The sequence below is a fragment of the Narcine bancroftii genome, chromosome 1 (assembly GCF_036971445.1).
Source record: "Narcine bancroftii isolate sNarBan1 chromosome 1, sNarBan1.hap1, whole genome shotgun sequence".
Lineage (NCBI taxonomy): Eukaryota > Metazoa > Chordata > Chondrichthyes > Torpediniformes > Narcinidae > Narcine > Narcine bancroftii.
The window spans coordinates 484563496-484635584 of record NC_091469.1 but is presented as its reverse complement, the minus strand read 5'-3'; the positions used below and the strand labels follow the sequence as shown (position 1 = coordinate 484635584).

Here is a 72089-nt window from a genome sequence, read left to right as displayed (position 1 = left end):
ACCTTCAGGGAACGATGTACCGTTACTCCTAAATCTTTCTGCTCTTCTGTATTCCTCAATGCTCTCCCATTTACCACGTATGTCCTGATCTGATTCTTCTTACCAAAATGAAGCACCTCACACTTATCAGCATTAAATTCCATCTGCCATTTTTCAGCCCACTTTTCTAAGCAGCCCAAATCCCTCTGCAATCCTTGAAAACCTTCTTCATTATCCACTCTTCCACCTATCTTAGTATCGTCTGCATATTTACTAATCTAATTCACCACCCCATCATCTAGATCATTAATGTATATAACGAACAACAATGGGCCCAATACAGATCCTTGAGGCACACCACTGGTCACCGGCCTCCAACCTGACAGACAATTATCCACTACCACTTTCTGGCCTCTCCCTTTCAGCCAATGTTCAATCCATTTGACTATCTCAAAATTTATACCTAAAGACTGCACCTTCCTAACTAACCTTCCATGTGGTACCTTATCGAAGGCCTTACTGAAGTCCATATAGACAACATCCACTGCGCTACCCTCATCCACATTCCTAGTCACCTCTTCAAAAAATTCAATCAGATTGGTCAAACATGACCTTCCTCCCACAAATCCATGTTGAGTGCTCCTGATCAGACCCTGTCTATCCAGATGTTTATAAGTACTATCTCTAAGAATTTTCTCCATTAATTTACCTACCACAGACGTCAAACTTACAGGCCGATAGTTGCCAGGCTTCCTCCTTGAACCCTTTTTAAATAACGGAACCACATGCGCAATGCGCCAATCCTCCGGCACTATCCCCATATCTAATGACATTTGGAAAATTACCGCCAGAGCCTCTGCTATTTCCTCCTTCACTTCTCTCAATGTCCTGGGGAAGATCCCGTCTGGTCCCGGAGACTTATCCACCTTTATATTCTTCAAAAGCCTTAAAACTATACCTTTTGTAATCTCTATATTCCCCATATTTACCCAATTTGTTTTTTTATCTCACATCTCCCAATATCCTTCTCCTTAGTGAATACCGAAGAAAAGAAACTGTTCAATATCTCCCCCATTTCTCTAGGCTCCACACACAGTTTTCCGCTCTGATTTTCTAAGGGACCAATTTTGTCTCTAGCTTTCCTCTTACCATTAACATATTTGTAGAACTCTTTTGGATTAGTTTTCACCCTGCTTGCCATAGTTTCCTCGTACCTTCTTTTAGCTTTCCTAATTCCTCTTTTAAGATTCCTCTTACATTCAATGTATCTTTCAAACATCTCCTTAACTCCATGCTTCTTATATCTAATGTACGCCTCCCTTTTTCTTCGAACCAAGTTTCCAATATTCCTTGAAAACCACGGCTCTCTCAAACCTTTTGCCCCTCCTTTTAACCTAACAGGAACATAAAGCTTTTGCACTCTCAAAATCTGATCTTTAAAAGACTTCCATCTCTCTACTACATCCTGCCCATAAAACAAATTGTCCCAATGTACACCCTGCAAGTCCTTTCGCATCTCCTCAAATCTAGCTTTTCCCCAATCAAAAACCTCAATCCTTGGCCCTGACTTCTCTCTTTCCATAATGACATTGAAGCTGATGGCATTATGATCACTGGACCCGAAGTGCTCGCCAACACTAACCTCCGTCACATGACCCATCCCATTTGCCAACAGTAGATCTAACACTGCTCCTTCTCTGGTCGGCACCTCTACATATTGTTGTAAAAAACTATCTTGCACACATTTCACAAACTCTAACCCATCCAGTCCGTTCACAGAATGTGTTTCCCAATCTATATGTGGAAAATTAAAATCTCCCATAATTACAACCCTGTGCTTATCACAAATATCTACTATCTCCCTACAGATTTGCTCCTCTAGGTCTCGGTCCCCTCCGGGTGGTCTATAATACACCCCTACAAGTGTAACCTCTCCTTTCCTACTCCTCAGTTCCACCCAAATAGCCTCCGTGGATGTGCCCTCTAATCTATCCTTCCTAGGCACCGCTGTAATATTTTCCCTGACAAGCAATGCAACCCCACCTCCTCTTGCCCCTCCGACTCTATCACACCTAAAACAACGAAACCCAGGGATATTCAGTTGCCAATCACATCCCTCCTGCAACCATGTCTCACTAATCGCTACCACATCATACTTCCAAGTATCAATCCACACCTTCAGCTCATCCTCCTTTTTTACAATACTCCTGGCATTAAAATATATGAATTTCAGAGATTTCCCAATTTTTAATCCCTGTTTTCCCTCATCTTTAATAACAACATTATTTACTTTTCCTGCCAATTGCCCTTCATCTTCTTCCAGAGCATTTCCCTTCTCTATCACCTGCCCATCCATATTCAAATACTTACTACAAACTTTCTTTGTTTGCATTCTAACCTTCTCCTTACTGCTCTGTACTATTTTGTTCCCTCCCCCCAACCATTCTAGCCTACTCCTGCTCCTATCTTCTATGTTTCTATGTTTCTATAACCCTTAAAATCCAGAAGTGTCTAAAAGAACACTTAAATTACCTTGATGGAGAAAACCACACATTGGAAGAATATGGTGAGAGGCCACTGGTTGGTGTGGTCATTGGAGAGAACACTGTTTGTGTCTTCTGGATTGAAACTTAACCAATTAACTAATTTAAAGTTGAGAGTTCTATCACTGACCCCTGTTAACCTTGTCTGGCTACTCAATCGATCACAAAAATTAAACACGAGATGGTTTTACTGAAATTTAATTGACAAAGAGAATACATGTTGCCTGAGAGATTGCTTTTTGTAAGTGAAATACAGAATGTTGTGTTGATTAAATTGGCAAGTTCAATAGGATTTGATCTCACATTATCATTGCATATTTAATATGTGGATTCCTTACACAAATCTGACTTAACTCCTCATGGTTTGATTGGAGTGAATGGTGGAACACAACTGAAAGCTACCTCATGATGCTCTCATTGGTGTCCTTGGAAGAGAGGGAATGGAGGGCTATGGTCTGGATTCAGGTCAATGAGTCTAGGCAGAATGATTGTCATGTTCAATAGTTCTTAACCTTTTTCTTTCCACTCACATACCACTTTAAATCCCTATGCCATCGGTGCTCTGTGATTAGTAAGGGATTGTTTAAGGTGGTATGTGAGTGGGAAGGACCCATTTCCTTTGAAGTAACGAAACTGTGCACATAACGAGTCAATTAGGTACAATTAAAACAGTGGTTTACAACCTTTTTCTTTCCACTCACCCTTACTAATTACAGAGCACCTATGGCATAGGGATTACTTAAAGTGGTACGTGAGTGGAAAGATAAAGATTGAGAACCACTGTTCTAGATTAAAGTTGATATTTATTGTCAGAGTGCATACATGACCCTGAGATTCCTTTTCCTGCAGGCCAGGCAGAATTTCTGCTTATCAGTAGTACTCAAGAAGAAAGATATGAATACAAAAGAGAGAAATGTAATCAAAGAAAGACATGTAAACAAACTAACTGTGCAATACAGAAATATAATTATTCAGTAATTAATAGCGTGCAAAGTAAGAGTCCTTAAATGAGCCTGTGATTGAGTCTCTGTTTAGGAGTCTGATGATGGAGGGGTAGCAACTGTTCCTGAACTATGGATGCACCACAGTTGAAGGTGATGCAGAGGTTCGCTAGATTGATTCCAGAGATGAGGGGGTTAGCCTATGAGGAGAGATTGAATTGTCTAGGACTTGAATTCAGAAGAATGAGAGGGGATCTTATAAAAATATGAAAGACGTAGATAAGATAGAGGTAGATAAGGTTTTATCACTGGTAAGTGAGACAAGAACTAGGGGCCAAAGCCTCAAGTTCAAGGGTTGTAGATTTAGGATGGAGATGAGAAGGAACTGCATTTCCCTGAGGATGGTGAATCTGTGGAATTTACTGCCCATGGGGGCTACCTCACAAAAATATATTTAAGACAACATTGGATAGATTTTTGCATAGTAGGGGAATTAAGGGATATGCAGAAAAGTTAGGTAGGTAGAGATGGGCCAAATGTCCAACTCCTACTCCTATTTCTTATGTTCTTATGAACTTGGTGGTATGATTTATCTGGCAGCTACACATTTTTCCTGATGGCAGCAGCAAGAATAGAGCATGTCCTGGGTGGTGTGGATCCTTGATGATCGCTGTTGCTCCCTGATGGCAGTGTTCCCTGTCGATGTTCTTGATGGTGGGGAGGGTTTTGCCTATGATGTCCTGGGTTTTTTCCACTACCTTCTAGAGGAGTTTACACTCAGAGATATAGGTGTCCCCATACTAGACTGTGATGCAGCCAGTCATCACACTTTCCACCACACGTGTAGAAATTTGCCAGATTTTCCAAAGCCGTACTCAACCTCTGCAAACTCCTGAGGAAGTAAAGTGCCGATACATTAGTATGACGGGTCCAGGAAAGATCCTCCGAGATAGTGGCTCCTAGGAATTTAAATTTGACACCCTCGCCGCCTCTGATCCCCCAGTGATGACTGGATCATACACCTCTGGCTTTCCCTTCCTGAAGACTATGATCAGCTCCATGGTCTTGGTGACATTGAGTGAGAGGTTGTTGTTAATACACCATTCAGCCACGTTTTCAGTCTTCCTCCTGTATGCTAACTCATCACTCCATTTTATACAGCCCACTATGGTGGTATTGTCAGCAAATTTGTAGTCATTCCGAGCCACACAGTCATGGGTGTAAAGTGAGTAGAGTGGGTGGCTAAGTATGCAGCCCTGTAGTGCTCCGGTACTGATGTGGAGATGTTCTTTCTACTCCTCACTGACTGGGGTCTGGATGTGAGGAAATCCAGGATCCAATTGCCATAGACTAGATGGGCTGAAGGGTCTGTTTCTGTGCTGTAATGTTCTATGGTTTCAATGGAAGCAATGTTCGTCTTTAGTTGCCAGCATTAAATAGGCACCCACTGGTTGTACGCACCTTCCACATATTCATTTCTGTGGACTTTAATACAGCGCAAAGTTAGGAATAGGGTTTATTACAAGGTTTAATGAGAAAGAATGTGGGTTTACTAAACAGTCGAGATCAGCAAATTGTTCTTTAAATTAACTGTGAAAAGTTTTTTTTTTCCTTTGTTTAAATCTGTTCCTAAATTGGCTAAGTCGTTGGGTGTATTTAAGACAGATTGACAGGTATCTGAATAGTCAGGATATCAAAGGTTATGGGGAGAAAACAGGAGAGTGGAGTAGGAGAATGGATCAGCTAATGATGGAATAGGGGAGTGGATGGCCTGCTTCTCTTATATTTTATGCTCTTATTTAATCCTGTCTAATTCGGTTTGAATCTGAGGCTAAGGGAAGAATTGATTGTCCCCAGGTTTCAGGAGTTAAATTTGTTGAATGAAAATCAAATCATTGGATTATTTGAGGAAATTGGCAAGACCAAGCTCAGCTGAACCCATCAGTTTATCTGGACAGCTTCCTTATGATCAGTCAGACAAAGGCTTAATCTTTTGTCTGTATAGTGAGCCCATAACCTTTAGTGAAATGATCCAATTTCAGTTAATTTTGCCAACTGATTGCCTTGTCAGGAGATACTGACTGTGGAGCTGTGCTATCCAACTTTTGATTGCTATGTTGGAGATGAACCCAGTGTCAGCCTGTAAATGGCAGCAATTCAATAGAGCTGGAGCATATTTTTTTCTAAAAAGTTTCTCAAGTTTCATTTCTGAAGGCAGTCGGGATGCTTCTATCTAAACCAACATCTCTACACATGGAATGTCTTCTTCTTCTTTGGCTTGGCTTCGCGGATGAAGATTTATGGAGGGGGTAAAAAGTCCACGTCAGCTGCAGGCTCGTTTGTGGCTGACAAGTCCGATGCGGGACAGGCAGACACGATTGCAGCGGTTGCAAGGGAAAATTGGTTGGTTGGGGTTGGGTGTTGGGTTTTTCCTCCTTTGCCTTTTATCAGTGAGGTGGAATGTAAAACATCACTAAACCTCTTCAAATATAATCTAATCTTTCCCTACCTCACACCCATAACCCTCAATTATTCTTACATTCTTAAAGCAATGAAGAGTTCAGGAGAAACCTTTATTTAAAATCCAGAGAGAACATAAGAGAGAGAGCCTGCTCTGCCATTCAATGTGGTCATGGCTGATCTGATGATCGGCTCATCTCCACCTACCTGCCTTTTCCCCGTATCCTTTAATTCCCCTCCAATGTGAAAAGTGGAGGGGCATGTGCAAATCTTGAGGCAGAGAACCGATTTATTTAATGGGTCTAAAGCAGAAAACACTAGAATCACACAACAAATCAGACAACAAGGAGAGAAATTGAGTGAATGTTTCGTGTGAAAAAGTCTTCTTTAGAAATGGAAAGCTGCAGTTCATTTTGTCTTCTTCTCCTTCTGTCATTTTAGGCGGTGGAGGTCCGTGGTAGGACTTCTCTGTTGTGTTCCATGTACGGTTCCCAAATTTGTTAGAATACTGTGATGTTATTTCTTAAATTATATGTAATTTTTTTTCCAATGGAATACATTTATTCATTTCTAAAGTAGAAGACACAAATTTCTTGTTTATTTTCATTGTGTGATGACATTGTTGAGTGGGTGGGGAGGGGGGGTGAAGGAGGAAGGGAAGGAGGGGGAAAAGGGGAGAAAATGACACTGTGTATATTCAAGAGGGAAATGTTTGTGTGTATTTTTGTCAGTATGGTTCATAATGTGAAAAATAAAAAAAATTTAAAAAAAGAAATGGAAAGGTGAGAAACCAAGCATGTTTAAAGGTGTAGAGAAGGCGGAGGTGGCGGGGACGGGGTTTGGGAAAGAATATAGAGAATATCTGCCACAGAGTGAGGCGTTGCGTTTTGGAAGGTCAAATGCAAGAGGAAAATTCACAGTAAATGGCAGGACCTTTAGGTGTGTATTGATGCACAGAGGGATCTTAAGGTTTGGATTTGGAGCCCAGACTACTGATGGATCGAACAGGAGTATACGGCTGCAGAAGCTGCGGGAACGCTGGAGGTGAATCCACGGACACTCAGTGTCTGAAGGGACTCTCTTTTATTTCTCTTCCTGCTATTGTTAGGGGCACTGGTGTCACGGTGGTGGGGGAGGAGGGGGTGCGGACCTCACCAGGTGACACCATCGGGGGGGTGACACCAAAATGACTGTCTGTAAAATTTTTGGGCCGTGTTTAGCAGAACTTTATTATTTTTTATAAAAATATCCCTGTAGTTAGTTAGAACAACAGAAACATTTTTAGTCAGCCCAGCTAACATGCATCAATATACCTACAAGGCTAAAACTCGAGGTTAATTTACTTTTTGAACCTTCTAATGTGCTCCGGTCATTACAATCACACTTGAATCACATGGTTTCGTCTGCACGTGCTACAAGCATGTGCTGTTGTTTTTGTTGCTGCTGTGCATATGATATTGTGATTTAAAGGTAAAATTTTAATTTTGTTAATTGTTTATCTCATTACTATTGCCGTTACATTCAGTGACCTACAGGAATGACCATTTATGAGTCTTCTTTTTTCTTTCTTTCTTTGGCTTGGCTTCACGGACAAAGATTTATGGAGGGGTATGTCCACGTCTGCTGCAGGCTCGTTGGTGACTGACAAGTCCGATGCGAGACAGGCAGGCACGGTTGCAGCGGTTGCAAGGGAAAATTGGTGGGTTGGGGTTGGGTGTTGGGTTTTTCCTCCTTTGTCTTTTGTCAGTGAGGTGGGCTCTGCGGTCTTCTTCAAAGGAGGTGGCCACCCACCGAACTGCGAGTAACATTAGTACAAGAAACATTACTAAGGATTCTGGATGGCCTGGTACTGGAGGAGGTCCGTTTGGTTGGTGGGGGGGGGTTGGTGTTACACCATGCGTTACCACACTGGGTGACACCAACCCTCATGATGCCACTGATCACCATAGCTTTTTTCCTCTTCTACCTCCCTGCCTGTATCTCGCTGTGACCTCCTACCTCTTAGCCTGTGCTGCTGTCCCTTCCTCCTTCGGCTCTGTCTCCACTCTTACTTCCGCAACCTGGATTTTCCACCCCCACTGCAGACCACTTCTCCCTCTTTAAACCTTCTTCCTCCTCCTGGACATCTTGTTCCGGACTTCTACCTGCTCTGTACCTTTATATTTCCAACTGCTGCCATGACATCAACTGTGTCAACTTCACTACTTCCCTCATTCATTCCAATCTCACTCCCTCGGAACACCTGGCCCTCTACTCTCTCCGCACCAATCTGAGCTTTGCCGTCAAAGCCACAGACATGGATAGTGCTGTTGTGGTCTGGCACACTGACCTCTATCTGGCTGAAGCCAGAAGACAACTCTCAGACACCTCCTCTTACTTACTGCTCCAACAGGATCCCACCAAAACTCATCAAACCACTGCATCACACATCGTTTCTGAACTCATCGCTCCAATCACCTCCCTGGCGCAGCCTCCAACCTTATTATTTCCCAACCCCATGCAAGCTGTTTCTACCTCCTATCCAAGATCCACAATGCCAAATGTCCCGGCAGGCCCATCATGTCCACATGCTCCTGCCCCACCAAATTGGTCTCCACTTATCTTGACTCTGTTTTGTCCCCTCTGGTCCAGGACACTTCACATGCCCTCCACTACTTAACACTGAACTCAATTGCCTCATATTAACCATGGATATCCAATCCCTTTACACCTCCATTCCCCATATAGATGACACTTTCCTTATTCTAATATATCCTAATTTCAGAGTATCATTTTCCAAAGTGTGAGCTGCGATATCCCAAATTTAGATTTCTTTAATCCAACAAATCAAACTGTGGCTATTAATTTATGTAGTTTAAAATCATTGATAAAACAGATAAACATCTTGCATAGCTTTACATTAAGACTTTTATAATGAAGAATAACAAAGTATTTACTGTATAATGATACAAAAAATATATAGAGATACAAGCTTAAAGAGATACAAAAAGGTATTTAAAGAGATACAAAAATTCAAAGAAAAATTTTCTGCCAACTTCCACCATGACCTCAAATGTACTTGGTCCATCTCCAGCAACACTCTCCCTTTCTTTGATCTTTCTGTCTCCATCTCGGGAGACAAAATCTCAACTGACATTTACAACTCCCAAACCTACCTGGACTACACCTCTTGACACCCTGTTCCCTGTGAGGATTCCATTCCATTCTCTCACTTCCTCTGACTCCATCACATCTGTACCTAGGATGAGAACTTCCATGACAGATCATCAAAGATGTCCTCCTTCTTCAAATAACATGGCTTTCCCTCAACCACCATCAACTTGGCACTCACCCGCATATCCTCCATTACTTGCACATCTACCCTGCCCCCTCCACCCCCACACACAAGGAGAGGATTCCTCTTGTCCTCACCTACCACCCCATCAGCCTCTGCATCCAACACATCTCTTCTGCCATTTCCGCCACCTACTACGTGATCCCATCCCTAGACACATAGTCCCTCCCCTCCCCTCTCCACCTTCTGCAGGGGCCACTCCCTCTGTGACTCCCTTGTCCACTGCTCTCTCGCCACCAATTATCCCCTTGTTACCTACCCCTGTGACCACAATAGATGCTTTTGTTCCAACCCTTCCTCCCTCACCACTTTTTTGCACCCTAAACAGTCCTTCCAAGGGAAGCAACATTTCATTTGTGAATTTTCAGGGGTCGTCTACTCCATCCAGTGCTCTCGTTGTGGTCTCCTCTACATCCGAGAGACTGGACGTAGACTGGGAGGTCGCTTCGTTGAGCACCTTGGCTTTGTCTGCTGCAATAGCATAGATCTCCCAGTGGCCACCCATTTCTATTCACCATCCCATTCCCTTGCCAACATGTCTGTCCATGGTCTCTTGCCCTGGCAGACTGAGACCACCTGTGAATTGGAGGAACTACACTTCATCTTCTGACTGGGCCCCCTACAACCGGAAGGCATTAATATCAACCTCTGGCTTTGGTTAAACCACGCCCCTCCCCCCATTTCTTCTTCCCCTTCTACTTATCTCTAGTTCTGTCTCTCTCACTCTGTCTTTTCTCTTCTCCCCTTTTACTTTTGTCTTCTTTAATTATACTTTTTTCTCTTTAATTTAATACAGCACAGTAACAGGCCCTTTTGGCCCAGGAGCGCATGCCGTCCAATTGCACCCAATTAACCTACAACCTCCAGTATATTTTGAAGGGTGGGAGAAAACCTGAGCCCCCGGGGAAAACCCACACAGACTTGAGGAGAATGTACAAACTCCTTACAGACACTGCGGGATTCAAACCCCAGTCCCTATTGTTAGCACTTTTAACAACGTTGCACTGACCTCTACGCTATCCTTCCCATTCTTTCACAGAGCCAGAATCCTTACATTTTCTCTGATCATATCCTTTTGGCTGTTGGTGGGGACTTCTTCCCCTCCCATTCTTCCCCCCCCCCCCCCCTTTCTCTCTCATCTTTAATTAAGATGCCTGCTGCTTTTAGCTTACACTTTGAAGAAGGGCGTAGGCCCGAAATGATGGTAATATATCTTCACCTACTTTGAGACCGGCCGAGTTCCTCCTGCATTTCTGTGTTTTGACTACAATCTCAGTGTCTGCAGACTTTCATGTTTCACTCCATCTTCATGCAAAGCCACAGGAAGATGGGTGGGGTTTTGACTGAATGTTTTTCATCACCCTTTACTGTGGAGGAGACCATGAAAGCCAAGGGGCTGAAGACAATGAATGGCAATGTCCTGGATCGTGCAAGTAGTAGCAGGGAGGTGGTGATGGCAGCCCGGGTCTACACTCGAGCAGACAGATCCCCAGGGCCTGATGCATCCTCACACCTTGTGGGAAGCCGGGGAAGAAACTGCGGAGGCCCTTGCCAGGATATTTACATCATCTTTGGCTTTGGGTGAAGAGATGGAGGTCTGGGGGTGGGGGGGGGGGGGGGGTGTGGGGGGAGGTGCAGGGTAGGGTGGTGGTGGAGGTATGGAGGTGGCTAATATTGTGCTCTTATTTAAAAATGCCTGGAAGGAAGAGTCTAGGAATGACAGGCTGTTGAATTTTATGTTGTGTGGTCGGACAATTGTGGGAGGGGATTCTGAGGGACAGGATCTACCAGCAGATGGATGGTCAGGAACTGATTGAAGGTCATCAGCGTGGAATCATGTGTGGTACCTCATGTGTCACAAATCTGATAGTTTTCATAGGATTGATGAGGGCAGGACAGTGCAAGGCCTTTGACAAGGTCCAAAAGGCTGGTTCGTCTGGAAGGTGAAATATGGGATCCAAGGTGAGCTGGTTAATTGGATTCAAAACTGGCTGAATGCCAGGAGGCAGAGGATGGTGGTTGAGATAGTACAGATTCTATCACCAATGTGTCTATGTACAGATTGTAGTGTAGGATGACTGTGATTGGCTGAGAGTGTAGTCACACCTACTGGCAGGTCTTAAAGGATTGCTCCTAGCCAGACCAGGTCATTCTGGACTGGTCGTCCTACTTGTGATATGCTCCAGTCTTTTAGTTAATAAAAGCCTTGGTTTGGATCAACAAGTCTTTGGTCCTTTCGACGCGCTCTACAATTTTGTTAACTAAAAGGTTTTGAAGGGATGGAGCGTATGCAACGCCTGGAACGCCTCAACATCGACCCACAGTCAGCTACAGCCTCAATTGACTTTAAGCACTGGGTGAGATGCTTTGAAACATATTTACAGCTCTCTGATCCTGCCGTGATAGAGGACAGCCATCGACTACTAATATTGATGACTATGGGGTCCCCGAGAGACTACCAGAGAATCCAGGATGTGACCACTTACGCCGGAGCCATGAAGGTGCTGAAAGGGCTCTACGAGCGACCAGTAAACAGGATCTATGCTCGGTACAAACTTGCTACAAGGAGGCAACAGCCTGGTGAGTCCTGTAGAGCTTATATTCAGGCACTAAGGGCAGGGACTGTGGCTGCACAGACAGAACTGCTGCGGAGACCACAATTTTATTAGCTAAAAGGTTTTGAAGGGATGGAGCGTATGCAACGTGGTGGAAGGATGGTTTTTTTTGATAGGAGGCCTGTGTTCAGTGGTGTACTGCAGAAGTCAATACTGGGTCCTCTGTTGGGCATCTATATTAATATTATGTATATTGGGCTGCACAGTTTACGTAGTGGTTAGTGCAACGCTTCTACAGCACTAGCGATCCGGACCAAGGTTCGAGTCCTACACTGTCTCTAAAGAGTTTGTACGTTCTCCCCCTGTCTGCATGGTTTTTCCCCATGGGCTCCGGTTTCCACCCACCATTCAAAAAGTATCGGGGATATAGGTTAATTTGGCGGCATGGACTCGTGGGCTGATATGGCATGTTACCGCGCTGTATGTCTAAATTAAAATTTCAGTGGCAATGGAGTTAACCTGTAGATTTATGGATGGATTAAATTTAGGGGAGTCGTTGACAGTGAGTAATGATCCTAAGTTTGAAACAAGAATGTAGATCGGTCAGGAAGGTGGGCCAGGAATAGTAATTGATATTATTTTATGGTCATATAATAAAACATGTAATATTGCACAAAATTACATTTAGTCTGCTGCAAGGCAGACAAAGATATGCCATCAGCGGAAATTTCCCTTTGGTCAGAGAAAGGGAAGCAAAAGAATGTCCGTAGATTTGTCTCCAGCGCCCACGCAGCCTCTGCATCCACACAGACCAGTGCAAACCACCAGCAACCCGAGTTCTAGATCCAATCTTCCGACACAGTCAGGAAACATTCAGCACCCGAGGCCCCTTGGGAGCCCCTCCTGCCCTCGGCACCCTCTTACATCCCGGTTCCAATACCTGGTACCTCTTCGGCCAGTCTCAAGCCAGTCTCCAGCAGCCCACAGCCTGCGTAGGGTTCCTTGTTTAGAGTAGCCAACGGCCTCACCACCTCTATATTCTTCAGACTCAGAGCCCTTGGCTGGTCTGCCATCGTGCTCACCATCCTGTGGATCGTCTCCTCAAATGGAGGACAATTCTGGCAGCCAGCTTCAGTCCACTGCTTTACAGAGTCTGCAACCCCTTGGAGCCTCTTCCAGCACAGGCACCACCATCTTGGGCTCAGACGATGGGGGGGGGTCACAGGATTTTAAAATAAAACATCATCAGCTCCTTTAACAGGCTGGTTAAAGTCTGTACGGTGCTGTGAGTAGAAGCACTGAGCAGCAGAACCCTCCACTCCCCATTTTCCTCAGGTCCGCACCAAAAGTTGTGGCATCGTCACCAATTTTTTTATTTGCAATTCATCTCTTACAAGTGTGAGCTGCTGCACTTTGGTCAGTCAAACCAGGGCAGGCCTTACATGGTGAACGGTAGAGTATTGTACAACAGAGATCAAGGAGTACAGCTACTTAGGTTTTTAACAGTGGCAATTCAGGTGGATAAGATGGTGAAGAGGGTCATTTGGAATTCTAGCTTTCATTGAGCAGGGTACAGAATACAAATATTGGGACCTCCTAATTAGAATCAGAATCTTTTGTCATGAACAAGTCATGAAATTCATTGTTTTACAGCCATACCACAGCGTAAACATTCATATAAAAACCACCTTACAACAATAAATAAAAATAATGCAAGAAAAAGTCAAAATAAAGCAGTGTCTGTGGTTCATTGAAAATTCAGGAACCTGATGGCGGTGGGTGGGGCAGAAGCTGTCCTTCTGCTCATCTTCAGGCTCCTGCCCCTTATTCCCAGTGGTAGCAGAGTGAAGAGGGCATGGCCTGGGTGGTGGGGGGCTCTTGAGGATAGAGGCTGCTTTCTTGTGACACTAACTCTAGTACATGACCTCAATGGAGTGAAGACGGGTGCCTGTGACGTCGCAGTCCAAGTTCTCAACCCTAGCCAAGGGTTAGAGACCCTAGCTTTATCTTGTCCTGAGCATTGGTACCTGAGGACCAGACAGTGATGCAACCAGCCAGAATGTTCTCCATGCTGTATCTGTAGAAATTTTCAAATCTTCAATGACACACTGAATCGCCTCAAACATTTCCAAATTATAGCTACTGGTGAGCCTTCTTCATGATTGCATCAACATGGAGACACCAGGACAGATCCTTGGAGATGTTGACATCCAGGAATTTGAAGTTATTGACCCTCTCCACTACTCGATGAGGACTGGATCATGTTTGCCTGACTTCCTCCTTAAGTCCACAATCATCTCCTGGTTTTACTAACATTGAGCTCAAGGTTGTTGTTGTGACACCATTCAACGAGCTAATCTATCTCCCTCCAGTACGCTTCCTCATTGCCGTTTGAGATTCTGCTGATAAATGTGGAGTCATCGGCCAATTTGTAGATAGCATTAGATTTGTGCCTGCCCACACAGTTATGCATGTATAGTGAGTAGAGCAGTGGGCTAAGCCCACATCCTTGAGTTGTGTCTGTAATGATAGTGAAGAGGAGACCTTGTTTCCAATTCATACTGACTGTGGTCTTCCTCTGAGGAAGTCAAGGATCCAATTGAAGAGTGAGGTGCAGAGACCCAGGGTTTGGAGCTTCTTGACCAGCACTGAGGGAATAAGCCTAAACTATCCATGAAGAGCAGTCAGAGGCATGAGTTGCTGTTTTCAAGTTGATCTAGAGGTGAGTGGAGAGCCAGCGATATTTCATCTGCTGTGGAGCGATTGTGATGAGAGGTGAATTGGAGTGGGTCGAGATCTCTGTGTTAATTCTGGCCATGATCAATCTCTCAAAGTTTTTCATCACAGTAGATGAGGAAGCTCCCACTCCTATTCTTAGGCCCTGGGATAATTGATGCCCTTTTCAAGCAGGTGGGTACCTTTGACTGCAGCAATGAGGGGTTGAAAATGCCCAGGAATGCCTGGCTCGTTGGTTGCACAGATATTAGGTGACCTGCCCTCAGGGCCTGATTCCTGATTCAGCTGCACAAGGAAGGCATGGTTGCAATCACACTTCGAGTACTGAGTGATGTTCTGGTTGCCCAGTTATCGGAAGAATATCAATATTTTGGAAGGGGTGCAGAGATTCACCAGGATGTTGTTTGAACTGGAGGGTTTGTGTTTTACAGAGAGAGAGGTCCGATAGGTTGGGTTTTTATTCTTTTGAGAGGAGATCTTACAGTTTTATAAAATCACTGTGGAGAAATAAATGATTGTAGAACAAGAGAATATCGGTTTGTGAGGGGAGACCCGAGAGGCACCATTTTCACTCAGAGGGTGGCCCATATCTGAGCGAGATGCGAGAGAAAGCTGGAGAAGTTGGCATAATAACAACATTCCAAAGACATGTGGGCAGATTTCTGCCAAGAAGGGTTGAGAAGGATAACCATATAACCGTTTACAGCACGGAAACAGGCCACATCGGCCCTTCAAGTACGTACCTGTTCACTTGAACAACTCCGCAAACTCCTCCGCAAACTCCTGAGGAAGTAGAGGTTTTCTTCATTATGCCACTGGTGTGGGGGGAGTCACGTGATGGAGTAGTGGCCGGTCGGGGAACTCCAGCCCTCTCTGGAAAAGTTTGAAAAAAACACAAGGGCACAAACATAAAAATTAAAATAAAGTGAAAGTAAAGGTGGGAAGAAAATGGCAGCGAAGAAAGAAAAGTTGAAAGCAACAGGAAGAAGAGAAGAAGAAAGGACATCGGAAGAAGAAGGTGAAGGCTTTACCTGTCCGAGGAGGCCCGCCGCGGAGAGAGAAGCCCGCTCCCTAAGGTCAGTTGAAGTCCCGAACTCGGGACTACAAAAATAGCTCGTGGAGCCAAGCAAAAGTGCGCAACCGCGCATGCGCGATGCGCATGACAAAAAAAACACTGACGGAGGGGGGACCAGCTGAGGAGTCGATCTCCACACCTGAGAATGACAGCTACAACACAACAACAGGAAGAGAACATAGAAAACAACGAGAACAAGAAAGAAGAGAGTAAAAAGAAAACAAAGAAACAACAGATGACCAACCCAGAGGAAGAAGAACATAGAGAAATGGAAGAAGGGAAAGGCAAGACAATGGATATTTTTTTTTAAAGAATATATGGAATCAGTAAAAGAATGGCAATCACAAGAATTTAGTGAAATAAAAAGAAGAATTAAAAGTACAGAAGAAAAAATGAATAGATTAGAGATGGTCATGTCAGATATAGGAAAAAAAGTGGACAAGGTGGAAGAACGAGAAACAGCCGTAGAAATGGAAGTAGAGGACTTAAAAAAGAAATTAGAAGAATCTAATAAAAAAGTTAAAGAGACACAAGAGCTGTTAGCTCAGAAGATAGATATAATGGAAAATTATAATAGAAGAAATAATATAAAGATAGTGGGCCTTAAGGAAGATGAAGAAGGCAAGAATATGAGAGAATTTATAAAAGATTGGATCCCCAGGGTCCTAGGAAGACCAGAATTACAGGAAGAAATGGAAATAGAAAGGGCACATAGAACATTAGCCCCGAAACCACAGCCACAACAAAAACCAAGATCCATTTTAGTAAAATTCCTAAGATATACAACAAGAGAAAATATATTGGAGCAAGCAATGAAGAAAATAAGAGAAGACAAAAAGCCATTGGAATACAAAGGTCAAAAAAATGTTTTCTATCCAGACATAAGTTTTGAACTCCTGAAGAAGAGAAAGGAGTTTAATACAGCAAAAGCGATCCTATGGAAAAAAGGATATAAATTTATGCTAAAGCACCCAGCGGTACTTATAGTTATTCCAGGGCAGCAAAACAGACTATTCTTGGATCCAGAGGAAGCACGAAAATTTGCAGAACAACTACAAAACAGAGAGATGAAGACATGTAACGAGAGTAAAAATGACCACCAACTATATGTATGTGTATATATATATATATATATCTATATATGTATATATAGATATATATATGTGTGTATGTATATATGTGTGTACATGAGTGTATCCGTATTTAAAGGAAAATATATAGAGTATAGATAAAAATTAATAAGGGAAAGAAAGGGAAGAGAGGAAGTAAGGAGGGAATTAAGAGAGTGACTTTTGTTATATATGAAAATTGAAATCTTTTCTGGGGGGGGCTGGGTGGAGAGGAGTTACGGTCACTGCGAAATCAGTTGACGCTTGCGAGTGAATTCGCAAATCCAAATGGAGAGGGGAGATGTGGTTGCCCGACAAGGGATAAAGGGCAACTCAGGAAGGGGAGGGGATAGTGGGGTTAAAGAAATTTTAGATAGGAGAATAAGGGAAATGTTTGATGTTTTAGAAATGTTGTCTTATAAAGTGTTTAAAACAAGAAAGCAGAAATGGATAAGAAGGAAAGGTGATGATGAGGAAACGGAAAGGAAAGATAAACAAAGTATGAAATGGCTACGTTGAACTATATGACTTTAAATATTAACGGAATACATAACCAAATCAAAAGGAAGAAACTGCTAAATTTACTGAAAAAAGAAAAAATTGATATAGCATTCGTACAAGAAACACACTTAACTGAAGTGGAGCACAAGAAATTAAAGAGAGATTGGGTAGGACATGTAACAGCAGCGTCATATAATTCAAAAGCTAGAGGAGTAGCTATATTAATCAGTAAAAATGTACCAATTAAAATAGAAGAGGAAATAATAGATCCAGCAGGGAGATATGTAATGATAAAATATCAGATATATTTGGAGTTTTGGAATTTACTCAATGTATATTCACCTAACGAAGAAGATCAAAAATTTATGCAAGATATTTTTTTGAAGATAGCAGACACGCAAGGGAACATACTAATAGGAGGGGATTTCAACCTTAATTTGGATTCAAACATGGATAAAACTGGGAAAAAATTAACAGAAAGAACAAAGTAACCAAATTTATAATTAAATTGATGCAAGAAATGCAACTTTTGGATATATGGAGGAAACAACACCCAAAGGAAAAGGAATATTCATATTATTCGGGTAGACATAAAACATACTCAAGAATAGACCTATTCCTGTTATCAGCTCGTATGCAAGACAGAGTAAGAAAAACAGAATATAAAGCTAGAATATTATCGGACCACTCACCCCTGATATTGACAATAGAGTTAGAGGACATCCCTCCAAGAATGTATAGATGGAGATTAAACTCCATGCGACTTAAAAGGCAGGATTTTAGAGAATTCATTGAAAGACAAATTAAAATGTACTTTGAAATAAATACGGAATCAGTGAAAGATAAGTTTATACTATGGGACGCAATGAAAGCGTTCATCAGAGGGCAAATAATAAGTTATGTAACCAAGATGAAGAAGGACTACAATCAGGAAACAGAGCAGTTGGAAAGGGAAATAGCAAATATAGAAAAAGAATTAGCAATGAAGGAAGATACAACTAAAAGAAGAGAATTGGCAGATAAAAAAATAAAATATGAAACACTACAAACATATAAGGTGGAGAAGAACATAATGAAGACAAAACAGAAATATTATGAACTAGGGGAAAAAACGCACAAAATTCTAGCATGGCAGCTTAAGACAGAACAAACTAAGAGAATGATATTGGCATCAAGGAAAAAAGACAAACAAATCACATATAATCCAACGGAGATTAATGAAAACTTCAGAGAATTCTACGAACAATTATACCAAACTGAAAACGAAGGGAAAGAAGACAAAATAGATGAATTTTTAACTAAAATTGAACTACCAAAATTACAAATAAAGGAACAAAATAAATTAACAGAACCATTTGAAATAGTAGAAATACAAGAGATAATAAAAAACACTATCAAATAATAAAACACCAGGAGAGGATGGATTCCCAATAGAATTCTATAAAACATTTAAAGATTTATTAATTCCTCCCCTCCTGGAAGTAATCAACCAGATTGATAAAACACAAAGCTTACCAGATTCATGCAAAACAGCAATAATTACAGTAATACCAAAGACAGGGAAAGATCCACTCACACCAGCATCATATAGTCCAATATCTTTACTTAACACAGATTATAAGATAATAGCTAAACTATTAGCAAACAGATTATCCGACTATGTACCAAAAATAGTAAATCTAGACCAAACTGGATTTATTAAAAAAAGACGAACAACAGACAATATTTGTAAATTTATTAACTTATTTCATGCAGTAGAAGGAAATAAAGTTCCAACAGTAGCAGCTGCTTTAGACGCAGAGAAGGCCTTTGACAGAGTAGAATGGAATTATTTATTCAAAGTACTGCAAAAATTCAGTTTACTAGAGAAATATATTAATTGGATTATATAAGGGGCCATTGGCCAAAATGACAGTAAATGGATATATATCAAAGCAATTTAACTTAAGCAGATCAACAAGGCAGGGATGCCCACTATCGCCCTTATTGTTCGCGTTAGCTATAGAACCACTAGCAGAATTGATAAGAACAGAAAATAAAATAAAAGGGATGAAAATAAAAGACAAGGAATATAAAATCAGTTTATTTGCGGACGATGTTATAGTATACTTAACAGAGCCAGAAATATCAATAAAAGAATTACATAAGAAATTGAAGGAATATGGAGAAGTGTCGGGATACAAGATTAACGCAAATAAAAGTGAAGCAATGCCAATGAATGATGCGGATTTCTCAAAATTTAAGAAAGATTCACCATTTACATGGCAAATGCAAAGGAATACGATACCTAGGTATACAAATAAATAAAAACCTCGGCCATCTATATAAACTCAATTATTATCCACTAATGAAAAAATTACAGGATGACTTAGAACATTGGAAAGAATTACCACTAACACTAATAGGAAGGATAAACTGTATTAAAATGAACATTTTCCCAAGGATACAATATCTATTTCAGGCATTGCCAATACACTTGACGGAGACATTCTTCAAGGAGTTAAAGAAAATAATAAGGAAATTTTTATGGAAAGGGGGGAAACTGAGGATAGCACTCGATAAATTAACAGAATGTTATAAACAAGGAGGCTTACAATTGCCAAACTTTAAAAATTATTATAGAGCTGCACAATTAAGATACCTATCAGATTTTTATCAAACAAGGGAAAAGCCAGATTGGACTAGATTAGAACTAGATAAAATAGGGGAGAAGATACCCAAACATATATTATATAAATGGGATGAAAAATTGGTACAACATAGGAATTCTCCAGTATTACATCATCTGCTCAATATTTGGAAGAAGATTCATGTAGAAAGGAATAAAACAAATGACCAACTACCAAAACTAATACTGACGCAAAATCAGCTAATCCCTTTTACAATAGATAACCTTTCCTTTAGAGAATGGGAGAAAAAAGGGATCAAAAGAATAGAAAATTGTTTTTCAGGAAATAAATTACTATCCTTTGAACAAATGAAGGATAAATATAATATAACTCAAGATACAGTGTTGGCATACTACCAACTGAAATCCTACTTGAAGGACAAATTGGGAAGCAGTCTGAGGTTACCAGAGGAAAGTAATTTTGAATATGTGATTACAGATACAATGATAATTTAAAAATTTATAACAAATATGTATATTAAATTGCAAGAAAAGGAGAATGAGGAAACAAATGGTAAAACTAAACAAAAATGGGAACAAGATTTAAACATAAAGATAAAGAAGGAAACATGGGAGAAGTTATGGAACTATGAGAAATACAATAAACACGAGGTTATGTATGATACAATATAACTGGATACACAGACTATACATTACACCTCAAAAGTTAAATAAATGTGACCCAACAGTATCTGATAGATGTTTTCGTTGTAAAAAGGAAATGGGAACAACAATTCATGCAATTTGGACATGTGAGAAAGTGAAACAATTTTGGGAAGATCTAAACCAGATATTAAATAAAATCACAAAAAGCAATATACCAAAAAAACCCAGAGATCTTCCTCCTAAGTAACATAAAAAACAAAGAATTTGGACTTGATTTGGATGGTGCACAAAAAAGATTCGTTATGATAGGTCTAGCTGTAGCAAAAAAATGTATTATGTCAACCTGGAAATTGGAAGATAACTTGAGAATACAACAATGGTATATAGAAATGAATAAATGTATTCCATTAGAAAAAATAACATAATTTAAGAAATAATATTGAAATATTTGAACAAATATGGGAGCCTTACATGAAACACAATAGAGAAAACCTACTGGGGACATTCACTACCTAAATTAACGAAAGGAGAAGGAAATGAAAAGAATTGACTCAGTGGAATTTCTTGTTTATTTTTATTGAATGACAACATTGTCTGACTGGTTTAATGTATCCTAGATTTTGTACTTTAAATGGACAGGAGGGGGGAGGTAGGGAGGGTGGGATGGGAGGAGGGGGGGGGAGAAAATGGCACTGTATATATTTGAAAAGGAAAATGTATGTATCTTGGTCAATGTGGTTTATGGTGTGAAAAATAAAAAAAATTAAAAAAAATGATGCCATTGGTGTGTCATATAAAGAACTAAAGAGGTGGAGATCAAATGCAGACAGGTGGGACGAGCTTAGAAATGTCAACGTGGTGAGTATGCCCGAGTTGGGCCGAAGGGCCTGTCCCGTGCTGCTTGACTCTCTATTGCACTGAGCGGTGTCTGCTTGCAGTTGGACTTTGGTTCCGTTGAGGCTGCCGAGGAACGCAATGGCAGCTCACCCGTCCCAGAAACCTCTCCGCCAAGAAAGCGCCCTTGTCCGGGCTGGGCAGCGCGGGGCGCAGGCGCCGTGGGCTGGACGCGACGTCACAAAAGCGAGGGGGGCGGGGTCTCGGCCCCGACGGGTGGACGGACGGACACGACGTCACCCAAGCGAGGCGGCGCGCGGGTAGGGAGGGGGCGGGGTCTCGGCCCCGGCGGACGGACGGATGGACGGACGTCACCAAAGCGAGGCGGGGCGGGGTCTTGGCCCCGGCGGACGGAAACGACGTCACCCAAGCGAGGCGGCGCGCGGGTGGGGAGGGGCCGGGGTTTCGGCCCCGGCGGGCGGACGGACGAGCGAGTGAGTGGGGCGACACGAAACCCGCTTCTCATGCGGATTGGCCGCTGCGCCAGGAGGTGGGAGACCCAGCCGGGTGAACGGCTCGGCCCCGGTCGTAAGGACTCGCTCGGGGGGGGGGGTCATCCCACACCCCAGACCCGGACTTTGCGGCCTATAGAGCGGTTTCAGGAACGCGAGGATTCTGGGTAAATAAGCGGACATTCGTTCCCCTCGCAGTGCACAAACGTGCTGGAAGAATAAGGGCGAGCAATTGGGCCGAGCTCTTAGTGAAGGGGGTGGAGGCAGCAGGAAGACCCCTGAATATAAAGAGGGGGAGTGGAGGCAGCAGGTAGACCCCTGAATATAAAGAGGGGGGAAGGGGAGGCAGCAGGTAGAACCCGGAATATAAAGAGGGGGAGGGGAGGCAGCAGGTAGACCCCTGAATATAAAGAGGGGGAGGGGAGGCAGCAGGTAGACCCCTGAATATAAAGAGGGGGAGGAGAGGCAGCAGGTAGAACCCGGAATATAAAGAGGGGGGAAGGGGAGGCAGCAGGTAGACCCCTGAATATAAAGAGGGGGAGGGGAGGCAGCAGGTAGACCCCTGAATATAAAGAGGGGGAGGAGAGGCAGCAGGTAGAACCCGGAATATAAAGAGGGGGAGGGGAGGCAGCAGGTAGACCCCTGAATATAAAGAGGGGGAGGGGAGGCAGCAGGTAGACCCCTGAATATAAAGAGGGGGAGGGGAGGCAGCAGGTAGACCCCTGAATGTAAAGAGGGGGAGGGGAGGCAGCAGGTAGACCCCTGAATGTAAAGAGGGGGAGGAGAGGCAGCAGGTAGAACCCGGAATATAAAGAGGGGGAGGGGAGGCAGCAGGTAGACCCCTGAATATCAAGAGGGGGGAAGGGGAGGCAGCAGGTAGACCCCTGAATATAAAGAGGGGGAGGGGAGGCAGCAGGTAGAACCCGGAATATAAAGAGGGGGAGGGGAGGCAGCAGGTAGACCCCTGAATATCAAGAGGGGGGAAGGGGAGGCAGCAGGTAGACCCCTGAATATAAAGAGGGGGAGGGGAGGCAGCAGGTAGACCCCTGAATATAAAGAGGGGGAGGGGAGGCAGCAGGTAGACCCCTGAATATAAAGAGGGGGGAAGGGGAGGCAGCAGGTAGACCCCTGAATAGAAAGAGGGGGGAAGGGGAGGCAGCAGGTAGACCCCTGAATATAAAGAGGGGGAGGGGAGGCAGCAGGTAGACCCCTGAATATAAAGAGGGGGAGGGGAGGCAGCAGGTAGACCCCTGAATATAAAGAGGGGGAGGGGAGGCAGCAGGTAGACCCCTGAATATAAAGAGGGGGAGGGGAGGCAGCAGGTAGACCCCTGAATATAAAGAGGGGGAGTGGAGGCAGCAGGTAGACCCCTGAATATAAAGAGGGGGAGGGGAGGCAGCAGGTAGACCCCTGAATATAAAGAGGGGGAGTGGAGGCAGCAGGTAGACCCCTGAATATAAAGAGGGGGGAAGGGGAGGCAGCAGGTAGAACCCGGAATATAAAGAGGGGGAGGCGAGGCAGCAGGTAGACCCCTGAATATAAAGAGGGGGAGGAGAGGCAGCAGGTAGAACCCGGAATATAAAGAGGGGGAGGGGAGGCAGCAGGTAGACCCCTGAATATAAAGAGGGGGAGGGGAGGCAGCAGGTAGACCCCTGAATATAAAGAGGGGGAGTGGAGGCAGCAGGTAGACCCCTGAATATAAAGAGGGGGGAAGGGGAGGCAGCAGGTAGAACCCGGAATATAAAGAGGGGGAGGGGAGGCAGCAGGTAGACCCCTGAATATAAAGAGGGGGAGGGGAGGCAGCAGGTAGACCCCTGAATATAAAGAGGGGGAGGAGAGGCAGCAGGTAGAACCCGGAATATAAAGAGGGGGGAAGGGGAGGCAGCAGGTAGACCCCTGAATATAAAGAGGGGGAGGGGAGGCAGCAGGTAGACCCCTGAATATAAAGAGGGGGAGGAGAGGCAGCAGGTAGAACCCGGAATATAAAGAGGGGGAGGGGAGGCAGCAGGTAGACCCCTGAATATAAAGAGGGGGAGGGGAGGCAGCAGGTAGACCCCTGAATATAAAGAGGGGGAGGGGAGGCAGCAGGTAGACCCCTGAATGTAAAGAGGGGGAGGGGAGGCAGCAGGTAGACCCCTGAATGTAAAGAGGGGGAGGAGAGGCAGCAGGTAGAACCCGGAATATAAAGAGGGGGAGGGGAGGCAGCAGGTAGACCCCTGAATATCAAGAGGGGGGAAGGGGAGGCAGCAGGTAGAACCCGGAATATAAAGAGGGGGAGGGGAGGCAGCAGGTAGACCCCTGAATATAAAGAGGGGGAGGGGAGGCAGCAGGTAGACCCCTGAATATAAAGAGGGGGAGTGGAGGCAGCAGGTAGACCCCTGAATATAAAGAGGGGGGAAGGGGAGGCAGCAGGTAGAACCCGGAATATAAAGAGGGGGAGGGGAGGCAGCAGGTAGACCCCTGAATATAAAGAGGGGGAGGGGAGGCAGCAGGTAGACCCCTGAATATAAAGAGGGGGAGGAGAGGCAGCAGGTAGAACCCGGAATATAAAGAGGGGGGAAGGGGAGGCAGCAGGTAGACCCCTGAATATAAAGAGGGGGAGGGGAGGCAGCAGGTAGACCCCTGAATATAAAGAGGGGGAGGAGAGGCAGCAGGTAGAACCCGGAATATAAAGAGGGGGAGGGGAGGCAGCAGGTAGACCCCTGAATATAAAGAGGGGGAGGGGAGGCAGCAGGAAGACCCCTGAATATAAAGAGGGGGAGGGGAGGCAGCAGGTAGACCCCTGAATGTAAAGAGGGGGAGGGGAGGCAGCAGGTAGACCCCTGAATGTAAAGAGGGGGAGGAGAGGCAGCAGGTAGAACCCGGAATATAAAGAGGGGGAGGGGAGGCAGCAGGTAGACCCCTGAATATCAAGAGGGGGGAAGGGGAGGCAGCAGGTAGACCCCTGAATATAAAGAGGGGGAGGGGAGGCAGCAGGTAGAACCCGGAATATAAAGAGGGGGAGGGGAGGCAGCAGGTAGACCCCTGAATATCAAGAGGGGGGAAGGGGAGGCAGCAGGTAGACCCCTGAATATAAAGAGGGGGAGGGGAGGCAGCAGGTAGACCCCTGAATATAAAGAGGGGGAGGGGAGGCAGCAGGTAGAACCCGGAATATAAAGAGGGGGAGGCGAGGCAGCAGGTAGACCCCTGAATATAAAGAGGGGGAGGAGAGGCAGCAGGTAGAACCCGGAATATAAAGAGGGGGAGGGGAGGCAGCAGGTAGACCCCTGAATATAAAGAGGGGGAGGGGAGGCAGCAGGTAGACCCCTGAATATAAAGAGGGGGAGTGGAGGCAGCAGGTAGACCCCTGAATATAAAGAGGGGGGAAGGGGAGGCAGCAGGTAGAACCCGGAATATAAAGAGGGGGAGGGGAGGCAGCAGGTAGACCCCTGAATATAAAGAGGGGGAGGGGAGGCAGCAGGTAGACCCCTGAATATAAAGAGGGGGAGGAGAGGCAGCAGGTAGAACCCGGAATATAAAGAGGGGGGAAGGGGAGGCAGCAGGTAGACCCCTGAATATAAAGAGGGGGAGGGGAGGCAGCAGGTAGACCCCTGAATATAAAGAGGGGGAGGAGAGGCAGCAGGTAGAACCCGGAATATAAAGAGGGGGAGGGGAGGCAGCAGGTAGACCCCTGAATATAAAGAGGGGGAGGGGAGGCAGCAGGTAGACCCCTGAATATAAAGAGGGGGAGGGGAGGCAGCAGGTAGACCCCTGAATGTAAAGAGGGGGAGGGGAGGCAGCAGGTAGACCCCTGAATGTAAAGAGGGGGAGGAGAGGCAGCAGGTAGAACCCGGAATATAAAGAGAGGGAGGGGAGGCAGCAGGTAGACCCCTGAATATCAAGAGGGGGGAAGGGGAGGCAGCAGGTAGAACCCGGAATATAAAGAGGGGGAGGGGAGGCAGCAGGTAGACCCCTGAATATAAAGAGGGGGAGGGGAGGCAGCAGGTAGACCCCTGAATATAAAGAGGGGGAGTGGAGGCAGCAGGTAGACCCCTGAATATAAAGAGGGGGGAAGGGGAGGCAGCAGGTAGAACCCGGAATATAAAGAGGGGGAGGGGAGGCAGCAGGTAGACCCCTGAATATAAAGAGGGGGAGGGGAGGCAGCAGGTAGACCCCTGAATATAAAGAGGGGGAGGAGAGGCAGCAGGTAGAACCCGGAATATAAAGAGGGGGGAAGGGGAGGCAGCAGGTAGACCCCTGAATATAAAGAGGGGGAGGGGAGGCAGCAGGTAGACCCCTGAATATAAAGAGGGGGAGGAGAGGCAGCAGGTAGAACCCGGAATATAAAGAGGGGGAGGGGAGGCAGCAGGTAGACCCCTGAATATAAAGAGGGGGAGGGGAGGCAGCAGGAAGACCCCTGAATATAAAGAGGGGGAGGGGAGGCAGCAGGTAGACCCCTGAATGTAAAGAGGGGGAGGGGAGGCAGCAGGTAGACCCCTGAATGTAAAGAGGGGGAGGAGAGGCAGCAGGTAGAACCCGGAATATAAAGAGGGGGAGGGGAGGCAGCAGGTAGACCCCTGAATATCAAGAGGGGGGAAGGGGAGGCAGCAGGTAGACCCCTGAATATAAAGAGGGGGAGGGGAGGCAGCAGGTAGAACCCGGAATATAAAGAGGGGGAGGGGAGGCAGCAGGTAGACCCCTGAATATCAAGAGGGGGGAAGGGGAGGCAGCAGGTAGACCCCTGAATATAAAGAGGGGGAGGGGAGGCAGCAGGTAGACCCCTGAATATAAAGAGGGGGAGGGGAGGCAGCAGGTAGACCCCTGAATATAAAGAGGGGGGAAGGGGAGGCAGCAGGTAGACCCCTGAATAGAAAGAGGGGGGAAGGGGAGGCAGCAGGTAGACCCCTGAATATAAAGAGGGGGAGGGGAGGCAGCAGGTAGACCCCTGAATATAAAGAGGGGGAGGGGAGGCAGCAGGTAGACCCCTGAATATAAAGAGGGGGAGGGGAGGCAGCAGGTAGACCCCTGAATATAAAGAGGGGGAGGGGAGGCAGCAGGTAGACCCCTGAATATAAAGAGGGGGAGTGGAGGCAGCAGGTAGACCCCTGAATATAAAGAGGGGGAGGGGAGGCAGCAGGTAGACCCCTGAATATAAAGAGGGGGAGTGGAGGCAGCAGGTAGACCCCTGAATATAAAGAGGGGGGAAGGGGAGGCAGCAGGTAGAACCCGGAATATAAAGAGGGGGAGGCGAGGCAGCAGGTAGACCCCTGAATATAAAGAGGGGGAGGAGAGGCAGCAGGTAGAACCCGGAATATAAAGAGGGGGAGGGGAGGCAGCAGGTAGACCCCTGAATATAAAGAGGGGGAGGGGAGGCAGCAGGTAGACCCCTGAATATAAAGAGGGGGAGTGGAGGCAGCAGGTAGACCCCTGAATATAAAGAGGGGGGAAGGGGAGGCAGCAGGTAGAACCCGGAATATAAAGAGGGGGAGGGGAGGCAGCAGGTAGACCCCTGAATATAAAGAGGGGGAGGGGAGGCAGCAGGTAGACCCCTGAATATAAAGAGGGGGAGGAGAGGCAGCAGGTAGAACCCGGAATATAAAGAGGGGGGAAGGGGAGGCAGCAGGTAGACCCCTGAATATAAAGAGGGGGAGGGGAGGCAGCAGGTAGACCCCTGAATATAAAGAGGGGGAGGAGAGGCAGCAGGTAGAACCCGGAATATAAAGAGGGGGAGGGGAGGCAGCAGGTAGACCCCTGAATATAAAGAGGGGGAGGGGAGGCAGCAGGTAGACCCCTGAATATAAAGAGGGGGAGGGGAGGCAGCAGGTAGACCCCTGAATGTAAAGAGGGGGAGGGGAGGCAGCAGGTAGACCCCTGAATGTAAAGAGGGGGAGGAGAGGCAGCAGGTAGAACCCGGAATATAAAGAGGGGGAGGGGAGGCAGCAGGTAGACCCCTGAATATCAAGAGGGGGGAAGGGGAGGCAGCAGGTAGACCCCTGAATATAAAGAGGGGGAGGGGAGGCAGCAGGTAGAACCCGGAATATAAAGAGGGGGAGGGGAGGCAGCAGGTAGACCCCTGAATATCAAGAGGGGGGAAGGGGAGGCAGCAGGTAGACCCCTGAATATAAAGAGGGGGAGGGGAGGCAGCAGGTAGACCCCTGAATATAAAGAGGGGGAGGGGAGGCAGCAGGTAGACCCCTGAATATAAAGAGGGGGGAAGGGGAGGCAGCAGGTAGACCCCTGAATATAAAGAGGGGGGAAGGGGAGGCAGCAGGTAGACCCCTGAATATAAAGAGGGGGAGGGGAGGCAGCAGGTAGACCCCTGAATATAAAGAGGGGGAGGGGAGGCAGCAGGTAGACCCCTGAATATAAAGAGGGGGAGGGGAGGCAGCAGGTAGACCCCTGAATGTAAAGAGGGGGAGGGGAGGCAGCAGGTAGACCCCTGAATGTAAAGAGGGGGAGGAGAGGCAGCAGGTAGAACCCGGAATATAAAGAGGGGGAGGGGAGGCAGCAGGTAGACCCCTGAATATCAAGAGGGGGGAAGGGGAGGCAGCAGGTAGACCCCTGAATATAAAGAGGGGGAGGGGAGGCAGCAGGTAGAACCCGGAATATAAAGAGGGGGAGGGGAGGCAGCAGGTAGACCCCTGAATATAAAGAGGGGGAGGGGAGGCAGCAGGTAGACCCCTGAATATAAAGAGGGGGAGGAGAGGCAGCAGGTAGAACCCGGAATATAAAGAGGGGGAGGGGAGGCAGCAGGTAGACCCCTGAATATAAAGAGGGGGAGGGGAGGCAGCAGGTAGACCCCTGAATATAAAGAGGGGGAGGGGAGGCAGCAGGTAGACCCCTGAATGTAAAGAGGGGGAGGGGAGGCAGCAGGTAGACCCCTGAATGTAAAGAGGGGGAGGAGAGGCAGCAGGTAGAACCCGGAATATAAAGAGGGGGAGGGGAGGCAGCAGGTAGACCCCTGAATATCAAGAGGGGGGAAGGGGAGGCAGCAGGTAGACCCCTGAATATAAAGAGGGGGAGGGGAGGCAGCAGGTAGAACCCGGAATATAAAGAGGGGGAGGGGAGGCAGCAGGTAGACCCCTGAATATCAAGGGGGGGGAAGGGGAGGCAGCAGGTAGACTCCTGAATATAAAGAGGGGGAGGGGAGGCAGCAGGTAGACCCCTGAATATAAAGAGGGGGAGGGGAGGCAGCAGGTAGACCCCTGAATATTAAGAGGGGGGAAGGGGAGGCAGCAGGTAGACCCCTGAATATAAAGAGGGGGGAAGGGGAGGCAGCAGGTAGACCCCTGAATATAAAGAGGGGGAGGGGAGGCAGCAGGTAGACCCCTGAATATAAAGAGGGGGAGGGGAGGCAGCAGGTAGACCCCTGAATGTAAAGAGGGGGAGGGGAGGCAGCAGGTAGACCCCTGAATGTAAAGAGGGGGAGGAGAGGCAGCAGGTAGAACCCGGAATATAAAGAGGGGGAGGGGAGGCAGCAGGTAGACCCCTGAATATCAAGAGGGGGGAAGGGGAGGCAGCAGGTAGACCCCTGAATATAAAGAGGGGGAGGGGAGGCAGCAGGTAGAACCCGGAATATAAAGAGGGGGAGGGGAGGCAGCAGGTAGACCCCTGAATATCAAGAGGGGGGAAGGGGAGGCAGCAGGTAGACCCCTGAATATAAAGAGGGGGAGGGGAGGCAGCAGGTAGACCCCTGAATATAAAGAGGGGGAGGGGAGGCAGCAGGTAGACCCCTGAATATAAAGAGGGGGTAAGGGGAGGCAGCAGGTAGACCCCTGAATATAAAGAGGGGGGAAGGGGAGGCAGCAGGTAGACCCCTGAATATAAAGAGGGGGAGGGGAGGCAGCAGGTAGACCCCTGAATATAAAGAGGGGGAGGGGAGGCAGCAGGTAGACCCCTGAATATAAAGAGGGGAGGCAGCAGGTAGACCCCTGAATATAAAGAGGGGGAGGGGAGGCAAGAGGTAGACCCCTGAATATAAAGAGGGGGAGGGGAGGCAGCAGGTAGACCCCTGAATATAAAGAGGGGGGAAGGGGAGGCAGCAGGTAGACCCCTGAATATAAAGAGAGGGGAAGGGGAGGCAGCAGGTAGACCCCTGAATATAAAGAGGGGGAGGGTAGGCAGCAGGTAGACCCCTGAATATAAAGAGGGGGAGGGGAGGCAGCAGGTAGACCCCTGAATATAAAGAGGGGGGAAGGGGAGGCAGCAGGTAGAACCCTGAATGTAAAGAGGGGGAGGGGAGGCAGCAGGTAGACCCCTGAATATAAAGAGGGGGAGGGGAGGCAGCAGGTAGACCCCTGAATATAAAGAGGGGGAGGGGAGGCAGCAGGTAGACCCCTGAATATAAAGAGGGGGAGGGGAGGCAGCAGGTAGACCCCTGAATATAAAGAGGGGGGAAGGGGAGGCAGCAGGTAGACCCCTGAATATAAAGAGGGGGGAAGGGGAGGCAGCAGGTAGACCCCTGAATATAAAGAGGGGGAGGGGAGGCAGCAGGTAGACCCCTGAATATAAAGAGGGGGAGGGGAGGCAGCAGGTAGACCCCTGAATATAAAGAGGGGGAGGGGAGGCAGCAGGTAGACCCCTGAATGTAAAGAGGGGGAGGGGAGGCAGCAGGTAGACCCCTGAATGTAAAGAGGGGGAGGAGAGGCAGCAGGTAGAACCCGGAATATAAAGAGGGGGAGGGGAGGCAGCAGGTAGACCCCTGAATATCAAGAGGGGGGAAGGGGAGGCAGCAGGTAGACCCCTGAATATAAAGAGGGGGAGGGGAGGCAGCAGGTAGAACCCGGAATATAAAGAGGGGGAGGGGAGGCAGCAGGTAGACCCCTGAATATCAAGAGGGGGGAAGGGGAGGCAGCAGGTAGACCCCTGAATATAAAGAGGGGGAGGGGAGGCAGCAGGTAGACCCCTGAATATAAAGAGGGGGAGGGGAGGCAGCAGGTAGACCCCTGAATATAAAGAGGGGGTAAGGGGAGGCAGCAGGTAGACCCCTGAATATAAAGAGGGGGGAAGGGGAGGCAGCAGGTAGACCCCTGAATATAAAGAGGGGGAGGGGAGGCAGCAGGTAGAGCCCTGAATATAAAGAGGGGGAGGGGAGGCAGCAGGTAGACCCCTGAATATAAAGAGGGGAGGCAGCAGGTAGACCCCTGAATATAAAGAGGGGGAGGGGAGGCAAGAGGTAGACCCCTGAATATAAAGAGGGGGAGGGGAGGCAGCAGGTAGACCCCTGAATATAAAGAGGGGGGAAGGGGAGGCAGCAGGTAGACCCCTGAATATAAAGAGAGGGGAAGGGGAGGCAGCAGGTAGACCCCTGAATATAAAGAGGGGGAGGGTAGGCAGCAGGTAGACCCCTGAATATAAAGAGGGGGAGGGGAGGCAGCAGGTAGACCCCTGAATATAAAGAGGGGGGAAGGGGAGGCAGCAGGTAGAACCCTGAATGTAAAGAGGGGGAGGGGAGGCAGCAGGTAGACCCCTGAATATAAAGAGGGGGAGGGGAGGCAGCAGGTAGACCCCTGAATATAAAGAGTGGGAGGGGAGGCAGCAGGTAGACCCCTGAATATAAAGAGGGGGGAAGGGGAGGCAGCAGGTAGACCCCTGAATATAAAGAGGGGGAGGGGAGGCAGCAGGTAGACCCCTGAATATAAAGAGGGGGAGGGGAGGCAGCAGGTAGACCCCTGAATATAAAGAGGGGGAGGGGAGGCAGCAGGTAGACCCCTGAATATAAAGAGGGGGAGGGGAGGAAGCAGGAAGACCCCTGAATATAAAGAGGGGGAGGGGAGGAAGCAGGAAGACCCCTGAATATAAAGAGGGGGAGGGGAGGCAGCAAGTAGACCCCTGAATATAAAGAGGGGGAGGGGAGGCAGCAGGTAGACCCCTGAATATAAAGAGGGGGAGTGGAGGCAGCAGGTGGACCCCTGAATATAAAGAGGGGGAGGAGAGGCAGCAGGTAGACCCCTGAATATAAAGAGGGGGAGGGGAGGCAGCAGGTAGACCCCTGAATATAAAGAGGGGGTAAGGGGAGGGGAGGCGAGGCAGCAGGTTGACCCCTGAATATAAAGAGGGGGGAGGGGAGGCAGCAGGTAGACCCCTGAATATAAAGAGGGGGAGGGGAGGCAGCAGGTAGACCTATGAATATAAAGAGGGTGGAAGGGGAGGGGAGGCGAGGCAGCAGGTAGACCCCTGAATATAAAGAGGGGGAGGGGAGGCTGCAGGTAGACCCCTGAATATAAAGAGGAGGAGGGGAGGCAGCAGGTAGACCCCTGAATATAAAGAGGGGGAGGAGAGGCAGCAGGTAGACCCCTGAATATAAAGAGGGGGAGGAGAGGCAGCAGGAAGACCCCTGAATATAGAGGGGGAGGGGAGGCAGCAGGTAGACCCCTGAATATAAAGAGGGGGAGGGGAGGCAGCAGGTAGACCCCTGAATATAAAGAGGGGGGAGGGGAGGCAGCAGGTAGACCCCTGAATATAAAGAGGGGGAGGGGAGGAAACAAGTAGACCCCTGAATATAAAGAGGGTGAGGGGAGGCAGCAGGTTGACCCCTGAATATAAAGAGGGGGAGGAGGAGAGGAAAATACCTTGGCTAACGGGTAACAAGGGGAAAAGACCCGGGCTAACGGGTAACAAGGGGAAAAGACCCGGGCTAACGGGTAACAAGGGGAAAAGACCCAGGCTAACGGGTAACAAGGGGAAAAGACCCGGGCTAACGGGTAACAAGGGGAAAAGACCCGGGCTAACGGGTAAGAAGGGGAAAAGACCCGGGCTAACGGGTAACAAGGGGAAAAGACCCGGGCTAACGGGTAACAAGGGGAAAAGACCCGGGCTAACGGGTAACAAGGGGAAAAGACCCGGGCTAACGGGTAACAAGGGGAAAAGACCCGGGCTAACGGGTAACAAGGGGAAAAGACCCGGGCTAACGGGTAACAAGGGGAAAAGACCCGGGCTAACGGGTAACAAGGGGAAAAGACCCGGGCTAACGGGTAAGAAGGGGAAAAGACCCGGGCTAACGGGTAAGAAGGGGAAAAGACCCGGGCTAACGGGTAAGAAGGGGAAAAGACCCGGGCTAACGGGTAAGAAGGGGAAAAGACCCGGGCTAACGGGTAACAAGGGGAAAAGACCCGGGCTAACGGGTAACAAGGGGAAAAGTCCCGGGCTAACGGGTAACAAGGGGAAAAGACCCGGGCTAACGGGTAACAAGGGGAAAAGACCCGGGCTAACGGGTAACAAGGGGAAAAGACCCGGGCTAACGGGTAACAAGGGGAAAAGAACCGGGCTAACGGGTAACAAGGGGAAAAGACCCGGGCTAACGGGTAACAAGGGGAAAAGACCCGGGCTAACGGGTAACAAGGGGAAAAGACCCGGGCTAACGGGTAACAAGGGGAAAAGACCCGGCCTAACGGGTAACAAGGGGAAAAGACCCGGGCTAACGGGTAACAAGGGGAAAAGACCCGGGCTAACGGGTAACAAGGGGAAAAGACCCGGGCTAACGGGTAACAAGGGGAAAAGACCCGGGCTAACGGGTAACAAGGGGAAAAGACCCGGGCTAACGGGTAACAAGGGGAAAAGACCCGGGCTAACGGGTAACAAGGGGAAAAGACCCGGGCTAACGGGTAACAAGGGGAAAAGACCCAGGCTAACGGGTAACAAGGGGAAAAGACCCGGGCTAACGGGTAACAAGGGGAAAAGACCCGGGCTAACGGGTAACAAGGGGAAAAGACCCGGGCTAACGGGTAAGAAGGGGAAAAGACCCGGGCTAACGGGTAACAAGGGGAAAAGACCCGGGCTAACGGGTAACAAGGGGAAAAGACCCGGGCTAACGGGTAACAAGGGGAAAAGACCCGGGCTAACGGGTAAGAAGGGGAAAAGACCCGGGCTAACGGGTAACAAGGGGAAAACACAAATTCTGGAGGAACTCAGCTGGTCTCACAGCATCCAAAGTGGGGGGGGGGGTGGGTACAAGTATATTACCTTCAGTTCAGGTCTGAGGCCTTGAAGGAATAAGGCGTTGGAATAAAGACAGAAGAATGGCAGGGTAAGGTGTCTGTCATCAAAAAGGGAGATCGAGAGGCAGCTGGGAGAAGGCCGACAGAGGGAAGAAGAAGGTGGGAGTGGGTTAATGGAAACTGGAGGTTAATACCATCCGTTTAGAGGGTGCTCGTCTAGAAGATGAGGTGTTCCTCCAATTTGCGGGTGGTCTCTGTCTGGCAATGCATGAGACAGACATGCCAGCAAGGGAATGTGTTGGGAAATTGAAATGGGTGGCACAGAGCCAAGGCGCTAAAGGAAGCGATCTCCCAGTCAGTCCGAAGTAGGTGCTTGCAGTAGGTGACCCCTGCAGATTCACAAGTGAAATGCCGATTCACTTGGAAGGACTGTTTGGGGCCTTAAATGATGGTGAGGGAGGAGGTGTGTGTGCAAGTGGAGCATCTCCGGGGGTGGGGGGGAGGTAGGTATCAAGGAGATGATTGGTGGGAGGGAGGAGTGGACAAGGCTGTCATGGAGGAAGCAGTCCCTGCAGAGAGCGGTGAGGGGAACATGTGTCTAGTGGTAGGATCACGTAGAAGGTGGTGGAAATGGTGGAGGAGATCACGTGGGAGACTAGAAGAGAAAAACTGCTGAGGTGATATGGGGGGAAACTAACTCTGATAGGATTGGAGAGTGCCCAGATGGAATACAAGGTGTTGTTCCTCCAATTTACCTTGGGTTTGGCACCTTCCCTCACCCCAACCTTTTTATTCTGATGCCTGCCTGTTTTTGCCCAGGCCAGAAATGTTGGTAATTAAAACACAGAAATGCTGGAGGAACTCAGCCAGACTAGCAGTGTCCATAGGAGCTAAAGATATATTCCTATCATTTTGTGCCTGAGCCCTTCAAGGAATAAGTTCACCTTTATTTCTCATGGATGCTGTGTGACCTGCTGAGTTTCTCAAGCAGGTTGGTGTGCAGCACTCAACCTCAGCGTATGCAAACTTCATTGTTAAACTCCATCGGTTCCATTCACTAGTAGCACTGTCCAGTCAGCCGAGCGAATTGAGAAATGAATGCGGATGAATTTGGAACCAATTGGCTTTCCAGACCTGGCCAACATCCACATTGTTGAGAAAACAGCTTCAGTTGGGACTGAGATTAAAAATGACAATGAACTAAATTTAATTCCAGTAAATAAAATCCTCTAGAACAGTGGTTTTCAAATTTTCTTTCCACTCACATCCCCTATGCCATCAGTGCTCTGACTTAGGTGGGAATACTGCCCACAGCTGACCACGGAGACCAAAGTGACCTTCCTCCAATGCAGTCTTTCTCTGAATAATGACATGTTTTGCAGGGTGATGAAAGCAGAGGAGGTGTGGATGGGGATCAAAAGCAACATTAGCACCAGTCACATCAGCAAAGAGGAGATGCATGTTTTATTTCTGAGAAGCGGTTACAAGCCACAGTGAGATTCACAATCCTGAATAAGACTGTTAAGGAATTTTGGCCAGTTGCGCAGAGAGAGCCACCGAGGGGAAACACAAGCACGTCCTCTGTGAGGCTTGGATGAACTAAACAGGAGTGAAGACGTGATTTATTTTCCACATCACTGAAGGAGTAAGCAAATATTCACCTGTTAAAAGTAATTGATCCCAGATTGAAATTTGTGCTTCAGGATTAGCTGGACTTTACCTGGAAGTAGTTGGGTGAACCTGGAGTAAACACCGTGGGCTTTCCATTGATGATTTGGTGCATAGTGAGCGCATCCTAACTGAAGCCTGGTCACTCAGCTGAAGGGGTCCCTTCTGCCTTCCAAAATGAGTACCTGCCAGCGGGCCCACACCAGGGAGCGGCCGTTCACTTGCTCGAAGTGCGGGAAGGGCTTCACTCAATCCTCCCACCTGCTGAGACACTATCGGATCCACACCGGGGAAAGGCCCTTCACCTGTCCCGAATGCGGGAAGGGATTTGCACTGTCAGCTCACCTTAGGAGGCACCGGCTGCTCCACACTGGGGAAAGGCCCTTCCCCTGCTCCGAGTGTGGGATGCGATTCACTTTGCCGGCTCATCTGAGGAAGCACCAGCTGCTCCACACCAGTGAGAGGCCCTTCGCTTGCTCCGAGTGTGGGAAGGGCTTCACTCTGCCGGCTCATCTGAAGAGGCATGAACTTCTCCACACCACAGAGAAGCCCTTCACCTGCTCTACCTGTGGGAAGGGCTTCACCCAGTCCTCCAGCCTGAAGAACCATCAGCGGGTCCACACCGGTGAGAGGCCCTTCACCTGCCCTGAATGTGGGAAACGGTTTACCCAGTCCTCCCACCTGCTAACCCACCAGCGCCTCCACAGTGGTGAGAAGCCGTTTCCCTGCCCTGAGTGCGGGAGGAGGTTCACTCTGTCAGCTCACCTGAGGAGGCACCAGCGAGTCCACACTGGCGAGAGGCCCTTTGCCTGCACCGAGTGTGGGAACCGGTTCACCCAGTCATCCCACCTACTAACCCACCAGCGACTCCACACCGGTGAGAAGCCCTTCACCTGCCCTCAGTGCAGCAAGGGGTTCAGTCGATCGTCGGACTTGCTGACCCACCGGCAGGTTCACACTGGCAAGAAGCCCTTCACCTGCCCCGAGTGTGGCAAGGGCTTCACTCAGTCCTCTAGCCTGAAGACCCACCGGCGTATCCACACCGGTGAGAGGCCCTTCACCTGCCCTGAGTGCGGCTGGGGGTTTGCCCAGTCGTCCCACCTGATAACGCACCGGCGTCTCCACACTGGAGAGAGGCCCTACACTTGCACTGAGTGTGGCAAGGGTTTCAATCGATCATCGGACTTCCTGACCCACCGGCGTGTTCACACTGGGGAGAGGCCCTTCACCTGTTCAGTGTGTGGGAAACGATTCACTCGATCATACAACTTGATGACCCACCAGCGAGTTCACACTGGGGAGAGGCCCTTCACCTGTGCAGTGTGTGGGAAAGGGTTCGCTCGGTCATCCAACTTGATGACCCACCAGCGGGTTCACACTGGGGACAATGTTTAAATCTGTCATAAAGCATTTAAGTATGTTTACATTTTTTTAAAAATCTACCGACGTGGGTTTGAATCCGCTGCTGTTTGTAAGGAGTTTGTATGTTCTCCCCGTGACATGTTTGGATTTCCTCCCACTCTCCATTAATGTACATGGATTTGGCCCACATGGGCTCGTGGGCCAAAAGTGCCTGTTATCGTGAGATTGCTAAAAATATAAATTTAAAAATTGAAGCCTCTGGAGTTTCCTGCTCCATGGGATAGTGGAGGCCAGATCATTAGGTCTAACTAAGGTGAAGATAATGCATTAACAAGGTTGAAGAGTTAAAAGCTGTCATGGAAGAGAAGAGGATATTTACATTTACAGCAGGTTGTAGATCAGTTGGGGAAAATGGGCCAAAACTGGCAAATGGAATTTAACTCTTGACACGAAGGTTGGAGGAGTTGTAGATAGTGTAGAACATTGTCGTACCTTACAACAGCATATAGACAGGATGCAGGGTTGGGTGGAAAAGTGACAGATGATATTCAATCCAGTTAAGTGTGAGGTGATGCATTTTGGAAGGTCAAACTTGAAGGCAGCGTACAGGGTTAATGGCAGGATTGTTAACAGAGTGGAGGAACAGAAGGATCTTGGGGTCCAAATCTAAGGTTACTGCAGAGTTAAGAAGGCGTATGGTATGCTGGTCTTCATTAGTCGGGGGATTAAGTTCAAGAGCTGTGAGGTAATGTTGCATTTCTATAAAACTTTGGTTAGACCACATTTGGAATATTGTGTTCAATTCTTGTCTCTTTATAAGAAAGATATGGAAGCTTTGGAGAGGGAGCAAAGTAGGTTTTCCAGGATGTTGCCTGGATTGGAGAGCATGTCTTTTGAGGCAAGGTTGACAGAGCTGGGGATTTTCTCATTGGAGTGACGAAAGATGAAAGGTGACTGAATAGAGGTCTACAAGATTATGAGACATAGCTTGGGTGGGTAGTCAGTTCATGGGATGAGACTAGGAAACACCAGAGAACATCTGTTCAGGGGAGACATCAGATGTAAGTTTTTTAAACAGTGATGGGGGTCTGGAATGCATTGCCGGCATGAATCAATAGGGACATTTAAAAGACACATGGATGCAAGGAAAATAAAGGGTTCTGGTGTGAGACAGGGAAGGTTTAGTTTGCTCAGTAGGTTTCTATAGGTCAGCACAACATCATGGCCTAAAGGGCCTGTAAGGTGGGCTTTGATTTTCTAAGTTTGAGGTGTTGCTCTTTGGTAATCAATCCAAGGCATGACTGACACAGTGAATGGCACAGCCCCGGGGAGGGATGCAGAACAGAAAGACCCAGGGGGACAGTTCCTTGAAAGTGGCCACTTTGGTGGACATGGTGGTGAAGCCGGCATTTGGAAATGCGGCCCTTCATTGGTCAGGATGTCGAGTACAAAGATTCGGACCTTCTGATATAGCCACTGGCTTGACTGCACTTAGGATGTTTGCACAGTTCCTGTTGCCCAGCCAAAGGGAGGGCATCAATAAGTAAGTTGAAGGGGTACAGAGGAGATTCTGGGACTGGAGGGGTCAGGTTGCAGGGAGACGTGGGATAGTGTAGATCCCATCTTGACCTGTGATACCCAATCCAGCAAGGCCCTCCAGATGGCTCCTCTTCGCCCCCCACCCCCCCCCCCCATTTTCACAATGTTTGAAAGTATACCCATTATACCCTCGAATAGCACCTGGTGGCTGAACAATGTCACACACTGTCCTGAGTAAACTTGTACCTCTCACTTTGTTCCCAAGCACGCAGGAGCCAGGCCGCCAGAGTTTCTCCAATGGCGGCCAGCTCTTTTACAGAGAAGTCACGTATCATTGAGTGCTCTTGACCTCTGCTCCCACTTTAGCCCACAGGGTCCTTTGCCCAGTGGACAGGACTAGGCCTAGGCCATCCCGAAGAGGGGGTGGGCCATTGAGCATAAGCAGGGGATCGGGTATCTTCCCCTGGTCCGCTTGGGAGACTGACGTATCTATCCCTTCAATCTCTACCCTTACATCATCCCCCCTTCCGACTGTTTGGAAAATCCGCTGCCTTACGGGGCGAGCCTGAACAGCGGGTGGAGAGGGGAGTATGTCAGGCACATGGCAAGGGATATCTGCATTATTACCATTGTCATCATTCAAGATATGTCGCCATTCCTTATCATGGCATGAATACGATGTGGATTGGGTTCTACTCCATGCCTTTCCTTATCTGCACAGAGCTGTTGCCGGAGTTTAATATTACGGCAGATCTTTTTGACATGCTTATCCTCCCATTCTTTGGCTCAGTCCTGACTGGTGCAAACAATCTCACTCATCTTGGAACAGTGTTGTCGCATGGCTTCTAGCTCCTTCTCTAGTTGCTCTCTCTTGTGCTAGGATTCTACTTCTCTCTGAACTAATTCTGCTTCACGCTGAACGGCGTGGCATAAGGCTGTGGCCAGCAGCCAAAAACCGTCCGTCAGCGTCCCTTTTTTAACAGGAAATTTACTTTCTCGAAGGAGAGTGGCAACCCGCTCTCCCAGAGGCGCACTTGATGGATCTAACTTCTCATCCCAACTAATGGGTGGTTCCAACAAAGACATGGTATTGGCCAACATGCCAGACCCTTCGTCTTTGGGTGTCCATCCCGGAATCAAGAACTGCTCAGGGCTCACCTCTTTCTTTCGGCGAAACATCTCGAGACCAATCCTGCCGACTACGCCAATTGTCCTGGGTAAACTTGTACCTCTCACTTTGTTCGTTTTAGATTGGTCACAGTGTTTGAGCTACCAGTTTGTACAAATCTTTATTACAAATTCTAAAGCTGATATCAAACTACAATATGCAAGCCCTTCCCAATTATACTTATCAATGCCTGGACTGGTCCCAACTGCCAAAGCGAGGCAACGACCGCACACTTGTAGTAGGTTGTCGGGGCGCCGGTAGCAGCTTCTCCACCTTCCCCGACCAGGACGTTGGCTGGACTCTAGATGTTCTTCTTCTTGCTGAGAGATGTGGCCACCTCTTGGCGAGTCTCTAACATCAGCAGCGGGACCATGGCTTATATTACCCAAAAACTGCTTACCCAAGCACCTATTCCCAGCACAAAAAGAAAGATAAGTGAGCAAGCCTAGACTTCTATTGAATAACACAACTTTCAGCTTATCACTTTGAATACAATGGTTTATTTTGTGTCAAGGTTAGGTCTCTGCCTGAAAGACTGTGATCAAAACAAGCAGGAAGATTAAATGTTCTTGGTACACAGATGTCCTTTCGTCAGATAATTGCATCTCTGGACCCCATGGTGTAATTTAGCTTATGTCTGCTGAGTCTCAAGCGGGTTACTGATTCTCAGCCTTGCAAGAGCAAAACCTGGTTTAAATCCTCCAATACACCCACTAAGCATGGGGCCCCCACCCCAGGGCTGCACGCTTAGTCCTCTGCTGTTCACTCTGCTAACCCACGACTGCAGCGTCAAGTTCGCTGATGGCACAACCGTGGTGGGTCTGATCGGTAAGGAGGAGGAGTCAGCGTACAGAGATGAGGTGCAGTCGCTAACAGACTGGTGCAGAGCCAACAACCTGTATCTGAATGTTAAAAAAACAAGAGATGGTTGTCGATTTCAGGAGGGCCCAGTGGACCATGCTCCACTGACCATTGAGGTCATCAAGAGTATTAAGTTCCTTGGGGTGCATTTCCAGAGAATCTTACCTGGTCCCTTAACACCAGCTCCATGGCCAAGAAAGCCCAGCAGAGCCTCAACTTCCTGCGAAGACTGAAGAAAGTTCATCTCCTACCCTCCATCCTCACCACATTCTACAGAGGATGTATCGAGGGTATCTTGAGCAACTGCATCACCACCTGGTTTGGAAGTTGTACCTCCTTGGACCGCAAGATCCTGCAGAGGGTGGTGAAGTCAGCAGAAAAGATCATGAAGGACATTTACAACACTCAATAAACAGTGTGAAGGACTCCACACACCCCTTCCTTCTGTTCTCCCTTCTGCCATCTGGTCCGAGGTACCGTAGTACTCAGGCCCTTACGTCCAGATTGGGCAACAATTTTTCTCCCCCAAACCATCAGGCTCCTGAATCCCCAGAACATTTGTGGATAGGGTACCGTGGACTTTTACTGTATACGTCTTAATATTTTAATGTTTAACTTTATTCTACTTGTATTTATGTATATATGTTCCGTGATCCTGGAGAAACGCTATCTTGTCTTTACCATAAGAGTGTGGTATGATCGATAAATAAAGGTGACTTGACTTGGTTTCCATTCACTATAACCAGCCTCAAGGTTGCTTGTAATCTCAGTCTGAATTGGCCACGCTGAGACTGGGCTCCCTGGTTCTTGACTCTGTACTTCATTGAGAAGGTCAATCCACCCCCACCATGTGTGCTCTTTTACAATAAACCTTGGGAGCATTTCCCTCTGAACATTGAATACATCTATTTTGCTCTATGAAGCTTCCTGTTGAATCTGCGTGCACTGCCCTTCCAGATGGTGAGTCCAAGCTAACACCTCACTGCCTGCAAAGCAGTCCTTTGGCTCTAGCCTTGATATTTTTAAAATGACATTAAAATTTAAAATTGCAGAATGCAACAGGTAATTGGGAAGGTCGTTGGATTGCACACCCTTAATGCAAAGGAGGTGGGGTATAAACGTGTCCCAGTCTTAACTGAACTCTATCATTTGTGAGACCACACCTGGAGTATTGAGAATAATACTCCGTGAGAACCATGGAATGCCACAGCACAGAAAAAGGCCCTTTGGCCCATCTGGACTATGCCAAACTATTCCAATTGTCCTATCAACCTCCACCCACATCATAGCCCTACATACCCCTCCCATCCAAATTTCTCTTAAATGTTTAAACCATTTTACGCTTACTGACCCATTCAACAGAACCCCAGCAAAACTCATCAAACCACCGTTTCACGCACTATCTCTGAACTCATCATCTGTGGGCATCTCCCTTCAACAGCCTCCAATCTTACTGTTTCTCAACCGGCCATTTCTACCTCCTACCCAAGATCCACAAACCCAATTGTTCTGGCAGGCCCATCGTGTCCATGTGCTCTTGCCCCATCGAACTGATCTCCGCTTACTTAGACTCTTTTGTCCCAGGTGGTCCAGTCCCCACCTACATTCAGGATTAGTTCACGTGCCTTCCATCACTTCAATAACTTCCAGTTCCCTGAACTCGACCACCTCGTCTTCACCATGGACATCAATCCCAATGCCCCTCCATCCACCACACTAAAGGCCTTAAAGCCTAACTAGTTCTCCTCTACCAACACCCTTCTCCAGCTGGCAGATCACCCTCACCCGCAATAACTTCTCCTTTGACTAATCCCACTTTCTCCAAGGTGAAGGGTTTGAGGGGACCCACATAGGGCCCCAGCTTTGCCTGCCTATTTTTGACCATGTGGAGCAATCCATGGTCCACTCATGGTCAACTCCTCCACTTCATTAATGACTACTTTGGTCCTGCCTCATGTACCCATGATGAGCTTATCGTCTATCCACTTTGCTACCAACTTCCACCCCAACCTCAAATTTACTTGGTCCATCTCCAGCAACGCTTTCCCCTTCCTCGATCTCTCTGTCTCCATCTCGGGAGACAAACTCTCACCAGACATCTATAAATCCCACAGCGACCTCGACTTCCTACCTTGTCCCCTGTAAGGATTCCATTCCATACTCTCAATTTCTCCATCTCTATCCCATCTGCACCCATATCAGATGACCTTCTTTGAACAACATGGCTTCCCTTCTACCACCACCAAACACATATTCTCTCCAGTTCCTCCAACATTTGTGTTTTTACAGTTTCTCCTCTCCGCCTTCCATTGGAGCCACTCCCTCTACAACTCCCTTGTTTACTCCCTCCCTCCCCACCAATCATCCCCTTGGCACCTACCCCTGTGACTGTGGGAGATGCACCACTTGTGCCCACACCTCTTCCCTGACTGCCATTAGGGGCCCCAAACATTTCAAGTGAAGCAACATTTCACATGCAAACCTGCAGGGGTCATCACTGCACCTGGTGCTCCCACTGTGGTCTCTACATCAGAGAGACTGGCTACACACAGAAAGGTCACTTTGTTCAGCTCCTTAATTCTGTTGACTGCAATAGCAGGGATCTCCCAGTGGCAGTTCCTCTCCCCATTCCCTTGCCGACGTGTCTGTCCATTGTCTCGTGCATTGCCATATGAGAACACCCACAAATTTGGAGCACCCTGTGGGCACCCTCCAACTGGATGGCATCAACAGAATTCTCAGGTTCCCATCTCTCCCCTTCCCCTTTTCCCCTGCCTATTCTTCCCTTCTTGCCCAGCCTTTTTATTCAAGGGCCTACCTGCATTTTTCTCACACCTTGAGGAAGGGCTCAGGCCCGAAATGTCGATTATGTAATCTTCAGCTCCTGTGGGCGCTGCGAGACCGGCCGAGCTCCTCCAGCATTTCTGTGTTTTTACTACAGTCACAGTGTCTGCAGACATCTGTCTATCTCTCTGCTGTATTTCTCCAGCACCTTTGTGCACCAGCATTCACAAATAATGTAAAACACAAAAGACGTCGTGGGTGAAGTACAAAACACAATGCACCCCACAAATGATGTCATGTGATCAACACATTACTCTTTGCAGCATCATTCTCTGAATGTATTTAACAGAAAACCTACAGCATAACACAGGCCTGTGAGAAACAAGTACCTTCACAGAATTTGCTCGAGACAAAAATTGAGAACAAAGAACATTTATTATCTTCTTTGGCTTTGCTTCGCGGACGAAGATTTATGGAGGGGGTAAAAAGTCCACGTCAGCTGCAGGCTCGTTTGTGGCTGACAAGTCCGATGCGGGACAGGCAGACACGATTGCAGTGGTTGCAGGGGAAAATTGGTTGGTTGGGGTTGGGCGTTGGGTTTTTCCTCCTTTGCCTTTTGTCAGTGAGGTGGGCTCTGCGGTCTTCTTCAAAGGAGGTTGCTGCCCGCCAAACTGTGAGGCGCCAAGATGCACGGTTTGAGGCGTTATCAGCCCACTGGCGGTGGTCAATGTGGCAGGCACCAAGAGATTTCTTTAGGCAGTCCTTGTACCTTTTCTTTGGTGCACCTCTGTCACGGTGGCCAGTGGAGAGCTCGCCATATAATACGATCTTGGGAAGGCGATGGTCCTCCATTCTGGAGACGTGACCCATCCAGCGCAGCTGGATCTTTAGCAGCGTGGACTCGATGCTGTCGACCTCTGCCATCTCGAGTACTTCGACGTTAGGGGTGTAAGCGCTCCAATGGATGTTGAGGATGGAGCGGAGACAACGCTGGTGGAAGCGCTCTAGGAGCCGTAGGTGGTGCCGGTAGAGGACCCATGATTCGGAGCCGAACAGGAGTGTGGGTATGACAACGGCTCTGTATACGCTTATCTTTGTGAGGTTTTTCAGTTGGTTGTTTTTCCAGACTCTTTTGTGTAGTCTTGCCTTGGCGAGTCTGTTGTCTATCTCATTGTCGATCCTTGCATCTGATGAAATGGTGCAGCCGAGATAGGTAAACTGGTTGACCGTTTTGAGTTTTGTGTGCCCGATGGAGATGTGGGGGGGCTGGTAGTCATGGTGGGGAGCTGGCTGATGGAGGACCTCAGTTTTCTTCAGGCTGACTTCCAGGCCAAACATTTTGGCAGTTTCCGCAAAGCAGGACGTCAAGCGCTGAAGAGCTGGCTCTGAATGGGCAACTAAAGCGGCATCATCTGCAAAGAGTAGTTCACGGACAAGTTTCTCTTGTGTCTTGGTGTGAGCTTGCAGGCGCCTCAGATTGAAGAGACTGCCATCCGTGCGGTACCGGATGTAAACAGCGTCTTCATTGTTGGGGTCTTTCATGGCTTGGTTCAGCATCATGCTGAAGAAGATTGAAAAGAGGGTTGGTGCGAGAACACAGCCTTGCTTCACGCCATTGTTAATGGAGAAGGGTTCAGAGAGCTCATTGCTGTATCTGACCCGACCTTGTTGGTTTTCGTGCAGTTGGACAAAAATTGAGAACAAAGAACATTTATTATACAACAATGCAAAGTTGGATGCTTCCCCTTACCCTGGGAATACGCACATACACTGGGGCTCACCCAACTTTTATACAGTTTATATTTCAGTATAGAAGTACCCTCCCCCTTACATTCTTCTGCCTCCTGGATAAGTTTGGCATTAGGCAATCCTGTCTGCCTATGTGCTGTTTCTGTGAACTTGGAGGACCAGGGGGTATCCTGTCGGTGTCCCATCATGTCATTGTCCTTATTCACACCTTCCCGACTCTCAGGGCTTACTAACTTCTTATATGCAGAACTTGCTAATTCTGTCTAAGGCGAGAAGACCCTTATCTTATTCAGACTAACTTTACTTCCTACATTCTATTATCTATCCTTATCCTATTCATACTGGCTTTGTTCATTACACATATATCCATACTAGTTTTCTTCATCTTTCATATTTTCATATTAGTTTTACTCATCTCTCATAGGCCCTTTGGCCCACAAAATTGTGCTGAACATATCCCTACCTTAGAAATTACTAGGCTTACCCATAGCTCTCTATTTTTCTAAGCTCCAAAGGACTCTTAAAAGACCCACCACCATTGCTGGCAGCCCATTCCATGCACCCACCACTGTGTGCATAAAAAATAATACCCCTGATGTCTCCTTTTGTACCTACTTCCTCTTATGGCAACCACATGATCAATGCCACTCCTCATCTTATACGCTCACTGGGGAGGGGTGGGGGAAGACCGCACCGGGTGACATCATCAGAGGGAGTGACTGTCTATAAACTTTCAGTGCAGCGTTTCAGCAGAAATTTATTTTTTATAAAAATATCCCTGTAGTTAGTTGTAACAACAAATACATTTTCTAGCAGGCCAGATAACATATATCAATATACCTGCAAGGTAAAAACTCGATGCTCATTTCCTTTTTGACCCTTCTAATGGGCTTCGGTCAGAGCTGATGTTATTACCCAATGACAACGAGGCTTCGAATCATGTGGTTCCATCTGCACGTGCAACCAGCAAGCGCTGTTGTTTTTGTTGCTACTGGTGTTTTTATAGTCGCTGCTTCTGTCAAATGTTCTGGTGTTTTAGCGAGAATATTGTGGTCATTAGTACAAAAAGCATTACTAAGGATTCTGTATGGTCTGTTATGGGATGAGGTCCGTGGGGGTGGGGGGTTGGTGACAACAACCCGAGTGATGCCATTTGTACTGGGCAATGCCCATGGTGACTTTGTTTGCCTCACGGCAGACAAAAGTTGAAGTAGAACATTGTAGCGGCCCACTACCTGGCAGACAAATTGGCACAAAAAATGGTGGACTAACGCCGCAAAAGCGGAAAACCCGTGCACCCTAATGGCCTTCTCTGGCAGGAGCCTGCATAGCAGGAACCATGGCCAATCAAAGGCCAGCTCCCTGGTAACTTCACATCTGCCCACAGTGGCGAGAAAAATTGGGCCCAGTGGCGAGAAGCTGGGTCTATAAAAGTAGGGTTGGGGAGATCAATAAATCAGTCTTAACTTTTCGCACACCCGTGGATGTGTCATTTGTCTCTCGCTCTGCAGTAGCACCTCGCTACATTGGTGACCCTGACTGGTCCGAACAGAATTTGGATCTGAAAATGATCAATCCTTCCAAGCTCCACGCAGTTTTGCTAAAACTGCCAACGTTCTGGACATCGCAACCACTAGTGTGGTTCGAACAGGCAGAAACTCAATCTCAACTGCACTAGATCTCCACCGATTCCACAAAGTACTACTACGTGGTGAGCTCGCTAGTCCATGACACTGCAGCGAGGGTCGTTGATTTCATCCAGCAGTCTCCAGAACAGGGCAAATATGAGGCCCTGAAAGAGCTATTAACCCAGACCTCTGGGCTCTCAAGGCGCGTGCACTGCCCGTTTGCTGCACGTGGTCAGCCTGGGGGACAGGGCCCCATCCGTCCTCATGAGCGAGATGCTGGCTCTGGCCGAGGGGCACAAGCCTTGCCTGCTCTTTAAGCAGATTTTTCTGGAGCAACTGCCTGAGGATGTCAGCGACCCCTGGTCATTCGTGCTCTGGAGAGCAAAGGGGGACAACAGCGCATCGGTAGAGCAAGTCGCTAGTCCCTGCACGCAGCAACCAATGAGGCTGCATCCGACGACGGAAAGGCAAGTGGGCTCTGCTGATGCACAATACTATTTCTACCACCAACGATAGGGTACAGAGACCCTCCGATGCCACCCCCCCTGCACATTTCAGGGAAGTTTCATGGCCATCCATGACTGATGGACATGGCAGCTAACCAGTGAGGTGGCCTCTTATATGTCTGGGACAAACTCTCAGGTCGGCATTTCCTGGTGGACATTGGTGCAGAGGTCAGCATACCCCCTCCCCCCAGCTTGCAACACCAAGAACAGGAAGCTGGGCCCAGTCCTGAGGGCAGCGAACAGCAGCAGCATTTGGACTTCCAGCACCCACACCATCCCACTCTGTTTCGGCGACAGTGCTTCATGTGGACCTTCACGCTGGCAGCAGTGGTACACTCCTGGGTGCAGACTTTCTCCGGGCGCCACACCAGAACATTCCAAATTTTTTCCCTGGGTGAGGCAAAGTTACCAGCCCTCCACCTTGACTTAATCACCCTCTCAGGCAATGGGTTTACCTGCATTGTAGCAGAATTCCCCTCCATAGTGGAGCCACAGTTCACCTCAACTGAGCCGGTACCACGATTTTGTCCCACCAGTGCCCCACATCATGTGCCTCCGGTTCAGTTAATGGCAGGGAAGAAGAAAGAAATCTGGGACAAGGAATCGTCGGCGGCCTTTGAGAAGGCAAAGGAGGCACTGGCCAATGCCACATTGCTGGTGCACCCTAGGACTGACGCCTTGACAGCCCTCACGGTGGACGCATTCAGCACGGCAGTCGGAGGAATGCTAGAGCAATTGGTCAAGGGACAATGGTGGCCTCTGGCTTTCTTCAGCAGACACCTTTGACCAATACAGTGCCTTTGACCGAAAGCTCTTGGCATTGTACCTTGCAGTCTTGACACTTCCGCTACTTTCTGGAAAGAAGACAATTCAAAGTTTTTATGGACAATAAACTACTAACTTTCGCATTTAATAAAATGGGACCCGTGGTCGGTTTGGCAGCAGAGATACTTGTCAGAATTTACCACCGACGTCAAGCAGATAGCTGGGTAAACCAACAACGTGGCTAATGCTTTATCACAACCAATGGTGCAAAGCATACAGATCCTGTCCCAGGGGGTAGTCTATACGGCCCTGGCAGATGTGCAGCAGTGGAACCCAGAGATACCAACATACAGAGAACTGCAGTGTCGGGACTCCACCTGGAATACATCCCGGTAGGTCCAGGTAACACAGTGCTCCTCTGCAATGTATCCACCGGCCACTCCCGTCCCATAGGACTCACGGCCTGGAGGCAACGTCTTTGATGGGTATACAACTTGGCAAACCCGGCCGTCAGGACAATCATTCACATGGTAACCAGCAGGTTTGTGTGGCATGGCCTCTGGAAGCAGGTCAGCTGGTGGGCCAGAACCTGCACACTGTGGCAGATGTCAAATGTCCAACAGCACACCAGGGCATCCCCTCTCCTCCACCCCAGTCATTCAAGCCGACATGAAGAAGGTTCAGCCAAATACACATAGGCATTGTGGGACTACTGCCAGTGTCCTGTGGGGCACGATACCTACCTACTGACAATGGTTGATCACTTCACAAGATTGCTGGAAGCAGTCCCACTGGCAGAGACAATGATGGAGGCTTGTTCCAAAGCCCTGATAAACACTTGGGTGGCAAGGTTCGGAGTCCCAGAACACAACTTTAGACAGAGGCGCACAGTTCACCTCAAGTCTGTGGACAGTGCTGGCAAACCTACTGGCGACACAGCTCCACCAGACCACAGCATACCGCCCCCAGGCAAACTGGTTGGTGGAGCGGTTCCACAGACACCTAAAAGTGGCACTAATGGCTCAGCTCAAGGGACCAAACTGGACAAATGAGCTTCCGTGGGTCCTGCTGGGGATCTGTACATCCCCCAAAGATCTAAATGCCTCAGCAGCAGAGCTGGTGTACAGTGCACCTTTGGTCATTCCTGGGGAATTCATATCCGCTGGTAAGGACCCAGACGAGCCACCCACAGCCACCTGGGAGAACCTCAGGGAAAGACTGGGTACCCCAGCCCCAGTGCCACCCACACAGCATGGGCAAACAAAATCTTTGATTCCCAAGGACCTGAGGACCTGCGAGTATGACTTCATCCGCAGGGGGAGCACACCGGACACCTTTACAATGGCCGTATGAAGGACCGTACAAGGTGGTCAGGTACAATGGGTCAGCATGCATTCTGGCCATAGGTGGAAAAGCAGAGACATTCACTGTTGACCGCCTCAAATCAGCACACCTGGATGCAAACCAACTGGTCAGCCCACAGCCACCACATCGCAGGGGCAGGCCGCCCAAGCCAAGGCAGACCACAACCAAAGACGGCAGTACCCGCATCAGCAGTTTTTGGAAAGGGGGGTTCATATAGCAGCCCGCTACCTGGCAAGCGAACTGGCACTCAAAATGGTGGTCTAACACGGTGAGCACGGAAAACCCCTGCACATTAATGGCCTTCACTGGCCAGGAACCTGCATGGCAGGGGCCATGGCCAATCAAAGGCCAGCTCGCCAGTGACATCACATCCGCCCACAGCAGCGGGAATACCGGGCCCAGTGATGGGAAGCTGGGTCTTTAAAAGCAGGGCTGGGCAGATCAATAAATCAGTCTTGGCTTCACTTACACTGGTGTGTGTGTTGTTCTTCTCTCACTCTGCACTAGCGCCTCACTTCAACATATCATTTACATTTTTAATGTATAATGTGAAAATAAAAGGAAAATTTTTCTTTGAGTGCAAGTCCATAGGTTGCTGTAAGTGGCTTGCTGAGTGGTACCACAACAGCTACCTTGCACTCAACGTTAGCCAAACCAAACAGCTGATTGTGGACCAGAAGGGGGATATCAGGAGAATTCAAACCAGGACTCAGCAGTGGAGAGGGTTAAGAATTTCAGATGCCTGGGTGTCAACATCTCTGAGGATCCAACATGTTGAAGTAATCATGAGGTCAGCTCGCCAGCCGCTAAACTCCATGAGAGGAGTTAGAGGAGGTTTGGTATGTCACCAAAGGCTCTTGCGAATTTCTGCAGGTGTACCGTGGAGAACATGCTGACCGGTTGCATCATTGGTACGGAGGTGCCAATACACAGAACAGGAAAAGGCTACAGAGGTTTGTAAACTTGGCCAGCACTACTACAGACTTTAGTCTCCACTCCATTAAGGACATCTTTAAGAGGTGGTGTCTCAACAGCCTCAATCCTCAAGGACCCTCACCACTCAAGCCACACCCTCTTCATCTTCATCCGGAAGAAGCCTGAAGATGAGCACTCAGTGGCAGAAGGGCAGCTTCGTCCACTCGGCCTTCAGATTTCTGAATGGACAATGAACCAAAGACACCACCTCACTTTCTCTTATTTTTGCACTAATTTATTTATTTTATAACAATATTTGCATTTGTAATGCTGCCACAAAACAATGAATTTTAGGACAAGTTCATGACCATTGATTCTGATTTAAGAGAGGAGGGTAAGAAAGATTTTAAAAATAAATCACAAAAATCCGTAGATACCGTGGTTGAAGTAAAAACACAAAACGCTGGAGAAGCTCAGCAGGTCAAACAGGGTCCTTTAAGGTGAAGGCAAAGGTGAAGACACACAAGTGATGTTTTGGGCTTGTAAGGAAGGTGTTTGTCTTCATCGATTCGTTCATTCATCATAAATGTCAGGAATTCACATTGAAGCTGTATAAAACTTTGGGCTAAGGCCACATTTGGATTGTATGCAGCTCTAATCACTGCAGGAAAGGCTTAGGAGAGGGTGTAGAAGAGGTTCATCGGAATTGCTCCCTGTATTGGACTCCGTTCCACCTACCTGTCTTTTCCCAGTACCCTGTGCAAAAATCTGCCTTCTGCATTTTAAATACATTCGACAAAGCAGCTTCCACTGCTTCCCTGGGCAGAGAATACCACAGATTCTCTATTCTCCGGGATAAGCAGTTCCTCCTCATCACCATTCGATATCTACTCCCACATCTTGAGGCTGCACTTCCTAGTTCTGGCCTCACCTTCCAGAGGAAACAGCTTTCCAACATTGATCAATTTCATTGTATTTGTATGTTTCTATAAGGTCCTCCCTCATTTTTCTGAATTCCTGCGAGAATAATCCCAGGCGATCTGATCTGTCCACGTAGGCTGACCCCTTCATCTCCACAATGCTGGCTTCCACAAACACTCTGCAGTATCTTCAAAACAATATCTAATAATTAACCCATCAATCAATATTAAAGGCAGCCTGTGCTCTGTGCTCTGGCCTGTGATGGCAGGAAGATGGATGCCTGGGTGACCGTCGTCCTTGTTGCAGGAGCAGCCTTCATGACCGTTGCCATGCCCGTGACCCACAGCTCACTGACAGAAGAAGGCACAGAACCACCCTTTTCCACCCACCTACCTGGAGGAGACAGGGTCACAAACAATACTTCCCGAATGCTCAACGCACTGCAGAAGGTACGGTAAGGGGTACAACAAAGCAACAACCCACCCGACGGCCCCAAATCAACAGCATCCTCCATTTATGTAATCCCCATTATTTTTTCCCCCCAAATTATTGAGCATCGAAACAACTTCATTCACATTCAATAGATGTACGCTGTGCCCCCTTTTTTAACAGGAAATTCAGCACACATAAATATTTACACACACTCTCAGATGCACACCAGACACCTCCCAGCCCGCAATCTCTGACAAACTTGGCGCCTTTGCTGACAGTATCATTGGTATATGGCTGATTATACATGTATACGTCGCCCAGTAAGGCATTTATACCTTAAGCTCTCGTACTTCAGAGAAATAACACATAAAGGGTTCAGAATCAGGATTTATTGTCATGAACAAGTCATGAAATTCGCTTGCTATTTATGAAAAAAGTTCTGGTGAACCCGCTTCCTCCAGTTTAATGTCCTTAATCCATTGTGTAATAGACACAAGAGAAACTTGTCCGTGAACTACTCTTTGCAGATGATGCCGCTTTAGTTGCCCATTCAGAGCCAGCTCTTCAGCGCTTGACGTCCTGCTTTGCGGAAACTGCCAAAATGTTTGGCCTGGAAGTCAGCCTGAAGAAAACTGAGGTCCTCCATCAGCCAGCTCCCCACCATGACTACCAGCCCCCCCACATCTCCATCGGGCACACAAAACTCAAAACGGTCAACCAGTTTACCTATCTCGGCTGCACCATTTCATCAGATGCAAGGATCGACAATGAGATAGACAACAGACTCGCCAAGGCAAATAGCGCCTTTGGAAGACTACACAAAAGAGTCTGGAAAAACAACCAACTGAAAAACCTCACAAAGATAAGCGTATACAGAGCCGTTGTCATACCCACACTCCTGTTCGGCTCCGAATCATGGGTCCTCTACCGGCACCACCTACGGCTCCTAGAACGCTTCCACCAGCGTTGTCTCCGCTCCATCCTCAACATCCATTGGAGCGCTCACACCCCTAACGTCGAGGTACTCGAGATGGCAGAGGTCGACAGCTTCGAGTCCACGCTGCTGAAGATCCAGCTGCGCTGGATGGGTCACGTCTCCAGAATGGAGGACCATCGCCTTCCCAAGATCGTATTATATGGCGAGCTCTCCACTGGCCACCGTGACAGAGGTGCACCAAAGAAAAGGTACAAGGACTGCCTAAAGAAATCTCTTGGTGCCTGCCACATTGACCACCGCCAGTGGGCTGATAACGCCTCAAACCGTGCATCTTGGCGCCTCACAGTTTGGCGGGCAGCAGCCTCCTTTGAAGAAGACCGCAGAGCCCACCTCACTGACAAAAGGCAAAGGAGGAAAAACCCAACACCCAACCCCAACCAACCAATTTTCCCTTGCAACCGCTGCAATCGTGTCTGCCTGTCCCGCATCGGACTGGTCAGCCACAAACGAGCCTGCAGCTGACGTGGACTTTTTACCCCCTCCATAAATCTTCGTCCGCGAAGCCAAGCCAAAGAAGAATAGAGGGACCCCTTTCATACTTCCGGTGGAAAATAAGACGAGATGTTTGGCTACTAGAGATGTATTTATCTTTACTTCTGTAGAGAATTAGAGAGTTGTCAGAGAACCAAATATTGCAGTGGGCAGGGTTGCAAATTAAATATTCTGGATACTGCGCTTAGGACTCTGCTCCAGAACTCCTGTATTTGGGGCACTGATAAAATATATGACTTGGGTGGCAAGATGTTGAGTTCAAGAATAGGTTAGAGGGTTCAAAGAGAATCAAGGCTGGGTACGTGTTATCTACAAATGGACTTTATTTACACACAGGAGTTCACAAAAGAGCACACACTCACACAGACCAACCTGGAATTCTTTTCTTTGGCTTGGCTTCGCGGACGAAGATTTATGGAGGGGGTAAAAAGTCCACGTCAGCTGCAGGCTCGTTTGTGGCTGACCAGTCCGATGCGGGACAGGCAGACACGATTGCAGCGGTTGCAAGGGAAAATTGGTTGGTTGGGGTTGGGTGTTGGGTTTTTCCTCCTTTGCCTTTTGTCAGTGAGGTGGGCTCTGCGGTCTTCTTCAAAGGAGGCTGCTGCCCGCCAAACTGTGAGGCGCCAAGATGCACGGTTTGAGGCGTTATCAGCCCACTGGCGGTGGTCAATGTGGCAGGCACCAAGAGATTTCTTTAGGCAGTCCTTGTACCTTTTCTTTGGTGCACCTCTGTCACGGTGGCCAGTGGAGAGCTCGCCATATAATACGATCTTGGGAAGGCGATGGTCCTCCATTCTGGAGACGTGACCCATCCAGCGCAGCTGGATCTTCAGCAGCGTGGACTCGATGCTGTCGACCTCTGCCATCTCGAGTACCTCGACGTTAGGGGTGTGAGCGCTCCAATGGATGTTGAGGATGGAGCGGAGACAACGCTGGTGGAAGCGTTCTAGGAGCCGTAGGTGGTGCCGGTAGAGGACCCATGATTCGGAGCCGAACAGGAGTGTGGGTATGACAACGGCTCTGTATACGCTTATCTTTGTGAGGTTTTTCAGTTGGTTGTTTTTCCAGACTCTTTTGTGTAGTCTTCCAAAGGCGCTATTTGCCTTGGCGAGTCTGTTGTCTATCTCATTGTCGATCCTTGCATCTGATGAAATGGTGCAGCCGAGATAGGTAAACTGGTTGACCGTTTTGAGTTTTGTGTGCCCGATGGAGATGTGGGGGGGCTGGTAGTCATGGTGGGGAGCTGGCTGATGGAGGACCTCAGTTTTCTTCAGGCTGACTTCCAGGCCAAACATTTTGGCAGTTTCCGCAAAGCAGGACGTCAAGCGCTGAAGAGCTGGCTCTGAATGGGCAACTAAAGCGGCATCATCTGCAAAGAGTAGTTCACGGACAAGTTTCTCTTGTGTCTTGGTGTGAGCTTGCAGGCGCCTCAGATTGAAGAGACTGCCATCCGTGCGGTACCGGATGTAAACAGCGTCTTCATTGTTGGGGTCTTTCATGGCTTGGTTCAGCATCATGCTGAAGAAGATTGAAAAGAGGGTTGGTGCGAGAACACAGCCTTGCTTCACGCCATTGTTAATGGAGAAGGGTTCAGAGAGCTCATTGCTGTATCTGACCCGACCTTGTTGGTTTTCGTGCAGTTGGATAATCATGTTGAGGAACTTTGGGGGACATCCGATGCGCTCTAGTATTTTCCAAAGCCCTTTCCTGCTCACGGTGTCGAAGGCTTTGGTGAGGTCAACAAAGGTGATGTAGAGTCCTTTGTTTTGTTCTCTGCACTTTTCTTGGAGCTGTCTGAGGGCAAAGACCATGTCAGTGGTTCCTCTGTTTGCGCGAAAGCCGCACTGTGATTCTGGGAGAATATTCTCAGCGACACTAGGTATTATTCTATTTAGTAGAATCCTAGCGAAGATTTTGCCTGCAATGGAGAGCAACGTGATTCCCCTGTAGTTTGAGCAGTCTGATTTCTCGCCTTTGTTTTTGTACAGGGTGATGATGGTGGCATCACGAAGATCCTGAGGCAGTTTACCTTGGTCCCAACAAAGCTTGAAAAACTCATGCAGTTTGGCATGCAGAGTTTTGCCGCCAACCTTCCAGACTTCTGGGGGGATTCCATCCATACCTGCTGCTTTGCCACTTTTCAGTTGTTCGATTGCCTTATATGTCTCATCCAGGGTGGGAACCTCATCCAGCTCTAGCCTTAGGGGCTGTTGAGGGAGCTGGAGCAGGGCGGAATCTTGGACTGAGCGGTTGGTACTGAAAAGAGATTGGAAGTGTTCTGACCATCGGTTGAGGATGGAGATCTTGTCGCTGAGGAGGACTTTGCCGTCTGAGCTGCGCAGCGGGCTTTGGACTTGGGGTGAGGGGCCGTACACAGCCTTTAGAGCCTCGTAGAAACCCCTGAAGTCGCCAATGTCCGCGCTGAGCTGTGTTCGTTTGGCAAGGCTAGTCCACCACTCCTTTTGGATCTCCCGGAGTTTGCGCTGAAGATGGCTGCATGCGCGACGGAAGGCTTGTTTCTTCTCTGGACAGGACGGCTTTGTAAGGTGAGCCTGGTGGGCAGCTCGCTTCTTTGCCAGCAGCTCCTGGATTTCCTGGCTGTTTTCGTCAAACCAGTCCTTGTTTTTCCTGGAGGTGAAGCCCAGTACCTCTTCAGTGGATTGCAGTATGGTAGTCTTCAACTGATCCCAGAGGGTTTCAGGGGACGGGTCCGTGAGGCGGGTTGCAACGTCGAGCTTTGCTTTGAGGTTTGCCTGGAAGTTTCCTCTCGCTTCGTCTGACTGCAGTTTTCCAACATTGAACCTCTTTCTGGGGGCTTTATTGTTCCTGGGCTTTGGCTTGAAGTGAAGGTTGAGCTTGCAGCGAACCAGCCGGTGGTTAGTGTGGCATTCTGCGCTAGGCATGACCCTGGTGTGGAGCACATCTCGTTTGTCACTTTCTCGCACCAGGATGTAGTCCAGGAGGTGCCAGTGTTTGGATCGGGGATGCATCCAGGTGGTCTTAAGGCTGTCCCTCTGCTGAAAAAGGGTGTTTGTAATGACAAGCCGCTGTTCTGCGCAGAGCTCCAACAGGAGGCGCCCATTGTCGTTGCACTTGCCGACGCCATGCTTGCCCAGGATTCCTGGCCAGGTTTCTGAGTCTTTGCCGACACGAGCGTTGAAGTCGCCCAGGATGACAACCTTGTCGGCTGTAGGGGTACGTTGGATGAGGTTGCGCAGGTCGGTGTAGAACTTGTTCTTTTCTGCTGGTTCCGCCTGGAGGGTTGGAGCATAGACACTGATGAGGGTGATGTGACGCTTGTTTTGAAGTGGGAGTCGCATGGACATGATTCGGTCCGAGAGGCCTGTCGGAAGGTTTTCGAGTTTGGAGGCAATGAAGCTCTTGACCATGAAGCCTACACCAGATAGGCGTCGTTCATCCGAAGGCTTGCCAGACCAGTAGAGTGTGTAGCCCGCGCCGCGTTATTGGAGGCTGCCTACATCTGCCAGGCGGACTTCACTGAGAGCGGCTATGTCGATGTCAAGTCTGAGGAGTTCATGTGCAATGAGGGCAGACCGACGTTCAGGTCGGTGGCTGTCAGTCTTGTCTAGCATGGTTCTGATGTTCCAGCATGCTAGCTTGAGTTTGTGAGCATCTTTTGAGGGGGAGGACGTGGAGGGGGAGGACGTGGAGGGGGAGGACGTGGAGGGGGAGGACGTGGAGGGGGAGGACGTGGAGGGGGAGGATGTGGAGGGGGAGGACGTGGAGGGGGAGGACGTGGAGGGGGAGGACGTGGACCTGTCCTCGGGCCTGCGCAAAGGAGCTTTTAGGTGGAGTGCAGTGCGCGCAGTACTGGCCCCACCCTTTACACCCATGGTTCGTGTGCCGTGGCCAAGCAAGCTGGGACGTGGCAGCGAGGTCCTTGGGTCGTAGGTTTTATATCGGAGTGGCCTTCTCCTATGCAGGTTTCTTACCCGGGCTGGAGGGGCCTGCCTCCCCTCCTAGGTCGGTCCATACTGCCCGGACCGGGGCCGAGGCCGCCGCAGTTCACCCTGTGCCTGGACTGGGGCCACCGCCTCCCACTCCCTGCCCGGATCGGGGCCGCCGCCGTCTACCCTTCGCCCGGACCGGGGCCGGGGCCGCTGCTGCTCTCCCTGTGCCTGGACTGGGGCCGCCGCCTCCCACTCCCTGTCCGGACCGGGGCCTCCGCCTGCCTCACTCGACCGAGGCCGGGGCCGCCGTCTCCCCCTTGCTCCTGCCCGGATCGGGGCCGCCGCCGTCTACCCAACCTGGAATAATACACAAATAACTACACATCGTGTGCAAGTAAATCACTGCTAAACATTCTGAACTCCCGATTGGGAATGTGAGGGTTAAACACACAGTAACATCAACTCTCTATCTCTAGCAGGAACAGGACACTAACAAACAGTAAATTAATTACAGCTAACAAGTATATCAAACCTGGGCTCCAGCATTGTCCATGGCTTGGGATCTGGGATGGACCCATTTCATTCCGCCCTCTGGAGCTGCCTGTGGCCAGCGGCCTGGAGTTCAATGATGGTCTCCACGCACTGTCAGCAAGCAGAGAGAGAGAGAGGGAGAGAGAGCAGAGACTTCACTTGCTTAGCTTTTTCTTTTTAAAAAATTTTATTGAAATTTTTCAAATTACACACAAAAAATTACTAAACCCCTCCCTCCTATAACAAAAAAAACCCACTAATAATCCTAAAAAAACTTCCCCCAATCCCCCCTCCCCCAAAAAAGACAACAAAAAACAATATTCCCTGATTGGTGTGCCAAACTTATTACAGTTAATTAATTTCTATAGCCATATATTTCAAATGTAATCCCCACATATCGATAAAAAAGAATAATTGTTTTTCACATTGTATGTTAATTTTTCTAAATACAAACAAGACTGTAATTCATTATACCCTTCGCAAATTTAATTGTACATCATTTTTCCATGTAACAGCTATGCATTTTCTTGCTACTGCTAAAGCTAACTTTAAAAATGCTAAATATGGTTTAGGCATTCTCAAATCGACAAGTGGAGCCTTATCATAACCCAATAAACGTAACCTTGGATACTTTAGATCAGTTAAATATATCAGAACATCATCTGCAAATAAACTAATTTTATATTCATTTTCTTTCACTCTAATTCCCCTGATACCTAAATCTTGTCGAACTGCCTGAGCTAAAGGTTCAATCACTAAAGCAAATAAAGCAGGTGAAAGAGGACAACCTTGTAGAACGAGACAATTTAAAATCTGACCATTTGTTAATATCCTTGCTGTAGGTCCTGCATATAAAGCCTTAACCCAACCTCTTAAAAAAAAGGACCAAAATTAAATTTTTCCAATACTTTAAACAAAAATTTCCATTCAACTCGATCAAACGCCTTTTCGGCATCTAAAGATACAACAATTGATTGATTATTTTGTTGCTTTGCCACATTAATTAATGAAATCAACTTAACTATATTATTAGATGAGTACCTACCTTTAACAAAACCTACCTGATCAACATGAACTAGTTTTGGTAAGTAATTCATTAATCTATTGGCCAAGACTTTTTCCACCAATTTATAATCAGTATTTAATAATGATATCGCTCTATATGGTGATACTTTTAAAGGATCTCTATCTTTTTTGGTATAACTGTAATCAATGCTCTTGAGAAAGAATCTGGAAATACACCTGTCTCAGTTGCTTGTTTCAAAACATCTATATATAACGGAAATAGTAAATCATTAAACTCTTTATAAAACTCCACTGTAAAACCATCTTCTCCAGGAGATTTCCCATTAGGCATTGATTGTAAAGCTTCCTTCAATTCTAATTCAGTAAATGAAATATCTAAATTCTTAACTTCTGCTACATTCAGCATTGGTAAATTTAAATTATCCAAAAATAAATCAATTTGTTCAATATCCTGACTACCTTCTGATCTATACAGATTTTCATAGAATTTTTAAAAATTCATCATTAATATCTTTTCACTTACAAGTAATTTTTCCATTCTTCCTAATAGCATTAATTATCCTCGATACTTGCTCAGTTTTAAGTTGCCATGCCAAATATTGTGTGCTCTTTCTCCCAATTCATAATAACGTTGTTTAGATCTCAGTATCAATTTCTCATATTTATATGTTTGTAAATTATTATAGTGAATTTCAATTTAGATAACTATATCTTAACATCCTCTGTACATTTTTCTGTAACCTTTTCTCCATATTTCCAATTTCTTTCTCCAAATTTGAACTTTCTAACTGATAGTTTTTTTTCATTTTTGTTGCATAACTAATGATTAATCCGCTTAAATATACTTTTAAAGCATCCCACAAAACAAACTTACTTTGAACTGAATTTTGATTCGTTTGTAGATAAAAATTAATTTGATCTTTTATATATTTAACAAAATCTGGTCTTTTCAATAACATTTCATTAAACCTCCATCGATAAGCTGTCTCTACCAATTCAGTACCTAAACATCTAATTAACAATAATGAATGATCTGACAATAATCTACTTTCATATTCTGCTAAATTAAATCTTCCTTGTAAATGTGCAGAAATCAAAAATAAATCTTTTCTAGAAAAAGAGTTATGTCGAGTTGAATAAAATGAATAATCTTTTTCCGTTGGGTTTAATTTTCTCCAAATTTCCACTAAATTCAAATCCTTCATCATTTCAAGCAATCTTTTCGCCATCTTAGACCTTCTAACAATTTTTGGAGATTTGTCTAACAATGAGTTCAAACAGCAATTAAAATCCCCTCCCATCAATACATTCCCATATGACTGGTTCAGATTTAAAAATGCCTCTGAAATAAAAGCCTCATCATCTTCATTTGGTGCATAAACATTCATTAAAGTCCAACTTTCAGAAAAAATCGTACAATTAACGATTAACACTCTTCCCACATTTGCAAAAAAATCTACCATGAAAGGTATTTTCTTATTAATTAAAATAGCCACCCCCAGCTTTAGAATTAAACGAAAACAAAATTTCATAACTACTTCCTGACTCAAATCCGCATGAAAAAACCTTACTATTTTGAATTCACTCAAACCCGTAACACCGCCTCACGATCTTGATACCTCAAACACCTCACTAAAAGCTCTGGGTGGTTGCCCTGGTAAAGATTTTTTTCTTAACACACAATGAGCTCTCGCTATCTCCAAACCTTCCGGAAAGTACTCTGGACCAAATACTTTAACAATCCATTCTTTAAAAAACTTTGTAGGATTTACTCCCTCAAACCTTCTGGTAACCCCACTATTTTAATATTATTACGCCGACTTTGATTTTCTAATGAATCCATCTTCTGTAAAAAAATTCTTCTCAATCTGCCATCCAGCAACTGCTCCTTCCACTCTATCTTCCACACTTTTAATTTTTTTTTTACTTTATCCACCACTGTCAAACATTTACTAACATCCACTTTTATTGATGCAATTTCACCAGACATATCAGTAATTTAAAGTCTAATATCAGAAAGTTGCTGGTCAACATTTTGAAAACTAGTAGAAACATAATCCATCAAACTCTCATTTTATTTTGTTATAATTTTCAGCATTATCATTATATCAGAAGGGGGCGTAGGACTCATGGTGCTGGCTTATATGGTGAAGGTACTTTCAAAGATGTTGGAGTTCTTCAACTTTAGTTGCAGCTAGCAATAATTGATTGTCTTCTGCTTCCAGGTAGTGTTCTAATTCTTCTTCCATCTCTTGTTGTTTCTCAGCTTCCTGAACTTCTTCAGGCTGGCTGCAGGTCTGTTCCTCACTCATTGTCGAGCTGAGCTCCTCAGCCCGACGCTGAGCGGCAGCCCCCGCAGCTCTCACCCGTTCGAGAGTCTCGTGCATGCGCACCACTGTCTACATTAGGCCATCCCTGGCACATCTCTCACAAACTTGGTTAAAGACGCAGTCACAAGAGACGTGTCGCATCTCCCCACTGCCCCACGTTCGGCCGCGCTACTCGACACGCCCAACGCAGCTGATCCACGCACGTCGCGGGATTCCTTTAGCGATGTCAATGACGCGGCAGTGGCAGCGCCATCTTGCGTTGTCCTGCGAGTAGAAGATACTTTCGCTGTAGCTAACCTTCCCAAGAGTTGCTGACTCTTCGGCTCCATCTCAACTTGAGTTTGAGGCTTCAAATCTTCAGTAAGGCCTGTTTTTCCATCTCTTCCAACTTCTTAAAATGTAATTTTTTTTTAATGTTGAATTTGTTTTCTCTTAGTCAATTTTCTTCTCATATCATATACAGTCCTTTCATAAAGTTTTCAATCATATACTAAGTTTTTAAATTCGGGTTCTAAACTTTCTAGCTGAGGAGAGATAAGCTCCCAGTCTTCACCCTACGCCATCTTGCCATGCCCCCCACTTGCTTAGCTTTTTCAGTGCAAGGTCCGTCCACGTGACCTGCGAGGACCAATTGTGCATCAGCCTCACCTGTGAGCAGATCTAACCCTTGATGGACAGGTGAGATGACTTCTGACTAGGGTCTAGCCAGAGAGGTCACTTGACTCCGCAATCCACATTCCCACCAGGTTCTAGACGGAGAGGCCAAATGACCCTCCACATTCACACTACACAAGGGGAACCATTATACTTGTTGCATTTGTCCCCTACTTCTGATAAATGGCTGACAGTTTGGATCTTGAAAAGTGAACCCTGTCCAGCACCTTGAACTGAAGGAGTCCCATCTGAGCGTAGGAGGTGGTAGAGTGAATTCTTTCAATAGCCTCTTCCAATAGTTTCTCTTCAATTGCCATTTCTATTTCTTGCTCCCATTCTGACTTTATTTTGAAGTGAATATCTTCTTTTTGACTGAATAGAGCAATAAATTTTTGAAATTTCCCCTCTCACTCCTGGATTAGCTGATACTAGATCTTCCCAGAGTTGTTTGACAGGTAAACATCCATAAATTCTGAGCAAAGATTATATTCAGTGGGTCCAATGCTTGTCAGTGACATGGAAGTACGGTGCTTGTTACACGAGACAACCGAAGAGATTGTAAACACCAGAATCTAGAATAAATAATCCAAACTGCTGGAGGAACCCAGTGTCTGTGGAGGCAAAAGGACATTCAGCCCATCAAGTTTGCCACACCATTTAATCATTAGCTGATCCATTTTCCCACTCAGTCCTTCTGCCTGGCCTTTTCCCCTGGCTAATCAAGAACCTATCAATCTCTTCCTTATTACATCAGCAGTTCATTTCTATCATTCATTATTTACATGGCAGCTGGACTGCTTTATTATGACCATAGACATGGGACCAGAAAGGCTATTCAGCCCATCGAGCCTAACCCACCATTTAATTATGAGCTGATCCATTTTCCCATTCTGCCCGGCTTTCTGCCTAGCTCTGGCTGATCAGGAACCTATCAATCTCTGGATTAATGACCTGGCCTCCGTAACGGCTTATGGCAACAAATCCCACAAATTTACCAAAATTCCTCTGCATCTCTGCTCTAAGTGGACGCCCTTCAATCCTGATGTTGTGCCCACTTGTCCTAGACTCTCCCACTATGGGAAACAACATTTCTTCATCAATTCTGTCCACACCTTTCAAAATGTTTCAGTGATCCTACCTCATTCTCCTAAATTCCAATGAGTACAGACCAAGAGCTGTCAAACGCTCCTCATATAATAACCCTTTCATTCCCAGAATCATCCTGGGGAATCTCCTTTGAACCCTCACCAACATCAGCACATCCTTTCTTAAATGAGGACCATTTCAGGTCGTGATCCTGCATTCCTTTAGGCCCTTTCAGGTGGACCCTCCGCCTTAAGGGTGGCGGCAGGAGTGGATCTTAACCTGAAGACTCACCTTTCAAGTGGCAGCCTGAAAGGCTGCCTGCAGCGTCGCCTGGTCCACCTGAAAGGGGCTATTCAAATTCAGAGGTACCTTGTAGCGTCTCTGGATCTGATGGAGATGGGACGACTGGTGGCACAGCGCCAGCTGTCATAAATATGCAGCATTTCAATAGCTGTCTTCCCTTTCCATAATCCCCCACACAGTTCCAGTTGTGTGGGGGTTTATGCGTAGGGAAGCCCGCCATTACTATGCCATTGCTATGGCGCAGTGAGCGGGCTCAGTGCAGGAGCGGCCAGCTAGGCTGCAACAGCCCGCATTGGCCACCCCTGACATCTCCCGCCAGCCGCCCCTGCCCCAAAGATCCCCCCTGCTCTCCCCTCCCCAGTAGGGCAGGGTCTGTCAGGCAGTGGGGCGGAGGAGGGGGGCTGTCAGGCAGCGGGGAGGGGGGCAGCTTTCAAGCAGAGGGGAGTTGGGTCGCTGGCTGATCAAGTGATCAGCACACCCCCAGACAGCCGCTTATAGCGACTGCTCGAGCAGGTGCCTCGGAAGAGCCTGGCACTCCACCGATTATCCCTACCCGGAGCTTTGTGAGCATACAAGTGACTGTGTTTAGCTTCATGGGGGGGGGGGGGGGGGGGGGGTAGAATATGCGGCTTTACAATGGGATGTTCAGGCCACCTGAAAGAGCTTTTTGCCTTCATTCAAGCTGCTTTTGCTTACTGGGTTCCTCCAGCAGTTTGTGTTTTTGCTTAAGTTACGGATACCTGAGAAAGATCTAGACTATTTGTTTGGGAATGTGAGTTCAAACCTTACCATGACAAACGGGGAACCATAGAACATTACAGCCCTTTGGCCCATTTAATCTGTTCCAAACTATTATTCTGCCCAGTCCCATTGACCTGCACCTGGACCGTAGCCATCCATATCTATGGATGAATATTTGGGTTGAGAGCCTGAATCAGGACACATTCCACTCACTTGGGACTTGGTTCCCATGCTCCCTTTACACTCACTTTGAGTATAAATGTACCATTGGAGTTAAACATAAAAATGCAGAGATGCTGGAGGAATTCAGCGGTCTCACAGCATCCATATGGGATAAGATATATTACTGATGTTTCAGGCCTGAGGCCTTCATCAGGGTATCCATTGAAAGAGTGCAGAGAAGATGTACTAGGACTTTGCCAGGACTTCAACAACTGAGTTACAGGGAAAGGTTAAACAGGTTAGGACTTTGTTCCCTGGAGTGTAGAAGAATGAGGGGAGGCTTGATAGAGGTATTTAAAATTATGAGGGGGACAGACAGAGTAAATGTAGACAGGCTTTTTCCACTGAGGATGGGTGAAATACAGGGTTAAGGGTGAAAGGAGAAAGGCTTAGTGGGAAAATGAGGGGGATCTTCTTCACACGGAGTGGTGGGTGTGTGGAATGAGCTGCCAGCTGAAGTGGTGAATGTGGGCTCAATTTTAATTTTTAAGAAGAATTTGGATAGGTACATGGATGGGAGGGGTATGGAAGGCTATGGCCAGGGTGCAGATCAGTGGGACTAGGTTGAATAATAGTTCAGCACAGACAAGAAGGGCCGAAAGGTCTGTTTCTGAGCTGTATTGTTCTACAGTATACAAGGCCGAGGAAAAGGAAGAATGAGAGGGGGAGGAGTACAGATCAACAGAGAAAATACGTTAATTGGATATGATAATAGGAGAGAGGAAAGGTGAGAATTGATTTTGGCTCTGTGAAAGGAGACAAAGGTAAAAGTGGAGAGAAAGATGGAGCTAGAGGAAAGGAAATATGGGGAAAGGTTCTAATGGAAACTGGAGAAAATGATGATAATGCCATCTGGTTGGAGGGGGTTCCTCCAGTTTGCGGCTGGTGTCAGTCTGGCCATGCATGAGACCATGGACAGACATGTCAGCAAGGGAACAGAGCAAGGAATTAAACTGAGTGGCCACTGGGACATCCATGCTATTGCAGTGGACAGAGACGAGGGGCTCAACGTCCTCGTGAATGGCACACATTACCTGGGGAGCTGAATCCTGAAGCACGAGGTGAGCAGATTGTTGGAGTTCCACTGCATCAGTAATCATGCAACTATGGGATTGTTGGAATATTGTCTTCAGTTCTGGTTGAAAGGAAGGAAGCAGATGCTTTGGAAAGGATGCAGAGGATATTTACCAGGATGTGGCCTGGATTGGGGGTGTCTTAAGAAACAAGTTTGACAGAGCTAGGTCTTTTCTCTTTGGAGCAACAGAGGATGAGAGGTTACTTAACAGAGGTGTGTAAGATTACGAGGGGCTTATGTAAGGTGGACAGTCAGCACCTTGATCCTGGAGTGATGACACCCAATACCAGAGGACATCTAGAGGAAAGTTTAGTGGAGACGTCAGAGGTACGTTTTTCACTCGGAGAGTGGCGGATGGTTGGAATGCATGTCTGGGAGTGGTGGTACAATAGATACTTTCAAAATACTCTTAGACACATGCATGTAAGAAAAATAGAGGGTTGTGGATGTGAGGTAGGGAAGGGTTAGATTGTTGTGGTGTAGGTTCACATAGGTCAGTGTTCCCTGGGTGCTCCAAAAAAACGTATGGGGTTTGTAGGTTAATTGAGTGCAATTGTCCTGGTCAGCAATGGTTTCATGGGCTGGATGGGCCATCTTTCATGCTGTATTGTTAACATCTAAAATAAATAAAACCATGTCAAGCTTCTATTTTCTATGAATAAACCAGTTTTGTATCTACACCATGGATCACATGTTCAGGGGAGGCATCAGAGGGATTTTTTTTACCCAGAGAGAGGTGGGTACCTGGAATGCATTGCCAGGGGTGGTGGTGGAGGCTGGTTCAATAGGGACATTCAAAAGACTTTTAGACAGGGACATAGGTGTAAGAGAAATAGAGAGTCATGGGTGTGAGGGAGGGAAGGGTTAGATCAATGGTTCTCAACCTTTATCTTTCCACTCACCACTTTAAGTAATCCCTATGCCATCTGAGCTCTGTGATTAGTTAGGGATTACTTAAGGTGGCTCTCCAGCGCTTGACGTCCTGTTTTGTGGAAACTGCCAAAATGTTTGGCCTGGAAGTCAGCCTGAAGAAAACTGAGGTCCTCCATCAGCCAGCTCCCCACCATGACCACCAGCCCCCCCCACATCTCCATCGGGCACACAAAACTCAAAACGGTCAACCAGTTTACCTATCTCGGCTGCACCATTTCATCAGATGCAAGGATCGACAAAGAGATAGACAACAGACTCGCCAAGGCAAATAGCGCCTTTGGAAGACTACACAAAAGAGTCTGGAAAAACAACTACCTGAAGAAACACACAAAGATCAGCGTGTACAGAGCCGTTGTCATACCCACGCTCCTGTTCGGCTCCGAATCATGGGTCCTCTACCGGCATCACCTACGGCTCCTAGAACGCTTCCATCAGTGCTGTCTGCGCTCCATCCTCAACATTCATTGAAATGACTTCATCACCAACATCGAAGTACTCGAGCTGGCAGAGTCCGCAAGCATCGAATCCATGCTGCTGAAGACCCAACTGCGCTGGGTGGGTCACGTCTCCAGAATGGAGGTCCATCGCCTTCCCAAGATCGTGTTCTATGGCGAGCTCTCCACTGGCCACCGAGACAGAGGTGCACCAAAGAAGAGGTACAAGGACTGCCTAAAGAAATCTCTTGGTGCCTCCCACATTGACCACCGCCAGTGGGCTGATCTCGCCTTCAACCGTGCATCTTGGCGCCTCACAGTTTGGCGGGCAGCAACCTCCTTTGAAGAAGACTGCAGAGCCCACCTCACCGACAAAAGACAAAGGAGGAAAAACCCAACCCCAACCCACCAATTTTCCCTTGCAACCACTGCAACCGTGCCTGCCTGTCCCGCATCGGACTTGTCAGTCACCAACGAGCCTGCAGCAGACGTGGACCTACCCCTCCATAAATCTTCGTCCGCGAAGCTAAGCCAAAGAAGACTTAAGGTGGGATGTGGGTGGAAAGAAAAAGTTTGAAAACTACTGTTATAATTGTACCTAATTGACTCATTAAGAAATGGGCCAATAATAATTTGTCTCGAGCAAAATATTTCAGTAACAGTTGGGTCTGGAGCAGTGATTCTCAGTTTTCCCTTCCCACCCACATCCCACCTTAAGCAATCCATTACTAATCACAGAGCACCGATGGTATAGGGATTACTTGAAGAGATATGTGAGTGGAAAGAAAAAAGTTGAGAACCTCTGGGTTAGATTGTTGTAGAGTAGGTTTACATAGGTTGGCACAACATTGTGGGCTGAAGGGCCTGTACTGTGAAGTAATGATCTATGTTTTACATTCTAATAAATCTGTTGCAGCTATCAGAAGAGGAAATCTGTTATTCTTAGCCCTGAACTGTAGGTAACTCTAGACCTAGAGGGATCCAATTGGATAAGGACGATAGATTTCTTACCCTGACAGACTTTCCTGAACCAAATGGATTTTATGACAATCCATTAACTTTGTGTTTCCTGTTGCTGACACCATTCAGCAACTCTAGATGTTCCCTTTTTTATGCTTGTAATCTCCCCTTCCCACTCTCTCGATAAAAGGTCCCAACCTGAAACGCTGACTGGCACGTTTCTCTCCTCGGGCGCTGCCTGACCTCCTTAGTCCTTCCTTGCCTGGTCCAACTCATCAATGCCACCAACTTCTTCCAGGAATTGACCACTTTCTTTGCCACCATTGTCCGCTCCCTGAGAATGAAAGAAAATGTAAAAACGCTTCCAACTCGGCGCCTCGTTGTGCGACGAACCCACGTCATTGCTGATATGACTTAGCTCTGACAGCCTTCAAGGTACCATGGCAACTAGCCTGGTTTCATCTTTGCTGCCTCAACTTTGCCGTTTCTGCTAGATGAAAATAACATTGTGGAGATATGAATCAGAAAGTTTAATATGGTTAATGAAGGAAAAGTTATGTGTGTTTTGTTTTAAACAGCTCCTTCCAGAAGTGACCTTTGAAGATAATTGTATGCGTTTCCACTTTGGCCTCATTTGCCTTTTGAAGCCTGGTACCCTACAGGTAATTATCCCCAACCCCCCCTGGGATATATTCTCGGAATAATACTGCACCTCCACCTCGTATCTTTAATTCATCTTCACACGGCAATCATGAACCAGCCGTAGAGAGCCACTGCCTAACTAATCCAGGGAGCTGGGCTCAGGCAGTTTGCATGTTCTCCCTGGCCCCACGCATGTTTAGCCTGGGTATTCCAGTTTCCTTCCACGTCCACATACCAGATGACCTCTGATTGAGGTGAGAGGAGCAAGGTAAATAGAGCAAGGTTTGTTTAGGGCCGCCATTCTCAACCTTTTTTTGGCTCTGGCCCCCTTAGGACTCTTCTCAAAGTATATGGACCTCCTTCCCTGTGAAAGCAGTCAAGTTTTGGGTTCTTCTGTATTTGTCTCCTACTGACTACATAAAAACATAGAAAAATAATTATGTTACGTGAGGTGAAAATAAAACGAGGCTTTTACTTGAATGTGCCGTTGGAATGGATGGTTCCAGGTAGTTTTTTTTTTAATGCAGAATGAGTGGTGGGTGCTGCAGTGTTGTTGGTGGAGTGGGGACATCCAAAAGACTCTTAGACTGGGATATGGATGAAACAACAATAGAGGGTTGTGGGTGTGAGGTGGGGAAGAGATTGTTGTGAAGTAGGTTTCCATAGGTTGGCACAGCATCATGGGCCGAAGGGCCTGTACTGTGTTGTAATATTCCATGTTCTATCCCAAGGAATGAGCTCCCCCTCCCCCTGCCAGTGCTCCCTCTAAACTGCATGCACGTGCGCACACACAGCTTAGAGGGAACACTCTCCACACACCCACCCCCCCCCCCCCCCAACACCCCTGAAGTCTACAACCAACTCCTTGGTCTTGCTGACATTGAGGGAGAGGTTCTGTCCTGGCACCAAGCCATGAATCCCTTCTGTCCTCGGACCAGTGGATGTTAGAGGTCCTGCCTCCAATGGTAGTGTCATCTGCGAATTTACCGATGGATTTGGTGCAGTGTGGGTGTACAGGGAGTGTAGTGATCGAGCTGACTGACCCTAAAGTAAAACATGTGAACAGATGACAAAACGTACAACAAAATATAAGACAATCCTGCATGAATCTTGCAAATTATTTTGGCACAAACTTCTCTAATGAATGAATGTAAAACTACTAAAAATGGTACACTGTGTTTCAGCAAATGAATCAAAAGATCAATGACGGTAAAGGAGAAACTCTCTCGCAATAAGGAGCTTGGAATTGGGCACAAGGATGCAGTGTTAGAGAATGCATTCACCCTGGACCTAATGATGCTGATAGGTCTTTGATATGCAAATGTTACCTGGTATCCAAGAAGGCCGTTACTTAGTGCAAAAAAAAGCCACAATAAAAGATTCTCACATACTCAATCGTTTTTAACTCTCTGTTTCTCTTTCCCAACTAATTTTTTTCCAAAAATAAGTTTTATTCGAAATAAATTATTTACAAAGGAACCCTGTTTCTCTTCCTTCGTGTCAGGTCCATATATTTCCATCAATGTGCATTTTTACATACTTTTGTCGATTTACACCATTGCCACCAACTTGTCATTACTCCCCCCCTGTTGTTTGAGGGGCTTTATAACGTTTGATTGTTTTTTTCCCTGCAAGGTCACCTTGAGAAGATGATGGTGAACTGCCATCTTGTACTGCTGCAGTCTCTCTGGTTCAGGGGAGGCATTTCCAAGAGCCAGACCCTGCAATAGTGAACGGCAGTTTGGATAGTGTGTGACCTGCAGGGGAACCTGTACATGGGGGTGCAGACCTGAGCCTTCTTGGTGGGAGAAGTCATGGGTTTGAGAGGTGCTATTGGAGTAGAGGGTGGGAGCAAGTGAACTGCATTGGGGTCTCCCTCCCTCCCCATCGATGTGACCAACTGGAATAATTATTTGAAGAGCGCTTACAAAATCAGAGGAGTCCTTAGAACCCACAAGCAGCATCTTCCAGCTACTCCCTTTAGGGAAGAGACACAGGAGCATCACCAAGCTGAGGAACAGCTTCTTCCCACGAGCAGTGAGACTGCAGAAAGATTGATGAACTGCTCGTACAAACGTTCCACGGCTACGATTTAAATTCAGACATACAGCACCATAACAGGCCCTTCCTGCTCACAAGTCCATGCTGCCCGAATACTCCAATTGGCCGACAACCCCAGTATGTTTTGAAGGGTGGGAGGAAACTGGAGCACCCAGAGGAAACCCACACAGACATGGGAGAATGTATAAACTCCTTACAGACAGCGCTGGATTTGAACCCAGGTCACTGGCGTTGTAACAGAATTGTACTAACCGGGCCACCCTTATTTATTTCACAGTAACAGTTATATATTTTAATAGTTGACTATACAGTACATGTGGGGGGGCTGGTAGTCATGGTGGGGAGCTGGCTGATGGAGGACCTCAGTTTTCTTCAGGCTGACTTCCAGGCCAAACATTTTGGCAGTTTCCGCAAAGCAGGACGTCAAGCGCTGAAGAGGGCAACTAAAGCGGCATCGTCTGCAAAGAGTAGTTCACGGACAAGTTTCTCCATCGGGCACACAAAACTCAAAACGGTCAACCAGTTTACCTATCTCGGCTGCACCATTTCATCAGATGCAAGGATCGACAATGAGATAGACAACAGACTCGCCAAGGCAAATAGCGCCTTTGGAAGACTACACAAAAGAGTCTGGAAAAACAACCAACTGAAAAACCTCACAAAGATAAGCGTATACAGAGCCGTTGTCATACCCACACTCCTGTTCGGCTCCGAATCATGGGTCCTCTACCGGCACCACCTACGGCTCCTAGAACGCTTCCACCAGCGTTGTCTCCGCTCCATCCTCAACATCCATTGGAGCGCTTTCATCCCTAACGTCGAAGTACTCGAGATGGCAGAGGTCGACAGCATCGAGTCCACGCTGCTGAAGATCCAGCTGCGCTGGATGGGTCACGTCTCCAGAATGGAGGACCATCGCCTTCCCAAGATCGTGTTATATGGCGAGCTCTCCACTGGCCACCGTGACAGAGGTGCACCAAAGAAAAGGTACAAGGACTGCCTAAAGAAATCTCTTGGTGCCTGCCACATTGACCACCGCCAGTGGGCTGATAACGCCTCAAACCGTGCATCTTGGCGCCTCACAGTTTGGCGGGCAGCAACCTCCTTTGAAGAAGACCGCAGAGCCCACCTCACTGACAAAAGGCAAAGGAGGAAAAACCCAACACCCAACCCCAACCAACCAATTTTCCCCTGCAACCGCTGCAACCGTGTCTGCCTGTCCCGCATCGGACTTGTCAGCCACAAACGAGCCTGCAGCTGACGTGGACTTTTTACCCCCTCCATAAATCTTCGTCCGCGAAGCCAAGCCAAAGAAGATACAGTACATACTTTGCATATGAATTGGTTGTCTGCATGGGTGTTATGTCTTAATGTGTGTTTCCAGTTCTTTACACTGAGGACTGGAGAACGCTGTTTCATCAGGTTGGACTTGCACAATCAGATAATAAATAAACTTGAACTTGATTTTGAGGGTGAGATGTACACTGAAGCCACTGTACGTTGGAGTGGAAGTACAGAATGCTTCATGTAGTTGAAATGGGGGTAAATCATGTGACCAGTTTTGCTTCGTCTTCTGTTAAGCCTTTAAAGAGTTGGCCCGACACTCAGCCAGGCAAATATTCCATCACAATCTACTTTGTGCCTTCTAAATCAGAGAAAGACATGGGGGTGCCTGGACTTGCTGGATCCCCTGTCTCTGATCTGCTCCTGTATCTATATGTCTGTATTTATCTATCACTGAGGAACCATAGAACATTACAGCACAGAAAGACAGTCCTTCAAACCTTGTAGTTTGTGCCAAACTAATGATCTGCCTTGTCCCACTGACCAAAACCCAGTCCATAGCCATCCATACCCCACCTGTCCAAATTTTTCTCAAATGCTAAGATTGAGCCCACATTCCTCACTTCACCTGGCAGCTCGTTCCTCACCCCACCCCTCTCTGTGTGAAGAAGTTCCCCCTCAACTTTTCCCCTTAACCCATGTCCTCTGATTTGTGTCTCACCTACTCTCTGTAGAAAAAGCTCACTTGCATTTACTCTTATCTACACCCCTCATAATTTTGTACACCTCTATCAAATCTCCCTTCATTCTTCTACGGTCCAGGGAATAAAGTCCTAACCTGTTCAACATTTCCCTGTAACTCAGTTCCTGAAATCCGGACAACATCCTAGTAAATCTTCTCTGCATTCTCTCAAATTTATTGATATCTTTCCTGTAGTTAGGCCACCAAAACTGCACACAATACTCCAAATTTGGC

At 47.4% G+C, this 72089-nt stretch overlaps 1 protein-coding gene across 2 annotated transcripts; it reads left to right on the top strand.

Moving 5' to 3' along the window:
* The first annotated feature begins 21927 nt into the window (after positions 1 to 21927).
* LOC138751933 (zinc finger protein 229-like) lies at positions 21928 to 46506 on the top strand. 2 transcript variants are annotated; one of them, XM_069914925.1, is made up of 3 exons: positions 21928 to 22020; positions 35151 to 36851; positions 46411 to 46506. In XM_069914925.1, the coding sequence occupies exon 2, from the start codon at positions 35614 to 35616 to the stop codon at positions 36829 to 36831; it is 1218 nt and encodes a 405-aa protein (XP_069771026.1). In that variant the 5' UTR covers positions 21928 to 22020; positions 35151 to 35613; the 3' UTR covers positions 36832 to 36851; positions 46411 to 46506. The 2 variants fall into 2 exon arrangements, with proteins under 2 accessions (XP_069771026.1, XP_069771025.1); XM_069914924.1 differs by lacking the exon at positions 46411 to 46506 and having other exon boundaries at positions 35151 to 41108.
* The last annotated feature ends 25583 nt before the right edge of the window (positions 46507 to 72089 follow it).

Bases quoted from the DNA above. Each gene is read 5' to 3' on its own strand.
- LOC138751933 (XM_069914925.1), top strand. From the start codon at position 35,614: ATGAGTACCTGCCAGCGGGCCCACACCAGGGAGCGGCCGTTCACTTGC.